The sequence below is a fragment of the Lutra lutra genome, chromosome 3 (assembly GCF_902655055.1).
Source record: "Lutra lutra chromosome 3, mLutLut1.2, whole genome shotgun sequence".
Classification (NCBI taxonomy): domain Eukaryota; kingdom Metazoa; phylum Chordata; class Mammalia; order Carnivora; family Mustelidae; genus Lutra; species Lutra lutra.
Genome location: NC_062280.1, coordinates 97,040,417 through 97,098,775, shown reverse-complemented (window position 1 = coordinate 97,098,775; position 58,359 = coordinate 97,040,417). Strand labels below are relative to the sequence as shown.

The window sequence follows — 58,359 nt, the reverse complement described above, 5'->3', positions numbered from 1 at the left end:
AGAGCCTCACTGATGAAAGAGTTTTTACCTTTATTGCCATAGAAGTTAAGAGCTTTTAGACCTTACAGGTGTCAGGGCATACACCCCAGATTAGTTTTTGGTTCTGGTTTTGTTTTAGTCTTTCAAGTCATAATCCATTAAGAGCAATTACTCTAACGGATGAATTCAGCCATAGTTTTGCAAAGGTGTGAGAAGTGATTGCAGTAGGACAAAGTATTTGATCCTTTCTTCACAATTGTTTGCTAGTGGAAAGAGTTTTCCACTCTTTCTCTTGTTAATTGTATTGATCACCAGTGAAGGTAGGGACTGCCTACATTGGGTACTTCAGTGTTGACGATTTCCTGAAGAGCTCTTTTAAATGCAAGTGTCTACATAGTGGCTTCAAGCTGAATTAACACTGGCAAGTGCAACACGTAGGAGAAATAAAGATGAACTGATAGGGGATGGAGGGTTTTGACTGCTCATTGAGCAGATTTAGAGGTTTTTTATCTTGGAGCTCTTCTTTCCAGTATAGAACGGACTGCTGTAGCAGTCATGCTGGAGGAGGTGGGTGATGGAGTCTTGTACACCCTAATCCCACACTCCAGAGCTTGCTTTTTTCCACTCTGGCAGCTCTCTTCACCCAGCCAGTGGGAAATGTCTGCTATACAAAGTCTAAAGTGGGTTCAAGTTAGGGAAGTGCTGTAGCGTAACTACTGTGGGGAGTTAGATTTCCTTTGGTGGAGCATACAGGCAGATTCAGTACATAATGAATTATGCCTTTGAATATAATTAAAAACAGGCCTTGCGTGTGGTAAAAAGGGAGCTGTTGTTAAGTGAAAAAGGAAAAACTTTTCACACCATTCATTAAAGTAATCAAAGTCACTAACCGGACTGGTGGAATTTAATAAGCGTCCCAGTGGGGTTTTGTTTGGGTAAAACCTAACAATGTAATTTTACTTATAAAGCACACATCTGAGAGGCAAGAGGCTGTAAAGTCACACAAATTACTGAGTGATGGTCCCAACTTCCACCTACCGGTCAGAAGGCCTTGAGAAAGTCACTTAGCTCTCAACCCTATCACTCATTAATAAAATCAGAGTAATACTACCAACCTAAACAAGAGAATTAAATGAGGTGCTTTTTAGATTACGAGCTCAGTAAATGCTAGTACTTCCAGCCACCACTTATCTGCATTCCCCATCCCCTCTCAGACGCTCCTCCTCCCAAAGGAAGATAAAAAGGGAGCAAGCAGCTGGGCAATGATAAGAGCAGAATTCCTGCCTGTTCTGTCTTAAACACAATGAATAACAAAAACAACTGACCTCTGTTGTTTTGTCAAGGGTCACCTACTTAAATTTTTTTTTTTTCTCAAAGATTTTATTTATTTATTTGACAGAGAGAGATCACAAGTAGGCAGAGAGGCAGGCAGAGAGAGAGGAAGGGAAGCAGGCTCCCTGCTGAGCAGAGAGCCCGATGCGGGACTCGATCCCAGGACCCTGAGATCATGACCTGAGCCGAAGGCAGTGGTTTAACCCACTGAGCCACTCAGGCGCCCCACCTACTTAAAATTTTTGAAGGTTCTGTTTAATTTTCCAAAGTTGTGTTCCGTATTCTATAGACAGAAGAGGGTTAGAGTTGTTAACACCAACCTCATGGGTCCATTGCTGCGATACCCATGTGTAGAATATGCTGTTTTCCCTAGCCTCTGCCATAGGTAGTTTCTCTGCTCCTAAATCAGATAAAACTACCCAGATTTTAGGGTCGCCTGGGTGGCTCAGTTGTTAAGCATCTTCTTTCAGCTCAGGTAATGATCCCAGGGTCTTGGGATTGAGCCCCACCTCGGGCTCCCTGCTCCGCGAGAGGCTTGCTTCCTCTCTCACTCCCCCTGAGTGTGTTCCCTCTCTCGCTGTATCCTCTATCAAATAAACAAAATCTTTAAAAAAAAAAAAAAAGAAAGAAAAACTACCCAGATTTTAAAGGATGCTTAAGAGTCCAACTAAAATTTTTTAAAAAGCACTTTAATAAAATGATACTTCATTTTGTCAGGTTATGCTGATACACAAGTAAATGAGGGATGTATCTCTTAAATTACCATCAAATATGAGAAAAAGAACTGTACAAATTGAAGACAAGGAAGGTACATCCACAAAGATGTATCTAAAAATGTTGGCTAAAGTAAAATCTTTTATCTCAGTTTGACTACATTTAAGTTATTTCTCAAAAACTTAACGAAGAACCAGCTTGATTTTGACAAAGTCTGACAACCAGTGTTGGAATACACCTGAAGTTAATTTGTAATTGTGCCACTTTTGAAATGATAGTGGCCAATAAAAAGATTCTATAGAAATAGCTCAAAACAATAGATGTCAGTGAAATTTCGATGAATGGAGTCAGGGCAGTAGAAACCTTATCAACAATGCTGCTTCTACCAACATAAAACAAGGACTTGTAATAATTCTGACAATTTGTCCACTTTTTCTGGTGAGGTTTTTCAATGTTCTAGAAATGGAAATGATTATTGATTTCAGGGGTACCTGGGTGACTCAGTCAATTGGGCGGCTGGCTTGATTTTGGTTCAGGTCATGATCTCAGAATCCTGGTATTGGGCTTCAGTTCCACTCCCCTTGATCAGATCTAGCTTTTGTCATACTAGCAGGCTTAGGTTTACGTAGTTCTAGATGTGCCATGACCTAATTCACCCTACAAATAAGTGAAATCTTCAAGTCATACTATAAATTACAGGGAAAGCAGCCTGAGGCGTATGGAGTCACCTTGAACAATGCAGGTTCTTGTAGGTAGAAACTTTGTAGTTAGGGGACCCTCTGATAATGAAATGCCAAGGCCCTTAGCTCTTCCTGTTAACTTTGAGGCTCCTGTAGTCTGCCAGATTAAAATTGCTGCCAAAGTAAACAACTTAGCATCTCTCTCGTTTTTCATTTCTCACCTTCCTGTAGTTTCCCTTCCAAGAAATAAAAGTTTTTACCCACCAAGTCGAAACAAACAATTTTCTTTTTGTTTTTACAATTTATTTTAAGTTAAGGACATTGAAGTTGACAAGCCAAAAAGAAAAGGTAAAATCCTATATAGCAATAGAGGTGGTTATTCCTGCACAGTCAAGCTGTAAACACTGGAATAGGTTTTTTGTTTTTACCGATGAAGAAAATTTTCCCATATACATGTGTAACCATGCCTGAAGCGTGAAGAGACTAATATGTAAAACTTTTTAGTTAGCAACACTGCAGGATCTGGTTAAATTGGGTTGATGGGACTTAACAGTAAAAAAACAAAGGTCCCTTAACCATCATTCCCACAATGAAGCAATCACAGAGTGCCTAAAAGGAACTGGAGGGAGAAGTTGATGTACATTCAGTGATTTCTCATCAAGAAGGAGTGCTTCAGGAGCTGGGCAGCAGAAGGTCGCTCATGCTGGTCCCTAGGAAGGGAAAAACAATTTAGAAACAGCACCCCATAAGTGCCTCCCAACTGGATGTACTTGACTCAAAATGCCAACTTTAAAAATGGAAGTAGAAGGGCACCTGGGTAGTTCAGTTGGTTAAATAACTAACTTGATTTTGGCTCAGGTCATGATCTCAGAGTCCTGGGACTGAGCCCTGGGTCAGACTCTGCGCTTAGGGGGAGTTTGCTTGAGGATTCTCTCTCTCCCTCTCCCTCTGCCCCTCCCCACTCCCACCACTTGTGTGCACACTCCTTCTCTAAAATAAATGTTTTTAAAACTTTTTAAAAATAAAAATGGATGTACAATCTTGGCCAAACAGATTTGAGTCCACCCTTAAAGATTTTAGCTGTGTGAGCTTAGGTCAGGGACACAAACTCATCAGTAAAACAGGGATAACAGTAACACCTAACTCACTGGGAGAATTAAATAACGTATAAACGGGTTTTAAACAGTGTCTGGCACATAGTGATAGTCCAAAAAGTAGTCACTATTGTGATTAAAAACTGGGCGTTGCTTTCCAGTTGTACTTCTTTGTTCAGTTTGAGGTGTAATTTATACACAGTAAAAGCCACATTTTCAGATGTACAGTTTAAAGCACTTTTAACTAGCATTAAATTTACTTCTAAAATTTAGAGGCATTGGAATCCAGAATTGAAAAGCCTGTAAGAGGGTGCCTGTGCTTGTGCTCGTGCTTGCTCGCTCTCTCTCTCTCTCTTTCTCAAATAAGTAAATAAAAACTTAAAAAAAAAAAAAAAAACAAGTAGACATTCAAATGTGTTTTGGTGATTAATTGAAATAATTCCATTTGGGGCACTCAGGTGAGCATAAAATAACGGGAGACATATATTTAGTACTATTTTGGTTCAGGTTATTTTTCCTCAAATTAAACTTTTGCCAATAAACTAGTCAATGAAGCAATGAACCAGTTGATAGTTACCTGCAATGATCTATTCCAGAGACATTATTTTGGCTAAACATTTGATAATGTGGGTGCCAGGGAGCAAGGCAGGTGTTGGGGGACAGTTGCAGGGGATAACTACCAAGAATAGCCCAGGTGGAAATGATCATAAAAATAAAGGGACCATAAATTATTTTGAAACAAAACCTCCCCTTCTGGAGGCCCTTTCTCCTGTCTTCAAAATACGCAGAAATCTCTCCTCTCCAAAAATCCTTTCCTTAATATAGCCAAACCTAGTGACTTTTTTTTTCAATGTTCATTATCCCAAATCCTTACCTTTTGGCCCATTCTTCTCTATAGAAATTCCCCTCGTATAATTAACCATAATCTTCTCATTGCCAAATGTGATGAGTTCATCTTACTTGTCATCTTGGCAGTAGCATTTGAAGCATTCACTACCCCCTCCTTTCAAAACAATCTCTTCATAGACTTGGAAGAAACTTTTCTTGGTTCTTTTCCCACCTTGGGACAACTCCTCTCCCTCCTTCCGTCCTTTCCTTTGCCATGTGCTAGACTTGATGCTATGTCTGTTGTTACTTCTCCTCTGAGCATTTTCAAAAACATTTTCCTCAACCCTCTTAAGTTGTTAAAACTATAGCCACCGAACTTTGGATTTCTAAAACGTTCCTCCAATCTCATTTGCTTTCCTGAGCTTTCCCATAGCTTTGAAAGTTTCCTTAAATGGTGGGCCCCCTCTGCTTGACTTATTTCACTCAGCATAATCTCCTCCAGTCTCATCCATGTTGATACAAAAAGTTGGGTATTCATCCTTTCTGATGGAGGCATAATACTCCATAGTGTATATGGACCATTTCTTCTTTATCCATTTGTCTGTTGAAGGACATCTTGGTTCTTTCCACAGTTTGGCAGCTGTGGCCATTGCTGCTATGAACATTGGGGTACAGGTGGCCTTTCTTTTCACTACATCTATATCTTTGGGGTAAATACCCAGTAGTGCAATTGCAGGGTCATAGGGTAGTTCTATTTTTAATTTCTTAAGGAACCTCTACACTGCTTTCCAAAGTGCCTCACCAACTTGCATTACCACCAACAGTGTAAGAGGGTTCCCCTTTCTCCACTTCCTCTCCAACACTTGCTGTTTACTGTCTTGTTGATTTTGGCCATTCTAACTGGTGCAAGGTGGTGTCTCAATGTGGTTTTGATTTGAATCTCCCTGATGGCTAATGATGATGAATATTTTTTCATGTGTCTGTTAGCCATTTGTATATCTTCTTTGGAGAAATGTCTGTACATATCTTCTGCCCATTTTTTGACGTGATTATCTGTTTTGTGTGTGTTGAGTTTGAGGAGTTCTTTATAGATCTTGGATATCAGCCCTTTGTCTGTAGTGTCATTTGCGAATATCTTCTCCCATTCCGTGGGTTGCCTCTTTGTTTTGTTGACTGTTTCCTTTGCTGTGCAGAAACTTTTGATCTTGATGAAGTTCCAAAAGTTCATTTTCATTTTGTTTGCTTTGCCTTTGGGGACATGTCTTGAAAGAAGCTGCTGTGGCCAGTGTCGAAGAGGTTACTGCCTATGTTCTCCTCTGTGATTTTGATAGATTCCTGCCTCACGTTGAGGTCTTTAGAGTCAATTATCATATGGTTTCACTTACTTGTGGAGCATAAATGATAACACAGAGGACATTGGGAGATGGAAAGGAGAAGTGAGTTGGGGGAAACGGGACAGGGAGACAAACCATGAGAGACTGTGGACTCTAAGAAACAAACTGAGGGTTTTGGAGGGGAAGGGGGTGGGGGGTTGGGTGAGCCTGGTGGTCAGTATTAAGGAGGGCACGTATTGCATGGAGCACTGGGTGTGGTGCATAAACAATGAATTTTGAAACACACAAAAAAAAAGTTTAAAAAAGTAAATTTTAAAAAGAAGGTAAGGGGAAAAAAATTTTTAAATTTTTTAAAATGGTGGGCCCTCTTCAATTCCCTCCCTTGCTCCTCTTTCAAAACTTTCTATTATTTCTTCCATTATGCATACTCAAAACCATGCAGTCCTATCATGCCCCCATCACCAAGTGCTGATTCACCTTCCCCTGGAATGTTTAGGAACCCTTCTCTTGACAGTCCCACTGCTTCCACCACCATCCAAGTCCAAGCTCTGGATTTCTGCTTGGCCTTCTAGTCCGACCAGCCTCCATTTGAAGCCCTTCGGTGCACTGCCATCTGACTTGCTTTCCCAAAGGCCAGTTTCTTTACGGTATGATCTGCCCCAAATTCTTTGCAGTCCCCTGCTCTTCGCTGCCTATGCATAAAGCTAACTTCCTTTGGCCTGACTTCCCAGAACTGTCTTTTTGTTTTGTTTTGTTTTTTAAGATTTTATTTATTTATTCTCTCACTTATTTATTCATTTTCTCTTCAGAGAGAGAGCACAGGCAGGGGAACCGGGAGAGGGAGCAGCAGGCTCCTCACTGACCAAGGAGCCCAATGCAGGACTCCATTCCAGGACCCTGGGATCATGACCTGAGCTGAAGGCAGATGCTTAACAGACTGAGCCACCCAGGTGCCCCTTCCCAGAATTTTCAAATTGCCCATAGCAGTACCCCCAACTCACACATCCTATTGCTCCCCAAAGTTCATTTCTGTTCTACTCAGTCCTTGTTCCTGGTCAATACCTAGTCATCTGTACTTCTGAATCTTTAGGAGTGCCTCCCACCCAACTTTATTTCTGACTATTCACACCTCCAGGGAATATTGTCATAAGGCAAGACTCTAGAGTCCTTAGGATCTTTGCCTTTGAATTTCAAGAGATAATCTTATGCTTGTATATGACACTAATTAGGTCATATATATTAATATTCTCCCAAACATTTAATAACTACAGAGCCCTAATTACGTGCCCCATACTCTGCAACTCTATTAATTGATCATTAGTGGTATGAGTTCTGTATTGCTTAGTTTATGAAGCCATGTTTCAAAAGGAGAGCCATAAAAAAGATTTCACCCTTTCTCTTTAAAGCTGTGTGTGTGTGTGTGTGTGTGTGTGTGTGTGTGTATGAGTAGTGACAACTTGAAAGAAAATGAAAATAGCATGTAGTTTCTGTGGATCAATAATAGATAATTGTTCCATTCAGAATAAGGCAACTATAAAAGTCTTAAGAGCTAAGTCCAATTCCAAAACTAGTACTGGTTCATATATTTTAACACCTTTATGTCTCTTGTGTGAGGTTTTTGCAGAGAGGGAGCAAGGGGCAGCTCTGTGCCTGGGGCTCTGTCCACAAAATCCATGCTGGAATGCTTATGGCGTCTACATCTAGGGATGACCAAAACTGGAGTGTGGAGTACGTGTTCCTGCCTTATCCTGTGTGATCCCCTGAAATCAACCAGGACACTGATACACATGCTGGCCACGATAGAGTCTGAAAGAGAAAGGCACATTTGTCAGCAGGCAGGGAGAACTGTGGGTTTTGAGAATCATTAAGAAAGAAAAAATGAATCCCTTCTGAGAGTTGGAGGTTGGCATGTACACTTGCTGAAAGCTGGAGCACTAGAATTTTTCATGTAGGAATAGGAACGCACACTCCTTTGAAAGCAAGAAAGCCTTCCTCGTCCTGCATGTGCAACTAAAGGTTGAGCCTCACTAGGTGGATAGAGGCCAGACGGGTGGGCGCCAGCACCCCACCCTACACTTTACCTCTCCCTCACCATACACATACACACATACTTTATTCAGAGCCATCTCTCAGCTCTTATGTTTTATTCTCTGAATTAAAATTTCATATGAGGGGCACCTGGGTGGCTCAGTTAGTGAAGCATCTGACTCCTCATCTCAGGTTTGTGAGTTCAAGCCCCACACTGGGCTCCACTCTGGGTGTGAAGTCTACTTAAAAAAAAAAAAAAAAATTCGTATGAGCAGAAAGTGCTTGGCTAAGAGGTTTGAAAACCACACAAGTGGGTAATCTCTAAGGTCCCTTCTAACATTTTTCCCCCAACATTTTATTCCATAGATAGTAGGGAGCATTGGAACAGGAAAAAATAGGCAATCTTCACTACTTTTCTGCTTCCCCACTTATTCCCCACACTTGATGCATGAAATGCTTCAGTTAGAGATTTGTATCTTTCGATCAAAAGCTCAAATGTTTCCCCTCACTTTGAATACAAGCATTTCTGGGAGGACCAATACGTTAGAGCTGTCGGTCATCAATCAGTCAATTCATAACAATCCCTCAATATGAATGAATTTCTCACATACTTTCCCAAGAGCCAGTTTTAGGAAGAAGGTGAGAACACTGGTTGCTTGAGAGGAAAGGCATCTCAGGAAAGGGGAACCTATGCACAGCTGATGTCATTGCACCATGACAAGTCCATTGGAAGACATCCCACTCATAAATAAGTAGACCTGTGGCAAAGTTTGCACACCCATTGATTTGCCTGTCCCTGATTAGACATTTAATTGAGACACTTGCTACTTGAACCATTACCCCCCTACCCTGACACAACGAGGAGCACAATCACCCAAGGTGGCTAATCATGATTCCTTTCGGTACAAAATCACTCTCTGCTTGATTTTTATTTTTGTGGGCCATAAACTGCAGGGGAAATGCAATCTTGGACTCTCTGGGGATTTTTCCTCCTCCTGTGTTTAGTTTCTTACCTGGTTAGGCACACACGCACAAAGTCCGCTGCATTTTCCGAGAAGTGTTCTGGTAATGGAGGCATCAGCCCTCGGTGCGCTCCAATGTAAAACATGGCTGCCATCCTGTCCATGGAAGCCAATGGGGGCTTCCCTGTGGCCATCTCAAACACGGTACAGCCAATGCTCCAGATGTCCGACTTCCTTCCATAGCCAGACTCATTGATGACTTCTGGGGCCATCCAATATGGAGTCCCATGCATGGACTTCAGCATGTCACTGTGGGTGCCATTTAAGCCAGCCCACGCCAAACGCTTGGCACAGCCAAAGTCAATTAGCTTTATTATTCCAGTTGGCATGAGCATGACATTATTTCCTTTGATATCTCGATGCACCACACAGTTCTCATGAAGATAAGCAACACCTTGCAGAATTTGTCTTGTATATTTACAGAACACCATCTCAGGCAATGGCCCAAAACGGTTTATAATACTAGAAATAGAGCCACCAGGGACAAACTCCATGAAAATGCTTACAATGTTCTCTTCCAAGCATGTCCCCAAATAGGCCACGATGTTGACATGTTTCAGTGCTTTGAGCAAATCTACTTCTTCCTGCAGTTTCCGGTATTCTTTTTCGGTAGCTAATTTATCAGAGGTATCCAAAGCCACCTGTTTTACAGCTATCAGCTGTCCTTGGCTAGTAAGACCACAATATACCTAGAAGCAAACATTATTATTAGATATAAATGATATAACTTGTTCACAAAATGCCTCAGGTGACCATTGCCTTTCCCTTCTCCTCCCAAACCCTTCTCTTTTTCTAAGTTGATACATCCCTACGTAAGAGCAAAGTACTTAAGCAAATTCAATGTTTCAGTGAGGCCAAAATGGGGAGGAGTAGCATGGCGAATGGATATTATACTGGGTTGGTTTGGATAGAATCTTGGCTTCGCCATTCCCCAGCTGTGTAACTTTGGGGAAGTTGCATAATCTTTTTGACTTAAGTTTTTCTCATCTATAACACTGAGATAAGAATTCTTACCTCATAGATATCTACATGACTACATTGGGAAAACTCCTCACCAAATAAGTGAAATGCCTATTTCAGTGCTAAAGCTCTCAGGAGAAAGGGGAACCCAGGTCCTAGGGTAATTTGGCAGTGACCTGTCATGCGTTTTCAATGGTTTCATGTCTTTCCAGCTTCTCACTGATATGTCCCCAGCTAGAAAATAACCTGTCTCATCTGGGGATCAGTCTTCTTTTTACCAATCTGTGTAAACACTATCTAATGTGCTAGGATTTTAGATGGTCTTTCATGCCATTCAAAAAATGTAAGGAACTTTTTTTTTTTTTTTTTTTTGCCACTCAACAATGATTCTCCCAACTTCTTGTAACATCTTTTTTTTTTTTTTTTAAGATTTTCTTTATTTATTTGAGAGAGAGGCAGTGAGAGAGAGCATGAGCGAGAAGGTCAGAGGGAGAAGCAGACTCCCCATGGAGCTGGGAGCCCGATGCGGGACTCGATCCCGGGACTCCGGGATCATGACCTGAGCCGAAGGCAGTCGTCCAACCAACTGAGCCACCCAGGCATCCCTTCTTGTAACATCTTGAGCTGTCGAACAATGAGACATCTCTCCCACTGGACTTGGACCCGGGAGAATGAAAGGCTAGAAATACATTGGCCATCGCCCCTGAGAATGAGACCCATTAGGAGAGATACCAAGAGGCCAGACCTTAGTGACATTGTCTGACCCCTGAAATCAGCTATGCCCAGAGCCACACCTATTCCGCACCCTTCAGTTACATAAGCCTGTGAACATCCTTTCCCCCAGGCCAGTTTGGGTTGGGTTTCCTATTACTTCCAACTGAAAAAGTTCCATGTAAAAGAGTTTACAGAGTGGGGAGGGCAGAAGAGGATTAGGGAGAAAAGGGTGGATCAAGGAGGAGTGGGGAATTGGGGTTTCATCATGTTTCCCACTTAACTTACTGTGCCATAGGCTCCCTTCCCAAGGATCTCTCCCTTTGTCCACAGGATAGATTCTTCACACTTCAAACTATTTTCAGAAAATGTCTTCTTTTCATTTGAGTTGAGAAATTTCTCCTCCTTGTCGTATATCCTGAACCCATTACTATATCTCTGGGACAATGAGACAAAAAGAAAAGTCACCATTAAATTCTGAGTCATTGGGATAGAGGGAGGGCAGGAAAGTAGTCTTCCTTTCTTCTAACTTGGGACCAACTAGAGAAGCCAAATGTGCACACCCTGACTAGTCACATAGGATGCTGCTTGTTAGCCCACCTGCAGTTTCCCCATCCCAAGAGCCTCCAATTAGGGCAGACTGAAGCCTGCCCTTTCTCCCTCTAAGGTTTCCCACTCCTCTGCCTGTCTTTGAGTCTCTGCCAAACACAGTGTTAGTGGCTGACTCCATTGCTATAGCAAGCTATGAATAGCTTTTGTCTGTTCTTCAGTTATTTCCACAATATAAACATACACTCAAACACACGCATATATACATAAACCTATATACATATACACAGAGACACTCTCTCTCCCTTGTGCACAGCCACAATGCATAAATAGAGTGAAGATCCGTGGTCCTCTAGACCCTTGGTACTCAAAGGAGAATCTGTTAGGAGCTTGTTAGACATGCAGAATCTCGGGCCCCAAGCATACTGAATTAGTGCCTACATTTTAACATGATCTCCAAGTGATTTGCATTCACAATAAATTCGGAGAAGTCTTGCCTAGAAGTCAGAGAACAAGAATCTCTGTAGAATGTAGACCATGTTTTCCAACTGGTTGATCAGGGCCAAAAATGCTTTGTTTTGATCTCCTCCACAAGTTCTTAAAAACAAACGATAGTGACACAGACACATGGTGAAGACTATTAGGAGCAAGACTTTCTTGCAAGCTTACCTTCCTCAGGAATGAAAAGACCATTTGGGTTCCTCCTCCCCCATCCTTTCATGTTTCTACCCAAACTAAACTTAACGACTGCTTGGGAAGGAAAAGGCTGCAAATAGTCGGTTTTGACTCCATCACTACAGGATGGGGTTACAGGCTGATGATTTTACTAGCTTTATAGCTTTGCTTGAATTTAAAATGGCAGAGTTGTGCGGCACCTTCATGGCTCAATCAGTGGAGGCATCGACTCTTGGTTTTGGCTCTTGGTTATGATCTCATGGGTCATGATCTCATCTGTCTTGACATCATGCCCCAAGTCAGACTCCGGGATCAGCAGGGAGTCTGCATGAAGATCTCTCCCTTTCCCCCTCCTCCTGCATGCACATGTGTGCACATGCTCTCTCTCTCTGTCAGATAAATAAGTGTTAAAAAAAAAAATTAAATTGGCAGAGTTCTAAACTCATCTCAGACACACAGATGTGCACACTCATATCCCCATTTCCCACCCCAGCCTGGAGGCCTTCCTGAACCACTCTCTACTCCCAACAGAAATTAAATTCACCATGAGGACAGAGCTGGCATTTCGGGACAAGGAGTAATCTCACTGTGTAGTGATTAAAGGTGTGGGCTGGAATCAGAATGCGTGGCTCCGCCACTCACTGACTGTCTTAACTGCCTAAGCCTCACTATTCTCACCTGCCAAATGGGGACTTGTTATGTCATAGACCTGTTATGAAGCATATAAAGAAGACAACATAACATATCTCACTCCTACGTGGTAAGTTCTCAGTAAACCCAGCTATGATAAAACTATTTGCCTTGTGTGTCCTTTGATCAGCTGACTACAATGATTGTTCCTAATCTGGAGATGGTGTGATATAGCCCCAGTCAGTGCTCAATAAATACTTCAGGCAAACCTACCTGCCTTTATAATCTGAGTAGAACAAGAGGCTCATGTAATTCAGTGAGAATTGAAACAGACAAAACAAAACCCAGTGATCTGTTGGTATTCCTCTTCCCTACCCGCACTCCAACACCAAACAAAAAAAATTTTTTTTTTATTTTTCAGGATTGTTACTTATTTTCCTTGAGAACAATGGCTAAGTCTTGTATCACAACATGTCTCTAGTTCTTACTTGAGTGCCAAAAACACAGGAAGCACCAATAATATTTCTGTGTTAAAGTTTTCATATTTCATGTCTTCGTATCTGTTTTAGAATTAGCTGGTGAGCTACTTCAGGGGCTATGTGCATTTCTTTCTATTTCACATACCACCCAGAGCAATGTTTTACCCATAATTATCTCTCTGCTATTGGTTGATTGAAAACATCTTCACGGGGCACCTGGGTGGCTCAGTGGGTTAAGCCGCTGCCTTCGGCTCAGGTCATGATCCCAGAGTCCTGGGATCGAGTCCCGCATCGGGCTCTCTGCTCTGCAGGGAGCCTGCTTCCTCCCCGCTCTCTCTGCCTGCCTCTCTGCCTACTTGTGATCTCTGTCTGTCAAATAAATAAATAAAATCTTAAAAGAAAAAAAAAAAGAAAAGAAAACATCTTCACTGAATAAAATATTGACCTACTTTAAATAAATAGTTTTGTTATATTAATGTGCCCAAAGTGATGCCACAGCAGTGTTGGGCTAGCTGAATTCCAGAAGTAAGGCAGTATAACGAAAACATCTTAGCCTGGCAGTCAGGGGATCTGGATGCCAAACTTGCAACCAAACAGGGAGACCTTGACAAACTGTTTAGTTTTTCCGGGTTTCTGATTCCTCAATTGAAAATAAGGAGTCTGAACCAGACTGTTTCTGAGGTCTCTTCCTGCCTCAATGGATTACTGATTCTAATTATACCAACCTGTATTTTAACGTTTGTTGTCTCTCTGCCCAATTCTGCCGTGGTTTTTCCTCTCCTACTGAACACAGGATTTAGGTTTTCAGGATCTGTTTCATTTGCCATTATCTGGCAAGAGGTGTTCTCTCTCTCATCCAGAGCTAAGAGTTCTGCAGCTAGGCACCCCAACAGTTCATCTGTCAATTCTTCGCTCTTCACAGAATCTAGAATTTCTTGTGAAATTGAATTTGCCTCCTTTAAAGTGTCTTCAAATGTGTGATATGTAACTGACTCATCAGCTAAACTATCCTGATCCAAAGAACGTGCCCAATGCTGATATGCTTGGGAAGATGCCCTCTGTTGTTTCTCTTGGAAAGAGAAACTCTTAAGTGTTTCAGACTTATCTAAAACCCTCTCGAACCCTATATCATTAGTTAAAATTTGGTTGGCATTTATTTTACCAGGAGAGGGTGTATTCTGCTTTTCTTGCTGTACACGCTTGTTGGAACCCTTGTCACTGGGCACTGCCCAGCTATTTTCGGAAAGGACAAGTGGGGTCTGGTGATGTAGCTCTTCCAGTTCATGCAGATCTCTGAGGCTTGTGGCAAGTATTTGATTGTTAGAAGTGTCTCCTTCATCACCAGACTCTTCCATAGAGACTTCTTCAACAGTGGACAAATCTGTAACAGGAAGTTCATTCTGTTCAGGGGACCACTTGTGTGGCAGAGCCAAGTTCAAGGGCTGAACTTCATCCCTGGAAGAGAGAAAGTCACTTCCTGAAGACTTTACCTGCCACTCTGGATCTGAAATATCATCACCATTTCCAATGCCTTGTAAGTTGCTACCTACGGCCCTGTAACCCTTTTCTTTAGAAATTAAACTTTTGTTCTTTTGTTTAATGTCAAGTGAAGCCTTTGCAGGCTTAATATGTGGTCTTTTCTGAGAAAATCTTGTTCTGCCACTGCTGCTCCTCTCACTGTGTGAAGATCGACATTTGCTGGTAATACTTCTCCCAGATGGAGTTGAGGGTATCTCTCGGTAGTATTTGTTCTCATGACGTTCAGCCTCTCTCATGTGACAATAAACAGGAGTCCCAAACATTTCATAGATTCCAGGCCCATTAGCAGTTGAATTGATTTCTTTGAACATGTCACTATACTTAAGATCTAAGTAATTGAGTCTCGGCTCTGTTGGTTGAGCAGAGAGGGGAACAGAAGACTTTTTCATTTCTGGATTCTTACAGAGGCAAGGAAAAGATTGCTTTTTGGGTTTTAGAGCCCGGTGACTTGATTGCTTCTTTTCTACCTGTAGCATTTGCCTTTGAAACTTGGGTGACTGCCGAGGTCTGGGGTCAACAAGCCCCAAGGCAGGGAAAACTTGAGTTTTAATGCTGTTTTTATGCATGGTAGGCTTGATGGAACCTTCCATGGAAATCATGAAATTCTGGGGCGTCTTGTTATTGCTCTTGGTCTTTGATTCCAACTTATTTCTGTGGGTTTTCCTCTTATGCCCATCAGTTTCTGGGTGTGCGAGTATGTTGAAGCTATTGTTTTGAGGAGTGCCTTTTCTTTTTGGGAGGCTCAGTTTGGCTCTTGCCGGTTCCCTGGGAGTTCCATGTCCAGGGAAAGTGATGTGGATAAGAGGCACTATTCCATTCATTTCTGGTTTGGTGGCCTCTGCTACTGATACTTTTATGTTTGTCTCCATGCCTCTATGACCTTGAGGGAGCTTCTCAGTGGGGCCATCAGGGACTGCACTGGACAAACTTTTAAGTACAGCATACTCTTCTAAAATATGATTTGGCTCAAGTGCTTCACCTTTATATACTGAAGCACTTTTGGAATCAGTCTGATCGTTTCTAGTTTCTTTATCCTGGTTTAGAATTATTTCTGAATGCTGGGATTCTTGGAACTTGATTGGCATGGTACATCCAACTTCACAGCCTTGTTTACAGTTTCTGGCTACTGAACCCTCTTTCTTTCCTGACGAAAGATGTCGAGAATTCTCTTCTGCTTTTCTCATTTCATGACCAATGGAGTCAATATCCACCTCCCTATCTGTCGGAAAACTGCTTTGCTTACAATTCTCAAAGGACACCAAAGATTGTCCTTTTCCGAAGTCAAAGGTTGTGATTTTGTCACTTCCTTCATTTTCCTTGGAATTCCTACTCTCCTCCATCTCCATGTATTGTCTGTGATGGCTAGCCTTCCAAAAGGAGCACATGTTTCTGGACCAAATGGAGCTATCAGAGGACCTAAGAGTCTGATCCACAAACACCTTAAACAGAGTTTCCTGCTGCCTGTGCGATGGTCTACACTCCTCAGATCGACTTCCAGGCTCTGAGAGCTTAGGTACGAAGGATATGAAGTTCAGAATATTTCTTTCTCTCTCTTTTTGATCCTTGTGATTTGGGGGGATTGTATGAAGACCAGGTTTCATGGACAAAAGTGACAACTGTGGCAGAGGGAACTAAAAGGAAAGAGAAAAAGGTTAATGAACACAGAAATGTACATGATATCATATTAAGTGGTTTAAAGTAATCCAGAGAGATTCTCTCTTTTTTTTTAATTCAATTAGCCAACACATAGTACATCATTAGTTTCAGATGCAGTGTTCAGCAATTCATCAGTTGTGTAAAACACCCATTTCTCATCACATCACGTGTCCTCCTTAATGTCCATCACCCAGTTACCCCATCTCCCCATCCATTCCAGATAGATTCTAAGATTCTCTTTAGGTAGCCCTTTACAAGGCTATCTTAGAGATTCCAATTTTATTTTTCTATTTTTTAAAGATGTTATTTATTTATTTTTTTGTCAGAAACAGAGCACAAGCACACAGAGCGACAGGCAGAGGGAAAAGCAGGTTCCCTGCTGAGTAAGGAGCTCAACACGGGGCTTGATCCCAGAACCCCGGGATCATGACCTAAGCCAAAGGCAGACGCTTAACCAGCTGAGCCACCCAGGTGTCCACTAGAGATCCCAATTTTAAAGACTAAAAGCTCACTTCTGGTATTTTTGGTAAAACAATACTTCTAAAAACCAAGATTGTTGGGGGTGCCTGGCTGGTTCAGTCAGTGGACTAGGTAACTCCTGATCTCGGGGCAGTGAGTTCAAACCCTATGTTGGGTGTACAGATTACTTAAAAGTAAAATCTTTTAAAATATAAATAAATAAAAAATAAAAACCAAGATTAGTATAGCTATAAAGATTCATGTTTATGTATTTATAATAAAATAAAGGCCCTGTAATGTAAACACTAAAATTTAAAAAAATATTTATTTATTTTAGGATGAGAGAGAGTATGTGTGAGCGTGGAAAGAGACAGAGAGAGAGGGAGAGAAATAGACTTCCACTGATTGTGGAGCCCGAGGTACAGCTTGAGCCCAGGAGCCTAAGATCATGACCTGAGCAGAAATCAAGAGTCCAGCGCTTAACCAACTGAGCCACTCAGGTGCCCATGTTAATATTAAAATTTTAAGATGAGAAATTTTATTTCTCTTCTGTTTCCCTTTTCATTTCCATAGAATCGATCTCTAAGATTTTTTAAAATACCCACTTAGCTTAAAATTTCCATTACAGAGGCACCTGGGTGTGGGCTCTACATTGGGCAAGGAGCCTGCTAGGGATTCTCTGTCTCCCTCTTTCTCTGCTCCTCCCTGCCTCTGCTTATGCTCTTTCTCTTAAAAAAAAAAAAAAAAAAAAAAAAAAAAAAAAAAAATCTGTTACATTTACTTTAACAATGATTATTAGGTTATAGACTAACTCAGAATTTGTATCTGGAGCACAACTACTCCTTAATATTTTGACGAACTGTTTTGTTGAGCAGGGCTTAGAAAGGTGCCACACTTAAAACCTAGCAACCGTGAATGGTTTTTACTTCTTTGCCCTCTCAACTATTTTCAAAAGAAGTTAGTTTTTATTATCGGCAACCTCTAGAGGTCAGTGTAACCCAATATATAAAATTAAGCTTTATGGTCATTAAGCTATAAAATGACTTTCCACCGTGATTCTTCCCAGATTTGGTACCTAATTATATTAGAATACTTATAGGCATGGATCATGCATGACAATCGAGAGCTATATGTTTAATTGTCATTGTATTGCTACCTGTTTGTAAGTAGAAAGGAAAAGGAAGCTGACACTGGAGACCTAGCCATTAGAAGTAGTGAAAAGCAATGAGATTCCCCACTTCTATTGTCCAGATGATTTTCTTCAGTTGCTTAAACATAATGTCAGAAATAAAGACGGGGTGCCTCAGTGGCTCAGTGGGTTAAGCCTCTGCCTTTGGCTTGGGTCATGGTCCCAGGGTCCTGAGATCAAGCCCCAAATCAAGCTCTCTGCTCAGCAGGGGGCCTGATTCTGCCCCCCCCCCCCCCCGCCTGTCTCTCTGCCTACTTGTGATCTCTCTCTGTCAAATAAGTAAAATCTTTAAAAATAAATTAATTAATTAAATAAAGACAGATTCTGCAAGGGCTTAAACATCTCCCTAGTAGTAGCTTTTACTTGTTTTTAAGGCCAAAAAATTTCTTTTTACAATACTGAGCAGGACCTATGCGCTTTCTTTTTTTTTTTAAATAGATTTTTATTTATTTATTTGACAGAGAGGGAGAGATCACAAGTAGGCAGAGAAGCAGGCAGAGAGAGAGCAGGAAGCAGGCTCCCTGCTAAACAGAGAGCCTGATGCGGGGGCTCGATCCCAGGACCCAGAGATCATGACCTGAGCGGAAGGCAGAGGCTTAACCCCCTGAGCCACCCAGGCGCCCCACTATGCGCTTTCTTATAGGCTCGTGGGACAGAAAAGAGGCTGGCAGTTGAGAGATTCACAAGAATCTTTCCAAAAACTATACTTACAAACTGAATTGGGAAAATCTATCACTGGGGGGAAATTTTACCTAATTTCTAGACATGTTAAAAAAAGGAAAAATATGTCTAAAAGAGTTACTTACCACATTATATAGTGAACAGAAGACACGCCGGAAAAGAAATGTACATGGCAAAGTATAACTGTCCTAGTAGCTATTTGCGACTCTCTAAACTGTCTGTGAGCTGTTGTTTTCCAAGCTATAGTTGCTGAGGATTTTGGTCCTGAGTTCTTTGATAGAGTTTGTCTCTAACAAGAGGTTCCTTGGTTTTATATCTTAAGTCAGAAATGCTAGAACTAATCTTACCTTGATTCTTCGATTACTGTACTTCATATCAGAAATAGAAAACTCTATAACAAGAAAAAAATAAAATAATTAGATATTCTTAGTAATAGAGTGAACACAGTAGGTTTTAAGCCAGAGTTGGAGATGGAGTGATCTTAGTGCTAAGGTTTGAGGAAAAGATAAAATTAAGAACTTTTCAAGTTGTGGGGCGCCTGGGTGGCTCAGTTTGTTGAGCAACTGCCTTCGGCTCAGGTCATGATCCTGGAGTCCTGGGATCAAGTCCCACATGGGGCTCTCTACTCAGCGGGGAGCCTGTTTCCCCCTCTCTCTTTGCCTGCCTCTCTGCCTACTTCTGATCTCTGTCAAATAAATAAATAAAATCTTAAAAAAAAAGAAAAACAACTTAAGGCTTAAAGAAAAAAAGGGGGGGGGCCCTACGTGGCTAGCACATAACCCCTAGTCGGTTAAGCAACAGCCATCAGCTCAGTTCATGATCCCAGAGTCCTGGAACTGAGCCCCGCATTGGGCTCCCTGCTCAATGGGAGGTCTGCTTCTCCCTCTACCCTTCCCCCATCAAATAAATAAATAAATATCTTTAAAACAAACAAACAAACTTCAGGCTCCCACCGCTGAAGGGGGATGCTGTTTTATATATAAAGTTTTCTTATCTACAGTTTACCCTTGAACAACATGGATTTGAACTGCATGCATCCACTTACATGTGAACTTTTTCAATAAATGCAATACAGTACTATAAATGCATTTTCTTTATGATTTTTTAAAAATATTTTATTTATTTATTTGAGAGAGAGCAGAGGGAGGAGTACAGGTGAAGGGAGAGGGAAAAAAATCTCAGGCAGACTCTGTGCTGAACGGAGCCCAACATGGGGCTCAGTCCCAAGACCCTGAGATCATGACCTAAGCTGAAACCAAGAGTCAGACCCTCAAGTGACTGAGCACTCAGGTGCCCCTTTATGATTTTTCTCAATGATATTTTCTTTTTTCTAGCTCACTTTATTGTAAGAATACAGTATATAATACACCACAAAATATGTGTTACTTGACTGTTTATATTATTGATTAGGCTTCTAGTTAACAATAGGCTATGAGTAGCGAAGTTTCTGGGGAGTCAAAAGTTATACATCGATTTTCTATGTCAGTTTCCCCAACTCTCACATTATTCAAGGGTCAACTGTAAATTATATCATATATATATAATATGCATATTATATACATACACATACATGTTTGTGTTCATATATCTACATTTACATTCATAATTATATTCATAATCATATTTATGTTTATATTTATATTCTGATAGGAAATACAAGCTTTCTGGGTCAGAGAACGGAGCATTCATTACTCACAAAGCATCATAGCACCAGCTTCCCACACCTCAGTTCCCCACAGGGCAACACAGTGAGCACCAGATGTTTACCTGTGGGGAAGCACCACAAAAACGAAACTTGAAATTATGAGACTCAGAGTGATGGGTACTTCGACCCTTCTTTCTCTCCCAAGAAAGAGTGACCTTTACTATGAAATGTAAGCAAATGTCTCCAGGAGAAAGGGGGCATGTATCTCTGGGTTTGATGATCCTTGAATGTAAGCAAACAGCTCCTGAGGAAATAAATGTCTGAATCTCTCTGGAGCAGTACACTAACTCTAATTTCCAGGACATGTTTATCATGCAATCATCTTTTAACCTCATTTCCTAGTGCTTTTTGTTCATAAAACCTGGGCCATACAGAAATGTGAAAACAAATATTCATGTATAATAGGGGCAATTGTTTGAACTTAAACATGGGAGAGATCATACATGGGATTTACTAGGTAGTGTCGACCTTGTGGTTGTCCTTTTACCAAAAAGTCAGAATGGTGCCTAAAGCCCCACCCACCACCACAGCTTGAAGTTAAAGCCAAAAGGTCCCATGTGTCTAGTGTCAAGGCAGGTCCCATAAATGGATGAAGTGGGACAGATAGGGACAGTAGTGAGCTGAAATTATGTGCTCCAACTAAAAAGACATCTACTGGGTCCTGGGTGGCTCAGTTGGTTAAGCCACTGCCTTCTGCTCAGGTCATGATCCCAGAGTACCAAGATCGAGTCCCGCATCGGGCTCCCAGCTCCATGGGGAGTCTGCTTCTCCCTCTGACTTTCTCCCTTCTCACACACTCTCTCTCTCTCAAATAAATATATAAAATCTTAAGAAAAATAAATAAAAATAAAAAAATAAAAAGACATCTACTACACAATTCCAAGTGATGTTTTCCATTCCAAATGGATAATTCAGTACAGCTAGTTTCTCCAGTCATCAAGAGAAGCCAGAGAGCTGGAGATTTTATGTGAAATTTCCCACCCATCCCCTTTTTTTAGTGTTTTGAAGGTCGAACATAATATAATCCAGGTCCGTTTTAGCCACAGGTTGCCATTTTTTTTTTAAAGATTTTATTTATTTATTTGACAGACAGAGATCACAAGTAGGCAGAGAGGCAGGTAGAGAGGGAGGAATGGAAGCAGGCTCCCTGCTGAGCAAAGAGCCCGATGTGGGGCTCAATCTCAGGACCCTGGGATCATGACCTGAGCCAAAGGCAAAGGCTTTAACCCACTGAGCCACCCAGGTGCCCCCACAGGTTGCCATTTTAAAAATCTGACCTCTCTAAGGTTTAGAGGTTTAAAAGTTTTTAAGGTTTTAAGGTTTAAAAACAGACCTCTCTAAGATATAACACAGGTAAAGAAGACATGAGCGGGTGAAAAATGGTACCTAAGAAGAGGATACCAATAGGAGGGGTTTGAGCATTCCTCTTAGCCATAGCTAGCAAAACCACCTTCCAATTCTTTATGCATTTCTTCAACAAATATTTATCGAGTGCTTGAGGAGTGACTGATAGATGGCAAAAGAGTTGTCAACAACAAAGACAAAATCCTTGCCCTCTGAGAGGTCATATTCTGGAGGCTGAGGTCTCCCTGTTGAGAAGATGCTACAAGTTAATACCAGAAATACAACTGAATATAAAGTATAATTGGGTGCATGTGGATAACCTCCTGATTTAAAAAAGAAAAAACCTTTCTAACCTTATTATAAATATTTGGATAAATGTTATTCAGTGTTGGGAAGGCACGACATGAGGCAGAAAAACACTCAAACATTTCTGGTGAGATGGTAGAGGTGAGATCCTGCTGGTAGGTACTTCAGCATTAAATGTTGAAGGCCTTTCTAGAATGTGTATAGAATTCCAGTTAAAAGATCAAATGTGCCAGGTTTTCTCCATTCCACAAACCTCACTATAATGATAGTAAAGGAAATTAAAAAGGAGTAAACAAGAACAGCAACAATAACAAAAGCCCAGAGGACAAGACAGCAGAAGAGGAAAGTCAACAAAAAAATTTTTTTTAAAGATTTTATTTAGTTATTTGACAGACAGAAATCACAAGTAGGCAGAGAGGCAGGCAGAGAGAGAGAGGAAGGGAAGCAGGCACCCTGCTGAGCAGAGAGCCCCGACTCGGGGCTTGATCCCAGGACCCTGAGACCATGACCTGAGCCGAAGGCAGAGGCTTAACCCACTGAGCCACCCAGGCGCCCCAAGTCAACAAAATTTTACATGGTGAAAACTTAACAGATGAATAAGAATTGATCGGCTGTCAGCCTGCAGGGAAAGAACTCAGTAAAAAATAAGAACTCCAGACAGGAGCCGAAATTGAAGATGCTGTGTACCTCCAAAGGTGAGGATGAAAAAAAGGGGTTGCTTGTAAGTCTGGGGAAGAAGTGGTTTCCAGCTTCCCTGTCCTGCCCCACTCAACTGGAGCTGCTCTTCTCTGTTCCTGGCAATGGCTGGAAGTTTACTTTCTGGAGAGTTTGGGACAAAGATAGTAAGGAGCTAGGGAGGTATAGCTGAGAGCAGAAGCAGGGTGCTGGAGTGAAAATAAAAGGATTAAGGGAAAGCCGGCAAACTGAGAGACTTTCAATCCAGTCAGGGGCTTGGGTTTTCCCTAGGAAAAACTGGCCAAGAGAAAAGCCTATCTGTGCACACTGACACTTGGGGAATCCCTCACTCAACCATCTAGGTCTTTCTCTGCCCATTCAACACGCTCCCTGGAGCACACAGCACTTTTTAGTCCCAAGAAACACAGATAGCCAAGCCAAGGAACAATGGATGTGAGGAAAGCCTCTGATGTGAAAATACAGAGAACAAAACAAATGGAAAGAACAGAGTTCAAAAGAAACAGAGACAATGAAAAACCATCATTAGTATACTTTATGCACCTCTTCTCAGGAAGCTACTAGAAATGCGCCCTACTGAAAATTCTGCCCTGACAGCTTCTCTGCTATGCGATCTCTTTTATTGCAGTAAGCCAGTAAATGCACCGTGTTGGACTACATGTTTGTCCCCGGAGGTTTAAGCCAATTGGTTTAGGACAGTGGTGAGCAAATACCAAAGACAGCGTTGCCCTAAGGGAAAATGCTGGCACCAGGGCTGCTATCTGGTAAATAAGTCTTGGGCTGGAGAGAGTGGCAAACTCAAATCCTGGAGGAAGGCATCTTCCATGTAAGCCCCCAAATTCCCACAGGTAAACATCAACTAAATACGAGTTCACAGTAAAGATTTTTCAAACATTCAAGAAAAAGATGATAGATAGATATATAGATAATTTATTGGCAGAAGAATAAAGGACTTTTTAATTCAATGAATTAAATGTAATTAATGAACTCACCTTCAGATTTTATCTGTAATTAAATGTAATTAATTGAACTCACCTTCAGATTTTCTTTGCTGCCCCTTCAGAAAGTGAGGAACATCTTCTCTGACTACAGACATGGAGACGTTTGGTTCTAAGCAAGGTCTTGGCAACAAAAGGCCCACATTCTCATCACAGAGCTCCTTGGAACTTTCTTCGTTCTTCAAAAGTAAAGGCCCCATGGTCAGCATCTTGGTCTGGAAGTCCACCATCTCATTTGGGAGAGAAACAGCATGTGCTCGTGCCCATTCTCGATGCACTGGGGCTATCTGACTAAAAGGGAGGAGGACAGAGTTTCATTCAAAACTTACTCCCTGTGTTTTCTGGATCTCCACTTCCCAGTCTAGCCTGACATCACCAGAAAGTTGGAGAACTATTTCCAAGTGGTGCTGCTGAGTGGAAGAGCTGTACTCTTGAAAGGACAAGACCTCTCCACCCTCTGACTCACACCCCACATCATCTGTCTCCCTATTTCCCTGGGCAGAGAAATCAGAGGGGGAAAGTGCAGACATAAGGGATGCACTCTTTTCCTTCTCCCAAAGGCATTAGCCAGCTCAGGACTTCTCAAACTATCTTTGGGAAAGGACCAGTTTTTAAATTTTCCAATCCATTGTGGAATGACACTTTTGTAGAATTTTTATAATAAAAGTGAATTACTATAAGAATAAAACAAAAATCAAAACCATGAAAACAAATCCCAGTATTTTCATTATCAGATCAGTGAACCTAAAATTACCTGGTCACATTGGAATACAACTTTTTAAGTGTTTACATTTTCACGTTCTGTCCTGACTTCATCACGGACTGGTAATAGAAGGACCACAGAATCACATATTAAGTGGCATTGCTGTAGGGTCAGCAAACTCTGCCCTAGGAGCCAAAGTCAGCCTTCAGTCTGTTTTTGCAATTTTATTGGATCACAACCATACCCATTTGTTTTCATTCTGTCTATGACTGCCCTGGAGCCACTATTGCAGAGCCGAATCATTGCAACAGAAGCCACATGACTCGTAAAGCCTAAAATGTGTATTATCCAGCTCCTGCCACAATAATATTTCTACAACCCCTGCTTTAGAGTGTTTTTTGGAGGGTGAATTACTAAAAATGTAGGTTACCACACAAGTATCCCTTTGTACTTAAATTTCAGCCTAAACTTTCAAAGAAAATTCCTTACTTGTTTTCTTGCAAATCTTCTTGGCTCACTTCTTGGAGATAACTGACATCTCTTGGAAAAGTAACAATAATCTCAACACCTGTAGAAACACATGATGATGATAAAAAGAAAGTAATGAATTCCAGTGACACCTGGGAACTGAGTATTTTATTTCTGGTTATTTAGCTAATGTTTTCAATAATTAAAGAATGTGGAATAGAATAGAAAGCCCAGAAATCAACCTACAACTCTATGGTCAATTAATCTATGACAAAGGAAGCAAGAATGTGCAATGGGAAAAAGACGGTCTCTTCAACCAATGGTGTTGGGAAAACTCGACAGCTATGTGCAAAAGAATGAAACAGGACAACTTTCTTACACTACACACAACAATAAACTCAAAATGGATGAAAGACCTAAATGTGAAACCTGAAACCATAAAAAATGTAGAAGGGAGCACAGGTGGTGATATCTCTGACATTGGCCATTGCAACATTTTTCTAGATATATCTCTTGAGGCAAAGGAAACAGAAGCAAAAATAAACTATTGGGAGTACACCAAAACAAAAAGCTCTGCACAGCAAAGGAAACAATCAGCAAAACTAAAAGACAACCTAGTGAATGAGAGAAGCCCTTTTCAAATGACATATCTAATAAAGTGTTAGTATCCAATATATAAAGAACTTATATAACTCAACTCCAAAAAGCAAATAATCCAATTCAAAAATGGGCAGAAGACATGAACAGATGTTTCTCCAAAGAAGACATCCAAATGACAGTTACATGAGCAAAAAAAAACGTATATAACAAAACTTTTCAGGTATGAAATAAAGATTTATGATGAGCGATGCTTTCTCCCTGGATGGAGCAAACAAGACCTCCCTCAGTAATGTACAACTAATGACACCTACTTCACACAACCACTGGGAACTTTCAATGAGATCATTTACGTGGCCCCCTAGTAACTTGCTTGTGTATGAATTTTGATCAAGTCCTATCTGATTCCATGGAATGATTTCCAGTATAACCCTTAAGACAGAAAGTTCCAACTTGTAGAATCAATGCTTGCTTACAATATAACATGTTAAATTACATTTAAAAACTAGTGTGAGAGGGGCACCTGGGTGGCTCAGTGTGTTAAAGCCTCTGCCTTCGGCTCAGGTCATGATCCCAGGGTCCTGGGATCGAGCCCCACATCAGGCTCTCTGCTCAGTGGGGAACCTGCTTCCTCCTCTCTCTCTTCCTGCCTCTCTGCCTACTTGTGATCTCTGTCTGTCAAATAAATAAATAAAATCTTTAAAAAAAAAAAAAACTAGTGTGAATCATGCTACTTTAAGGTTTGGTCAGGTATTCATATACTTTTATTAAGTATATGCCAAGCCTAACCCTTTGTGCTGAAGATACAGAAATAAGGTACAAGATATAGAAATAAACAAGGTATCACTGTGACCTTAGTAAAGACAGCAAATAAAAAAGCACAGAGTGTATCAAGTTAAACACTGTGATAGAAGTATACAAACGTTGTTGCAGGAACGTAGAGATGTATCCTTCTAGAACAACCCAGTGCTTGTCCCAGTCTTCAGTCCTATCTCTGCGTTTCTTGGGGCCATTTAGTGAGTCTCCCTAGGCCTAGAAGAGCTATGGTTTTAATCAGCCCCACTGACAGAATGCTAGGAAGGAAGCAGAGCAGAGAAGATCAAAGAGGGGTATGAATCAGACAAATCTGGATCTACAGCCCCCCTCTGCTCTTCATGGGTGACTTCGGGAATGTTCCTGAATAATCTACCTTTGGTTTTCCTGATGTTTTCCCAATATGATGAAATGACTGCAGGTTTTCTAGTAAATAGCAAGGAGCACAAGTCTAAAAATGAGGCTTCCCTGGAATGGTCGATATATTCTTAAAATTTTTTCAAAGAGCCTAACCACCATACTATTTATCAGCACAAAATGAGAGGCTTGGAATTAAAGTGTGAGGAATACCTGTGTGACTGCCTTTGTGGAAATTGTTAAAAACTAATGGCCCTATCCTAATTGTTGGTCCTAAATTGGAGCGGGGGGCATGATAGAACATGCTGACTCTGAAATCAGCTGGGAACATACAGATGTTCCCCATTTTGTCTCTCTAATAGTGTGAATGGTCGTGGGAACCTCTGAACCTACCCAGTGGGCCAGAAAAGATGATGCATTTTCACATGTAGAAGTAGAACCCTTGCTCCTGAGTGTGCCCTTCCACTTAAGAAGAGATAAAGCAAGCCTACCAGAAAAAGATTACAGTAGAGAGAAACTAAGGCAACGTTTAAATATAGCCAGAAACAATTCTGCAGAAGAGGTGAAAATGATATTCAAAGTGGGAAAATGATCCTTAATTTGCTAAAGTTCAGCCATTATTAAAATGAAAACTGAAAAATGGCCCAGTCTAATTCACTCAGTGATGAAACATTATTGTCTCCAGAAGTGTCTTCCTTTCCTGTGTTTTCTGCTGGTTCTGTTTAAATTAATGGGCATCAGAGTTCAAAATATTTTGGCACCCTCTCCACACTTTTATAATTTCCTAAACCGTGAATCTCAACATGGATTTTTTTTTTTAACTATATTTTCCAGTCTCCTTTGCCACTCGAGTTCAGAAAGCCAACTGGAGAGACAGAGTCTTTTCATGAGTTACATGAAAAAGGTAAGATGCAGTCATCATTTTTGCTGGTATTCCTGTCTGCAGGTGGATGAGTTTCCAAGCTTGATATGTGAGCAACTTCCTGGTTGGGGCAGAGCAGCGTGATATGGGGATGAGCAGCCAGCTTTGAGATGTGGTTACCAGAATTCTTCCTGACAATCGAACCTAGAGACTGTTCTTCTCCTTTGGCTTTTCAATGGTCTGTGAGTTTTCTAATATTTTTTTTTAACTTCCTTCATTTCTAACTCAATTAAATTTTGTATTCTGCAACAAGAATCCTGATGGATACAGTGCATTAAAAATTTTCAAGCACAGTACTTTTAGGAAATAGGTTCTTATTCCATTTATGAAGAGAGGAATTTTACATGTTCAAGGTAGTCTTCAAGGTTTGCAAGCTGTGTTTCTAGGAACATAGCTGATTGATGAATGCAAGAAGATTTTTATACTAAGGAAAAAGATGAGGGTTGTTTTTTTTTTAAGATTTTATTTATTTATTTGACACAGAGAGAGAGCGAGCACAAGCAGGAGGTGTGGCAGGCAGAGGGAGAAGGAGAAGCAGGCTCCCCACAGAGCAGGGGGAGCCCAATGTGGGACTCGAACCCAGTACCCCAGGATCATGACCTGAGCCAAAGGCGTTGCTCAACCAACTGAGCCACCCTGGTGCCCAAGATGAGGAATTTTTTAGGGGTGGCATAAATTGTACTTTATAAATTACCTTCTATAAAAGCCTATAATTAAGCCAATGCAGGCTGGAGGAATATTTAGCTGTTAAAATCTATGGGTGTGATCTAAACATTATAGAGTTTATATATATTTTGGTCATACTCCCTTTTGAATAGAATACAGTGAACAAAAAGATAAACTAAATGATTAAATGTGTGTATCTACAACAGGATAGAAACTCACATGGCATATACATAAAGTCTTTATAAAGTGTGCAAGCACTTAAACAACAACTTCAAGTATGTTAAAAATATGTAAATGGGAGTTAAAGAGATTTATTGATACTTAAGATGAATACAACGCACACTAGTGCTCCAAACGTTTTTGTTTCACACTTGTGACTTAAAGAGTAACTACTAAAGACTAATAACTATGAGAAGAAAGTTTACCAGAAACATAATGGCTTCTTTCAAATTTGAGAAATTTCAAGCAAAATTTTAAGCAAGAGTTTAGTGGAGGTGTTACATATGTGCTATGACTCCTCTATGAAAATTTTTTATATTTTAAATTTATAAAAAATTATAAACGTTTTAAAAGATTTTATTTATTTATTTGAGAGAGAGAAAGAGTGAGCAAAAGAGCGAGTACAAGGAGTGGGGTCGAGGTGGGAGGCAGAAGGAGAAACAGGCTTCCCGCTGAGCAGGGAGCCCAATGCAGGGCTCCATCCCAGGACCCTGAGATCATGATCTGAGCTGAAGCCAGAAGCTTAACTAACCGAGCCACCCAGTTCCCCCTGACATTATAAATTATTTTTTTTAAAGATTTTATTTACTTTATTTGACAGACAGAGATCACAAGTAGGCAGAGAGGCAGGCAGAGAGAGAGAGAGAGGAAGGGAAGCAGGCTCCCCGCTGAGCAGAGAGCCGGATGCGGGGCTCGATCCCAGGACCCCAGGATCATGACCTGAACCGAAGGCAGCGGCTCAACCCACTGAGCCACCCAGGCGCCCCCATTATAAATTATTTTAAAAGAATTAATTGCACCTCAAATGGCAAGTCATCTCCAAATAGAGTAGAATAAACAAATTATTTAATCTCTTGGAGGGTACTTGGGACACAACTGTTCTGAGAACTCTGCTTTGAAGTGTTCAAAACTCAAAGTCAGACCACAAGGGGTGTTTGGAAGAGGGCCAGGATTTTTAAAATTTTAATTATTTAGTTATTCTCCACCCTAAGCCTGGACAAAGGAGATTCCAAGTGAGTTTGAGAGAGACAGGAGCTCGACAGGAGAGGGCAGCATTGCATAAGGGGCCAAAGGAGATAGTGGTTGGGCCGGCACTGCGGTGTTTGAGGAGGTTCACGGGGTTGCGGAGAAAAGAATAAAAGAGGACAGCTTCCCTGCAGAGTTAGAAATGGAAGCCAGAAAATTGCTGAAGAGAAACTGGAGCAGTGTGAATAAACATTTAATTTAAGAAATTTATAGGTGAGTAGATCATTGTGATCTTCGTGAAGACCATTTTCTGAAGTGAGAATCTGCAAATACCTTGTGGTCTGTTAAATGCAAAGGCATTCATGGATATGACAGGATAACATATTTGGAATGGGGGTTGTTCTGGAAAATTCCAGACGTATGTCCTCATGGAATAAAAGACTGAGACTTGGGGCTTTAGTGCCTTGTTCAGTTCCCCATCTTTTTCTGAAGAGAGAAGCCCTGGGAAAACAGCTGATGGAGAAATGCTTGTTTCTGGAAGAGAACAGATCCCTGGAGCTGATGGAAGATTCTGAGAGGAAAGAAATGGGGGGAAAGATGTTAATCAGACAAAAAGGAAAGCAGTGGAGGATGGCCAGCTGAGCTGGAGTGAAGTGAATCAAGAGAGAGACATAAGAGAGATGGCCATTTTTGCTCGGAAGTGGCCAAGACTCTGATTGAGATAAAGATCAAAGGATAGGACTGTGAGTGGGTTTTCTTGACCTTTTAACTTTTCTGTGTTTTCAAAGTTCTCTACCAAGAATACTGAAATTGGGGTGGCGGGGTGAGGGGAGAGTGGAGTCCAAATAATCAGTGTATACACTAACACAAATAATAGCCCAGATACCTTCTGTCCCGGGTTGCCAATCTTGTCCATCACCACTTGGATCTCCTCCTTCACTAACCAATATGGAATGACTACAGTCTTCGTCTTGGTCAAACTCCTGCAATATCATGAAATAGCAACTCAATTATTCAATGTACTACTTTGTTGACAGAATGAATAGTGATTTTTTGGGGTGCCTGGGTGGCTCAGTGGGTTAAAGCCTCTGCCTTCGGCTCAGGCCGTGGTCCCAGGGTCCTGGGATCAAGCCCTGCATTGGGCTTTCTGCTCAGCAGGGAGCCTGCTTCCCCCTCTCTGCCTGCCTCTCTACCTACTAGTGATCTCTGTCTGTCAAATAAATAAAATCTTTAAAAAAAAAAAGAATAGTGATTTTTCTAATAGTGATTTTCTAAGACAAAATGAATAGTGATTTTCTAAGTTACACACGGTAGATTCCTTTTAAGTTGGAGAAAGTATTTAAGACTGAAATAATGGGAAAAGTATCTCCTCCTGAGCACCAAACTCATACAGTCCCATGGACATGATTAAGTGCATAACCGAAAATGAAGATCAAAGCTGAAATCACATAGCCACATAGAAATTCAATATCTTATACTTTTTATCATGTTAGCATCCAGACTGCTAAGCTGCCATGAATTCTATCTGGGCGAGTAACTGGAAAGAATCCTTTGGCCACAGCAGTGAACAACCCCAAAGGAACATGATTTTTTTCCATAACGCCTCCTGGGGCATCATTTACAGTTGGCAAGGATGGAAATCCCTGCCCCATATGGAAGCTGCAGATATAACTCTAGACTGAAAGGAGACTGCAAAGCTGATTAAAGTTTTCACTATGACAGCTTTCTGATCTAATCATGGCATGCAACCACTCAAGGAAGGAAAAACTTCCTTTCTACAGTGTAGAAAGTAATCATTATGCTAAGAACCATGGTTGAAAACCAACTTAATTTATGAAAAGTAACCTTAACTCTCCAAATGAGAAGTGTTTTCTTATTAGAATTCATTGTTGTCGATAGGTTCCTTCCTTAGAAGTTGTTGCTGCCAGTGATTTTGCCCTATTTAATGTCTATAACAGTGATGGAGGCAAGCGGTTGTTAAAATACCCCCTCATAACCTGGAAGTTACAATGAACTCTCTGGCTTCTCTTATCTGGGTGAGCCACCTATTTAAGAGAACTGGTGGATATAAAGTCTTTGCCCTAAGCGCAGATGCCTGTCACACAGGTGGGCAAGGCAGTCCATCACAAAGACTCTGATATGTCATTCATTCATAACCAGTCGAGCTTGTTCGTTTTAATTATCACAGAAAATACTAAAAGTAAAATCCTTCATTTACACTGCCATTAAAATGTTTTAGGTATTCAATCATAATAACTTCATAGTCATACTCATTACGCAGCAGGACCTGCTTTTTAAAGCATTTTCTATCGCCTGGCAAAGGTTAGGTACCCTGTCTCAGACCATCCTGGTTGTCACTGGCAAATAGGAGACCTGGGCTGGGTCACCCTGATACTAGGCTGTTGTGAATTTTACAGCTTGCTCTTCTCTGCATTTCAAAAATTCTACCACTATGGGGCACATTTTTTCTCCATCCCATTCATTTAAAAAGTGGGAGTGGGGAACTCTTTTAAGAATATATAGAAATACAAAAAAAAATTTTTTTTAATGCAGTAGAAAAAAAAATCTCCTATTATCCTACAAATGAAAAACTAATTCTGTTAACATAGAAATAATATTTCCTTAGTCTTTTTCCAAAATATTTAAAAATATAGTTGCATCCAAAAAATATATATATAGTTGCATCATACATTGTTTTATCCAGGTTTTTCACTGAAGACAAGTACAAATTACATAGCAATTTTACTAAGTAAACATTATTTTAATGTAATTGTAAATTCTTTCCCTCAACAAATATCTATCATAACAATGTTTAGTTAAATCCGTGAGTCTTACAATAGAAGCCCATAATGCTTATTAGGCAGTTCTTAATTCTTCAATATTACACATTGTGCTGTGAACATCTTGGCAATGAACACCCCAATTTTGTATTATTTCTTTTTTTTTAAGATTTTATTTATTTATTTGACAGACAGAGACCACAAGTAGGCAGAGAGGCAGGCAGAGAAAGAGGGGGAAGCAGGCTCCCTGCTGAGCAGAGACCCGATGCGGGGCTCAATCCCAGGACCCTGAGATCATGACCTGAGCCGAAGGCAGAGGCTTAACCCACTGAGCCACCCAGGCACCTCTGTATTATTTCTTTAGAGTAAATTTCTAGATATGGAATTATTGATCCAAAGAGTTGAGCATTTTTAAGTTGTTTTACACACATTACTTTACTTTTATTTAATTTTTTAAAAAGATTTTATTAATTTATTTGACAGAAAGAGAGAGAAGCAGAAGCAGGTTCCCTGCTGAGCAAGGAACCCGATCCACACCCCAGCTGTGACACCAAAAATGTCTCCAAATGCAGCCAGATGCCCCCTGGAGGGCAAGATCGCCCCCCTGTGGAGAACCAGTGTATCAAGCAACTCTGGCTTGGTTTTTGTTTTTTAACCTGCTTTAAAAAATTATAAATTCACTTGGGGCGCCTGGGTGGCTCAGTGGGTTGAGCCGCTGCTTTCGGCTCAGGTCATGATCTCAGAGTCCTGGGATCAAGTCCCGCATCGGGTTCTCTGCTCGGCAGAGATCCTGCTTCCCTCTCTCTCTCTCTCTGCCTGCCTCTCCATCTACTTGTGATCTCTCTCTGTCAAATAAATAAATAAATAAAATCTTTTAAAAAAATAATAAAAAAAAATTATAAATTCACAAAGGAAAATACTTAAATAGTATTAAATAAGCTGGGTTTTTATTTTGTATTTATTTTTTAAGGATTCTAAGTATATCCACTATGGGACTTGAATTCACAACCCCAAGATCAGGAGTCACATGCTCTACCAACTGGGCCAGCCAGACACCCTTACACTGTTTTTTAATATTAAAAAATAGTAATAATAGTATTAAAATACACATTTCCATTCTACCTCATTCCATCCCATGCCCCAAAGGAGTCCTGATTTAACCATTTCTATACATATAATTTTTTTTAATTATTTTCATAGGTTTTATTTATTTATTTGACAGAGAGAGAGATCATAAGTAGGCAGAGAGTCAGGCAGAGAGTGGGAGGAGAAGCAGGCTCCCTGCTGAGCAGAGAGCCCGATGCGGGGCTTGATCCCAGGACCCGGAGATCATGACCTGAGCCGAAGGCAGCGGCTTAATCCACTGAGCCACCCAGGCGCCCCTATAATTTTAAAGATTTTATTTTTTTAAGACTTTATTTGAGTGAGAGAGAGAGAGCACAAGCCATGGGAGGAGCAGAGGGAGAGGGAGAAGCAGACTCCCTCCTGAGCAGGGAGCCTGATGTGGGGGTTGGTTCCAGGACCATGACCTGAGCCAAAAACAGATACTTAACCGACTGAGCCAGCCATGCACCCCTAAAGATTTTGTTTTTAAGTAATCTCTACAACTGATGTGGGGCTCGAACTCACAACTGGAGATCAAGAGTTGCATCCTTTACCAACTGAGCCAGCCAGATGCCCCCAACCATCTCTATATTTTCATTTTAAATTAATTTCAATGTGTGTCAAACTTACATGTTTTTAAAAAGTCAAATAATGGTAAAAACTTTTAAGTAAAGGTCATAAATTTCCTTCCCCACCCTTCCCCTCTGAGGTAACCACTTCCAACCTTTTAATTGTTTCTTTTGATATTTTCTTCCATATCTCTAGCTGATACAATAGTCCTGCTATCTCCTGAGTCATCAAAATGAATATTACCTACTGACTTTTTATTATGTAGACAGTATCATATTCTTATACCCCCATTTTTATTTCTGTTTTGTTTTACTCATTTTCTTATATTTTTTAATCCCTAAATCTTCCCAACCTCCAGTGATTTCTCCACTTGGTTAAATATATGAGATAATATATTAGTTCCATTGCTTTCCTGGAAATCCCCATTATCCTGCTCTTCTCCCCTCCCCCACCCCAAATTATCTCAGCTTTTTGTTCCCTAGACTTGATACATGGCTGACACCTTGGAACTTGCCTTCTCCATAATACCAATAATTCTCTATCTCTTGTGTTAGAGTCCAGATCCCCTGCATCATGGTCCAATTTTCCTTCTTTATTTTTATCTATTCCCTTAATATTTTTATTTTTTTAATTTTTTATTTTTTTATTATTTTTTAAAGATCTTATTTATTTATTTGACAGAGATAGATCACAAGTAGGCAGAGAGGCAGGCAGAGAGAGAGAGAGGGAAGCAGGCTCCCTGCTGAGCCACCCATGTGCCCCACCCTTAATTTTTTTTAAAGATTTTATTTTTTTAAAATAATCTCTACACCCACCATGGAGCTCGAGCTTACAAACCCAAATTCAAGAGTCACATGCTCTACTGACTGAGCCAGCCAGCTGCCCCTCTATTCCCTTAATTTAATAGGGCACATAGTAGCTTCCTTAAAAGGTATTTGAGAAGTAAAATGCTTGAGTGTTAAGTATGTCTGAAAAATTTCTTTATTCAACTCTAATACTTGATTGATAGTTTGTCTGGATATAGAATCCGAGGCTGGGAACAATTCTTTTCTCAGGTATTTGAAAGCATATGCCTCCCCTTGCCATTACCTTCAATTTAAGTGTAGCAAACATTCAAAAAAGTGCATAGATCCATAAATTTTTATAAACTGAACACATTTGTGTAACCAGGACCCAGATCAAGTAAAAGAATTCTTAGATATAACATGAGAATTAAGACCCATAAAAAATAGATGAATTGATTTTCATCAAAATGAGAAACTTTGGGGGGCGCCTGGGTGGCTCTGTTGTTAAGCGTCTGCCTTCAGCTCAGGTCATGATCCCAGGGTCCTTATTGATTAAGCCCAGTCTCCAGCTCCCTGCTCAGTGGGAAACCTGCTTCCTCCCTGCTTCTGCCTCTCCCACTCCCCCTGCTTGTGTTCCCTCTCTTGCTGTGTCTCTGTCACATAAATAAATAAAATCTTAAATAAATAAATAAATAAATAAATAAATACAAAAAAACTTCTGTTTGATGAAAGCCAAGTTACAGAGATGAAAATAACAAGCCAGTTCTTCTTATTGACTAGTAGAAAATATTTGCAAATCACATATCCAGAATACATAAGGAATTCTCTAAACCCAACGGTAAGAAAACGAACCAATCAGAAAATGAAAAATCAAAAAAAGTTCGAACGATTTATGCTAATGGGGAATAGTAAACCCATGAAAAAATGTTCAACATCAGTCATTAGAGAAGTGCAAATTAAAACCACAATGAGAGACCACCATACATCTATTAAGACGGTTAAAATAAAAAATACTGATAGTGCTAAATGCTGGCCAGGGGACAGAAAAACTGGACGTCTCATTCATTGCTAGTGGGAATATAACATGATAGAGGGGTGCCTGGGTGACTCAGTGGGTTAAACCTCTGCCTTCGACTCAGGTCATGATCTCAGGGTCCTGGGATCCAGTCCCGCATTGGGCTCTCTTCTCAGCGGAGAGCCTGCTTCCCCCTCTCTCTCTGCCTGCCTCTCTGCCTACTTGTGATCTCTCTCTCTGTGTCAAATAAATAAATAAAATCTTAAAAATAAAAAAAAATTACAAAGACATTTACCATACGACCCAGTAAATGGATTCTTGGACATGTATTCTAGAGAAATGAAAATGTATATTTATACAGAAATCTATTCACAATTGCTCATAGTTGCTTTATATATAATAGCTCAAAACTGGAAACAACCTAAATGACTCTCAACAAGTGAATGGTTAAGTAAACTGTGAATATCTATGCCATAGAATACTACTTAGCAATGTAAAGAAACTTGATAGGACTTGGGTCTATCTCAAGAGCATTATGCTGAGTAGAAAAAGCCAATCTGAAAAGTTTTTATGTATGGTAATTCCATTTATATGACGTTCTCAAAATGACAAAATTATGGAGATGGAGAACAGATCAGTGGCTGATCAGTGGCTGCCAGGGGTTAGGGAAGGGAAGAGGGTATGGCTATGAAGTCACCTTTGTGGAGGCAGTTACGAATTTTTGATTCTGGTGATTCAGGGGATGAACCATCACAGAACCAGGGGTGCCTGGGTGGTTTGGTTGGTTAGGTGACCTAGTCTTCGTTTCGTGTCCAGTCATGGTCTCAGGGTCATGGGATTAGCCCCCATGGGACTCCCCGTTCAGCATGGGGACTCACTCTCTAAAATAAATAAATAAATAAATAAATAAATAAATAAATAAAATCTTAGGGGAAAAAATGAAATGTCACAGAATTGTATACTCAGCCACGCAAAAACAGAGAAAGAAAGAAAAAAGAATGTATGTAAATTCTAGTGAAATCCAAGCAGGGTCTGTAGTTTAGCTAATTGTAATGCATCGATGTCAACTTCCCAGTTTTGACAATCTGCTATAGTTATGATAATAGTTCCCATTGGGGGACGCTGGTGAAGTTTACACAGGATGTCTTTGTACTATTTTTATAAGTTCCGATAAATCTATAATTATTTCAAAACAAGAAAGTTTAGTTTGGTTTTTTTTTTTAAGATTTTATTTATTTATTTGAGAGAGAGAGAATAAGTCGAGGGAAGGGGCAGAGGAAGAGGGAGAAGCAGACTCCCGGCTAGGCAGGGAGCCCTACATGGGGCTCAATCCCAGGACCCTGGGATCATGGTCTGAACTGTAGGCAGAAACTTTACTGAGCAAAAACTGAGCACCCAGGCGCCCCAAGAAATTTTTTCAAATTAAATTTTTGGTTTTTGTTTTCTTTGTTGTTTTGGGATGATTTTTCAAAGGAGAAAGGGACTGAAAGGTCTTTACTCCACCATCTCCAAAAGTCCTTATTATTGTTTATAAATATTATACTCCATACCTCATTAACTTTTTTTTTTTAAATAAAGATTTTGCTTATTTATTGGACACAGAGAGAGAGAGAGAGCTCAAGCAGGGGGAGCAGCAGGGGGGGAAGGGAAGCAGGCTCCCTGATGAGCAGGGAACACGGCACTGGGCTCCATCTCAGTACCCTGGGATCATGACCTGAGCTAAAGGCAGAGGCTTAACCAACTGAGCCACCCAGGCACCCCCCCTCATCAACTTTTAAAAATAAACAATCTGTGGCCATATTTTTTCCTACCAACAAAATATAGGGTAGCAATATTTTTAACTGTTCCGGGCTATGTTAATTTTCATAAAAACTGAAAAGGTACAAATGAGTACACAGTGCAAAGTTTGTCTCCAATTCTCTCCCTGTAGGCAACAACTGTTACCAATTTATTGTATATATTGTGTATCAGTCCACAGTTTTCTATGTATTACACTGTTTGTTACTAGTACTGTTATTGAACTGTGAGGGACTTTTTGTGGAGTCATTCATCATGGCAGGGGATTGTTGGGGTGTGGTGGTGACTGTGGCCAAGAGGAAGCACCTTCTTTGTGGTACCCTCTGATGGATTTGACATGATCAGATTAATGGCCTTCTCTTTTTCCACATTTACACACATATACATAAGCTATATTTTATTATTTAATATGGATCCAATATTCTGTGGTATTAGGTATACACACACACACAATGCACAAGACTCCAAGCTGACTAGCTAATTACTGCTCTGAGATTAAACCTGTGGAACACTGTCTTTTATTTATTTATTTATTTATTTATTTATTTATTTATTTGACAGAGAGAGAGAGATCACAAGTAGGCAGAGAGGCAGGCAGAGAGAGAGAGGAGGAAGCAGGCCCTCTGCTGAGCAAAGAGCCCGATGCGGGGCTCGATCCCAGGACCCTGGGATCGTGACACGAGCCGAAGGCAGAGGCTTTAACCCACTAAGCCACCCAGACACCCCGGAACACTGTCTTATTAAATGTGCTTTCAATTACTTTGTGTGTAGGTTATTCATTTTTTGTTGGTTTCTTTGAAGAAAAAATATCTTACCTCGCTGCTGCTGCTGATGCTTTGCAAGATCATATTTTGGTTTGTAGTAACTGTCATCGTATCGGGGGGAGAAGAGTTTGTATCATGACAAATGTCAAGCAATGATTCCGCATGTCTTTCTGCCAAAAGAAATAGGATAATGTGTTTTGATAAGACTCATCTCTCTCAATTTCATAGGAAGATCTAGATCTTGGTTCTAAAACCAGTTCCATTTTGTCAAAGACTTTCCTAAAATCATGATCTGGGATCCTGATGAGGCTTCAGGCAATAATTATCACAGGAAAGGGTATGAGGACAAGAGTCTACAGAATGGATGGGTTTTTGCTTGCTTAAAAAACAAAAGTTAGGCAAAATTGCTAAGTGAAACCCCTAGTAATGGGCTAGAAATTGTATCTGTTCTGTAGTTACCAAGACCAGGCACATTTTCTAACACTTGAAGCCAGATTAAATTGGCAGAGTTCTGAACACCAAACGGTAAACTCCCAGTTAGTTACTGAGGGACTGTGGTCTCATATGCATCCCCTCCTGCTATCATAACTTTTTCAAATAAGGGCAGGCTCTTTGATGAAAACCTCTTCCTCTTCCAAGATCTCTTCCAGTTATTTTGTAACTGATGCAAAATTGCACAAGGTTTTTCTCTGCTCAGACCCTCCGTATTTTCCTTCCTTACTCCGTGCAGTCTTCTGCCTCTATCCTATCATTGAAACTTCACACGTCCTTACCACCTCTGCTTTGCAACCTCTTTTCCAAGTTGGTATTTTCCCACACCTTGCTTCTTGCAACTCTCCCCAGTTCCTTCTTCTCTGTCTCACTGCCCTTGGGTCCCTAAGTGCACACCACTCCCTAACTGTGGGAATACTTGCTCGGCTCAGCCCTTTGCAATCCTCCAGTGATCTTACCTGCTTGCAGATACTCACAATTCCCTTTTTGTAGTGAACTCCCAAACAATACCAACTCATCCCCTCCCACGGCCCTGTCCTACAGAACATTGCTACTTGAAAGGCAAGGTTCCAACAAACGCAGTGCTTTAGAACTCATTACCTTCAATATCCTCACCGAACAAGAGTGGTCTTCTCTTTTGTTGATTGTCTTTCCAGCCCCCACCCCTCTTCCCTGGGCTGAAACTTTGGAATCAAATTGAACTCTCCTGACTTTTGTCTCCATCAGATTTACATCACTAAATGCTGTGAATTTTTCTTCCACAATAGCTCTTAGGGTCACTGCACCCAGCACCTGGCAGGCGCAGTCCCACACCAAACCCAGGACTCTTCTCTGGCCATTGTCACCACACATGCACTTCTGTACTCTCTCTCTTTTTTTTTTTTTTTAAAGATTTTATTTATTTATTTGACAGACAGAGATCACAAGTAGGCAGAGAGGCAGACAGAGAGAGAGGGGGAAGCAGGCTCTCCACCGAGCAGAGAGCCCTATGCGGGGCTCGATCCCAGGACCCTGAGATCATGACCTGAGCTGAAGGCAGAGGCCTAACCCACTGAGCCACCCAGGCGCCCCAACTTCTGTACTCTCTTAATAGAGCTCCCCGCCATGAATCTCTTCCTTCGAGTCCACTCTACACAATAACAACAGCTTAATTTTCCTAAAACATGGCTTTCATCACTCACTGGCTTAAACTTCTTTAGCAACTCTATTTTATTGAAAAAAATCTGCATTCAATCAATCTTCAATGGACCCAGTTTCTTTAGGTATCTAATCTTACTATGTATTCCTGCTCCCCAACACGAACTTCCTAGTGTCTTGTTTGCCCCTGGGATAAGTGAGGCTCACTTACACCATGATGCCTCTGCTCTACAAAATCAGATCCCATTGCTTTTCAAGGACCAGATTGTGTTTCACTTCTATCATGGAATGGCCTTGTTCCCAGCCCAGAAGCTTCAGTCAGACAAGAAAGTCAACCAGCTTTCACAAGGTCACATGTTACTCAATGAAACTTCTTCCATTTTACTTTTTTCTCTGTGACTATTTCTATTTCTTTGTTCAGACTCTCTCTCCCTACCTATATCAAACCTTGTCTCTTTTTCTCTTCCTTCCAAATCTTTTTTTAAGGATTTATTTATTTATTTTGAGAGAGAGATAGAATGCAAACAAGCAGGGGAAAAGGGGAGAAAATCTTTCAAGAAGACTTCCCACCAAGCTAGGATGCCGAGGTGGGGTTCGATCCCACAGCCCATGAAATCAGGACCTGAGTAGAAACCAAGAGTTGGATGCCCAACTGACTGAACCACCCAGGTGTCCCTCTCTTCCCTTCAAATCTTATCTAGCATTTAAGGACCATGGTATGTCCCTTCTCCTCTTTCAAGCTCATGAAAATATCTTTCTCTCCTGACTTACGTGATGTGTCCCTGACCAAACTAAATACTTTCAGGAGTTTGGACCATGTCTTGGATTTCTTTGCATCCCCCAGAATACCTAGTCATGGGCCTTGTATATAGTCACTGCTCAATAAATTGCTGCTGCCTTGATATCTTTATTTTTTTAAAGATTTTATTTATTTAATTGAGAGAGAGAGGGCATGAGAGGGGGGAGGGTCAGAGGGAGAAGCAGACTCCCTGCTGACCAGGGAGCCCAATAGGGGCCTCCATCCCAGGACTTCAGGATCATGACCTGAGCGGAAAGCAGTTGCTTAACCACCTGAGTCACCCAGGTGCTCCTGCCTTGATATCTTTAAATGAATCCATCAAATATACGTTAAAAAAGAAAGATTTTTAATAAGGCTTTTTAATAACGGGAATTTTGAAAGTGGAATAGAAGTACTTACCTGGTTTTGGCATAGAATTCATTAGAATGTCCAGTAACTGTTGTTTCCTAAAACTTTGTATTTGTGACACATAATGTATTGCTGATTTTCCACTAAAATCACAGAGTTTAGGATCTCTAGGAAGAATAAAATCACATCAAAGATAATTCAGTTAAATCTATTGAGGAAAGAACCAATATAAGAGGAAAAACATTGACATCAAATAAATAAGAGCAATCATGTAGTTTGGAGCTGACAACAGTAACTTCAAAATGTAAGAGAGAGTGACATTTTTAAGTAAAAGGATTATGTTGGATATCTTATTTCTACTACCAACCTAAAAAATTCCAATATTTGTAGAAAATGTCCAACTTTGGGCAAAAAACTTCATAATTCTTTAATGATGAGTAAATTAAGTGAAGATTGAAACATCCTGATAAACTATTGTCTTATCCTTCCAAATAGCTGACTTGATTGCTTTTTTCCTTTCCAATGATTTAGCTAACTGCTTACTTTCTTGATAGTTCTTTTTTTTTTCTAATGCTAACAGCTAGCTTTTACCACTCAAAATAGTAGAATGGCATAGAATTAAGCTGATATGTTTATTTTACAGGCTCTGGTTGAGTGGATTGGATCTTGTCATAAAATCCCTCTGCATGATCTTTTCATTTCTCTTTGCCTTGCTCTGTGATTGTTAAGCCCACTGACTGATCTTAGCACTCCTTCAAAAGCACAAACATCCTCTCTATGTCGTACTGAATCCTAGGATTAGACATCAGCTCAGAGAGATGAAGGTAAATGATGAGAGCCCTGTTGACAGATTAGGGAGAGGAAAACAATGATTATACTTGCTTTGCTAGTCACAGTCTGGGAAAAGGAACACATCAGTTGTGGTCTCCAATGTAACAGCTTTGAATATGAACCTCCTTATTGCTACGGGACAGGTTTTTCTGTTTTTGTTTTTGTTTTTTCACGGGACAGGTTAATGTTTTATCATCTGCAACAATAATCTCTTACAGCTTTTTCTATATCGAAGGTCATGATTCAAAAAAATAGCTTAGGACCCAGAATCAGGGGACAGCACTGCTTGATATGTGGCCATAAGTCATTTAACTCATTGGGACTTGAGTTTGCTCGTTTGCCTTGATTAGTGTTTCTCAATGTGGTGTTTTTTGATTTCCTGTATTCTGGACCCCACTCCAGGCCTACTGAACACCATCTTCGGAGTCGTGTCCGGTACTCTCCATGTTAAACAATCTCAGTGGTTTCTTAACACTAAAGTCTACGGTAGCTTAAAACTTCCATCTTCATCCTATTATACTAACTGATCCTTTTACAATAGCTAATGTTCTTAACTCTACTTTTGTTCTTGAAACTCCCTTTCCTCTTTTATTCCTAAAACAAAATTCATACAAAGTACTAAATGAATTTTGTCCATCTGTTCTTATTTGATGACAAGATATCTAGGTAATGGTGCTGGGAAACTACAATTCTAACATGAAAAACTGTTTTTTAATCCTCTGATTAAAAAAAAAAGCTAATTGTTTACTTTCCCTCCTCCTAAAGAGCATTTTGGCATATAGCAATATTTAGATAACTGGAAATCAAAATTGCTTTTGATAACTGACAATGCTTTCTGAAATAATTAGTAACATTTTGGGGGTAGGGAGCTGCCTACTCAAGAAGTATTTGACACTCCTCACAACTACCAAAAGATTATTTAAACAAATGGTCAACATCATAAGAAAAATAGATAGCAACATCTAACATCTATATATCACTTTGCAACTGCTAAGTCCCTTTTATGACCATATATGTGCATTCAATTCAATATAAATTTTTTTAAGATTTTATTTTAAGCCATCTCTACACCCAACATGGGACTTGAACTTACAACTCCGAGATAAAGAGTCACAGTCTACCTACTGAGCCAGCCAGGTTCCCCAATATGTAGAATTTTAAAAAGCAATCTATATGTTCAGATTTACAAGTGACTTCTGAAAATAACAGTGACACAAGACACCCTTCCACTGATGCTGACTGACCACTTATACTCACGCGTGATGCTGGAGGAGCTCAGACAGAACCTCCACAGGTCTGTAGGCTGTTGACATATCAAGACTCTCGAACAGATCCACATCCCTCACAGCCAGCATCAGAGGGGTCAAGCCATGTTGGTTTGGGAAATTTATATCCAGGAGCTCTTCAGATGCCTTTAAAAACAAGAAGCTTTATTTCTGTTTTGTTTTTAGTGTTTGTCTATTTATACCAATATTTGCATTTTCCTTGTTTAGCCAAATTTTCATTTTCACTTCAATACATTCTTTCTCAGCATCTATATTGAGGTGGAGCTGATGAAATTACACGGGCCTGAGAGCCAGACAAAACTGGGTTTGAATTTTACTTCCTTAAACTCATTCTTTAACTTTCCTGATAGGATTATCAAGAACACTTGATAAAATCCCCCTAATAAAATAAGGGACATCCAGTTAAGCAATGAATAATTTTCATGGGGGACATAATCATATTAAAAGATTTATTTGGAAAAAAATTTGTTTGGTATTTATCTGAAATTCAAATTTAATTGAAAGTCTTGTATTTTTTGTTTGCAAAATCTGACAATCCTACTCTCTGACCTTCAGAATCCTCAGCTGTCAGTAGGAAAAACAATGTCTTTTCTGTGGAGTTGTTTTTGTTAGTTTGTTTTTTAAGATTTTGTTTATTTGAGAGAGTGAGCAAGAGAGAGAGAGCATGAGCTGAGTCAGGGGACAGGCAGAGGGAGAAGGAAGGCAGACTCCCTGCCTCTGTGGGGTTGTTTTGATGGTTGGAGACAGAATATGAAAAGCACTGAGTAGAGTTTGACAAGTGCTCAATAAACATTTGTGGAATGAATGAATGATCCACAATAAGAATGTAGCTCACTTAACCGTCTATGTACAGTCAAATGGAGGTGGGTAATAGGTGATATTTGTTGTTTTAATGAAAATGGAACTTAATTTGGATAATTCACAACTGAAAAACCACTGTAAGGCCAAAGTATCCAAATTGCTTATTTTATAGACCAAAGCAACTCACTAATTTCCACTCTATTTCACTTTATGCCATATCAGTATAGTCAACGTTTCTACCTCACTTTCTCTAGGGACAAACTAGAGATAATGATATTACCTCAGAGGGGTGCTGTGGGAATTAATTAGTTAATCTTTTTTTCAGTCTCTGAAAAGAAGCTACCTCTTATGTCAATGTTTATTCTTAGTTAGAACCAACATGAAAGGTTTGAGCTGAGAATAGTCTTACAATAGCACTTTAATTCAGCATCTGCTTATTAAGTTCTGGATTCAGTTATAGGCACCAGTTTCTTAAAAAGTGGCTGCTAATATTTAGGGTGAAAAAATGTGGTTATGAAAACATATTGTATTATAACAACTATTACAAATACCATTGAAATAAAATTATTGTCTTTCAAAAGTGTTCTAAACTTCAGTTATGACATATGGCAATTTTAGACTATGGTTTAATACAACAAAAGAATTTAAAGAGTCCTTTGGATTTTGTTGTAGATTTCCTTGAACTCTAGGCGACAGAATTCTGTTCACTTTCTCTTTATCTGTTTGTATCTCTACCATAAGGGACTGGAAGAAACTGTTTCCTAGCAGCAATTGATTTTCTTTCAGTTGGAAGGTCATGTGATCTGAAAGTGTCTCTGAAGATAAATACCAAGAATAGACAGTTGCGGTCACCAATAGTTAAAGTCCCTGGTTATGCATATGGTTTCGTAAGTTACTTTGGGAAAGCGTGTCTGTGGCTAGAAGATCTAAACAAGAAGATCAATACCCAGAGAAGAAAGCACTTAAAAAACACACCCTCTTAACTGCTCTAGTTACAACTAAATATTATGCAAAGCAGAGGCTCTCTGATTCCCTTTTCAGGATAAAGATAATAAGTGCAGCTGGTCCAAAGGGATCTAAACAGCAATTGCACAAATGGCAATGATGTCAAGGGAGCTCCTCTGAGCAAGTTGACAGCAGTTCTCTAGGGACATCCTGGGAGCATATCATTTCCCTTGGGTGCTGCGTGACTTCTAACATCCAGCTGGAGGAAGGTGGAAACAGGCTGCTGCTGTGTTCTCTTATTACCCTGTTTTCCACCCTAGTATCCTCTTCGATCCTGTTTCTTTCCCCTATATTATTCCTGAAGCTTTCTGGGACTGCATTTGAAAATAACTTATTTTCTTTAAAAGGAGTCCTATATGGTCTAGGCTTTTCTTACCATTTACCCACCCAAATGCAGAAGCAAACATCAATTTAACTGACCAGCAAGTGTTGAAGTTGTTCAAGATCACCTTGCCATGAACTTTGTAGAAGTTGCATTTGGGGAGCCTGGATTCCACTGATGGCCAAGAGTAGTCTTCGCACATGGCAATTAGCCACGTGAACTGCAGTTTGATTGCTATAATTACAAAGGGTGATATCTGCTCCCTTTTCCAGAAGAAATTCAACAACCTGGAACATCACAACATTCAATTCAACAAACTGCAACATCATAACATTCAATTCAACAACCTGCAACATCACAACATTCTTATTTACATTTTTGAATGCAAACAGTATCTTCAGGGCTACTCAGAAAACTTAGACATGGCTTTGACTCATGATGTAGGAAAGGAGAATAAGAGGGGCATAAAAATGAAGAATTGATTTGAACGCCAATGACTGCTAATTTGCCTTTTTTTAAATTAGGAAAACAAAAATCTCCATGACACGGATGGTTTGGGGATACTATTCTTTTCTTTTTTAAGGTTTTATTTTTAAGTAATCTCTATACCCAACACAGGGCTTGAACTTACAACCCTGAGATCAAGAGTCACATGCTTGTGGTGTCTGAGTCCTTTGGTTGGTTAAGCATCTAACTTTGGCTTAGGTCATGATCTCAGGGTCCTGGAACTGAGCACTGCATTGGGGTCCATGCTCAGCCTGGAGTCTGCCTCCCCCACCAAATAAATAAAATCTTAAAAAAAAAAAAAAAAGAAAGTCACATGCTTTACCACCCAGTCACTCCTTGGAGATACTATTCTTTTCTTAAAATTAGAAGTTTGTGAATATATTATGTTAAACCCACATAAAGCATCAAAGTCCTATTAGTATGATCTGTAATTTAATATGCAAAACCCAGGGCTCCTAGGTGGCTCAGTCAATTAAATGTCTGCCTTTGGCTCAGGTCATGATCGCAGCATCCTGGGATAAAGCCCTGTGATGGGCTCCCTGGTCAGCAGGTAATCTGCTTCTCCCTCCCCTTGCTCTTGCACTCTCTCTCAAATAAATAAAATCTTTTAGAAAAAATAAAATATAAACCCCAAATTTAGACAAACATTCTCGAAAGTTGCAAGTATTTCCATAAGTATTTCTAGGAAGCAAATAAATGCTATTCAAAATGTTGATGCATAATTTATTCAACAAATGGGATTGAGTGATTAGCATGAGTCAAGAACTGTACTGGGTACTGAGGCTCCAACTGTGAACAAGACAGGGACCAGCCTTTAAGGCATTTACAAACTAATGAGGAACAGAGACAGATAAAAAAGCAATTGTGACAGTGTGAGAAATAGAGTAATAGGGTAAATATAGAAGAATGAAGGTGTCACTTAGAAGAAACGAATTAAGCTGTCTCATTGGGTCCAGGAAGACTTTGTAGAGAAAATGTCTAAGCTGAGAACTGAGGGATCAGACTCAATTAACTAGGCAAAGACTAGGGGAAAGATTGTTTGAAGCAAAGGATATAGTGTAAACAAAGTACTGTGGATGCTATGGACAGAATTCTTTCTCCTCAAAATTCATACGTTGAAGCCCTAACCTCCAATGTGACTGTATTTAGAGAAGAGACCTCTAGGAAGTAATTAAGGTTAGATTAGGTTCTAGAAATGGGGCCCTGATCTGATAGGACTAGTGTCATTTAAGAAGAGACATAAGAAAACTTGTTCTCTTTCTCTCTGCCAAGTGAGGACACAGAGAGAAGGTGGCCATCCATAAGACAGGAAAAAAACCTCTTGCCAGAAACCAAATTGGCCAGAATCTTGATATTGGACTTCCCAGTTCCCAGAACTATGAAAAAATTAAATTCTATTATTTAAGCTACTCAGCCATGGTATGTTTGCTACAGAAAGCCCAAGATGACTAATACAGAGGACAAAAGAACAAATAACATTCAAAGCTCTGGAAGACTAAATTAGACATGGCTGGAGCTCAAGATGGAGGATGGAGGGTAAAGAAATGTGATGGAGAAGTCAACAGTAGCAAAATCCTGAAAGGCTTTACCAATTCCCTTTAGGAATTAGAGTTGTATCTTCAAGACAATGGGAAGCCAGTGAGAGATTTTAAACAGAGAGATGACATGATCAGGTCAGCACTTCAAAAAAATCACTGTGGGAAGAACGAAAGTCAGGAGACCAATGAGATTACCCAGTGGCCTCATGGAGAGAAAATGGTACCAAATCAGGGAAGTGGTAGTAGAAATGGAGCAACTGAGGGCACAATCCAGGAACATTTAGGAGGTGGAACTCATTAGATGTGGATGTTGATGGTGAGCCAGAAATCAAGATAATTCCCAGGTTTTTCACTTCAGTCCATTTTTGTCTAGCTTCCCTACTACCACTGAGGACAAGGCCACAGTGATCTTTGGCCTGAAACAATGCAACAACCTTCTAATAGATCTCTCCACTTCCAAATACCTTTGTCTGAAACCCATTACAGTGGTTACATTCAAAAAGTCAGAAAGTAGTAAGTGTTGACAAGGTTCTGAAGAAATCAAAACCCTTACACTCTGTTGTAAATGGTATAGCCACTTTAAAAACCATTCTGGCAGTTCCTCAAATGATTAAGCATAGAGTTCCCATATGACCCAGTAATTCCACCCCTAAGAAGAGGAATGAAAGAGAATTTGAAGACATATGACCACATTAACACTTATACAGAAATGTTTTTGGCAGCATTTTTCATAGTAACCAAAACAGGGAAACAACTCAAGTTTCTGTCAATGGACAGATGAACAATGAAAATGTGGTATACCCATATAACCCATATTATTCAACTATGAAAAGGAATGAAGTGCTGATACATGCTGCAACATGAACCTTGAAAACAGTATGCTAAGTAGAAGAAGCCAATCACAAAAGACCACATGCCGTATGATTCCATTTACATGAAAGTCCAGAATAGGAGGATCTATAGAGACAGAAAGTAGATTAGTGATTGCTTAGGGCTAAGGCAGGGAAAAGGAGGAAAGATAGAAACTGATAGCTAAAGGGTTCAGAGTTTCTTTTGCAGGGAAGGAGGTGAGTAGTTCTTTTTAAGATGACGAAAATGTTTTAAAATTGACTGTGGTGATGATTGCACATTCATGTGAATATACTACAACCCACCTTAAATGGGTGAATTGTATGATATGTGAATTATATCTCACTAAAGCAGTTTTAATTTTTCTTATTTTTATTTTTTAAAAGATTTTATTTATTTATTTGACAGACAGAGATCACAAGTAGGCAGAGAGGCAGGCAGAGAGAGAGAGAGAGAGAGGAGGAAGCAGGCTCCCCGCTGAGCAGAGAGCCCGATGTGGGACTCGATCCCAGAACCCTAGGATATCATTACCAGAGCCGAAGGCAGAGGCTTTAACCCACTGAGCCACCCAGGCACCCCACACTAAAGCAGTTTTTTAAAAATACCTTTTCATGCCTTGTGGTCTTGCAGGATTTGGGCCCTGCCATTTTCCAACCTCATCTTGTGCTAATCTTCCCCTTCCTCTGCAAGTTCTAGTCATCTTTTTACCTCAAATATGCAAGTTTTTTCCTAACCAAGAGGCTTTATCTCTGTTATCCTACTTCCCCAATTGTTCTTCAAATGTCATCCTTTATCATTATTTTAGTTTTAACGTAAATGTAACCATATCAGTGAAGATTTTCCTGACCACCTTATCAAACAAGGAATCACTCTATTGGTTACTTCAAAGCACTACCAGTAATTTGTAATGTAATTAAGCATTTTTTGTTTCCTTATTTGTTGTGTTTCACCTTCATTAGAATGTAAGTCCACCTCAAGAGAGCTCTTACCACGTGAATAAATGTTTTAGGAATGAGTGAGTGAATGATTTAAGATAAACAGATGCTGACTCTACTTAACAAAATGGAAAGCACTGATGCTGGTGCTCCTCAGGAGAATTAGATTTGGAGAGAAAAACAATGAAGACAATGTGGATATGCTATGTTTGAGATCTGTGACATGTAAGTAGAGATATATGGTTAGAAGCTCAACATTATACACACACAGAGAGAGAAGAATTCAGGAGAGATATGTGGGCTGAGATTCAGAATTAGGAGCCATCCCAATATTATTAAGGAACACCAATGTTAAGGACATTACAGGTCACATCACCAAGAGCGGTTTCAATGGACTGGTAGAGAACAATGCCAGATGGCAGTAGTTTGAAGAGGTGAGAAAGTGGAGGCAGTGAGGATTGACCAGAGGAACACTCTTTAGAGGGGCTGTTGGAAGACAATTCTCCAGAAACTCCAGGAACTTGTGTTTTTGTAGGTCTTGTGAGCAAAGGTGCTCACAGAGGTGAGCTTTGTTCCAGACCATGTTTTCAAAGATGTTTATACAGTGAATGGCTTTGTAAGATAGAGACAGCGTCTCTTTCTGGAACATTGGGAACGTTGGGAAAACGTGCTTACTGTCTACTGTAAAAGACTCAGGTTTCCTAAGCTTAGGTTTCCCATCTTTTATTCAACCCACTGCATGTACAGTTATTGCTTCCTTATGTTGGCTTGTGGAAACTGAAGGGAATGCTGATACTCTGACCATTACTGTTGTGAATAGCAAACAGTTATTTTTCTCTGACCCAGGAGTCTCATGTCTTCTGCCAGACTCTGAAGCTGTGGTAGGCTAACTTATTGGGTGACAAGTAAGGAAAAATATCAGATGCTTTGCAGTTACTAATTTCTGCAAAAGATGAGATGATCAGAGAGACAGAAATGATAGATGAACAATGACGGCTTCATGGGTTAACTAATGAAATTTATAGGAAGTTCATGGGAAGTGGTAGCAAATATGTTGACCAAATTCTATGGTCAATTGGGCAATAAACGATCCCCCATATTAGTGACTACCAAAGCCTCTTTAAGGAACTGGGAGGCAGTCAAAGTCAGGTGGCTCAGTTGTTAAGCATCTGCCTTCAGATCAGGTTATGATCTTGGGGGCCTGGGATTGAGCCTTGCGTTGGGCTCCCTGCTCAGCGGGAAGCCTGCTTCTCTCTTTTCCACTCCCTCTGCTTGTGTTCCCTTTCTCTGTCTCTCTCTCTCTGTCAAATGAATAAATAAAATATAAAAAAAAAAAGGCTAAGTAACATGAAATAAGTTCAAAAAACAATTGCTTCATGGTTTTTAATAATTTTTCTATCGTTGCTATCTTCCTCACCAAACTGGCAGTCGGCCTCAGGTCCATGCCACTATAACAAATAATACAAGATTTGTCCTGGGCAGGCAGAAGATTCTACTCCCTTTCAGACAACAGTTACAGAGATGCAGATCTCCACTGCAGGAAAGAAGGAAAATTCATGACTGATATGGGCAAAAAACCAGGCAAACTTTGAAATTTGGCTCATTCATTTGGGATCTGGGTAGGGCGATGCATTATATTTGTTTTTTTTTTTTAAAGATTTTATTTATTTATTTGACAGAGAGAAATCACAAGTAGGCAGAGAGGCAGGCAGAGAGAGAGGAGGAAGCAGGCTCCCTGCTGAGCAGAAAGCCCGACTCGGGGCTCGAACCCAGGACCTGGGATCATGACCCGAGCCGAAGGCAGCGGCTCAACCCACTTAGCCACCCAGGTGCCCCCTGCATTATATTTGTTAAGGAAGAGTGATAATAGCTATATTACAAGTCAGCCCTTCCTGCTGACAAACTTATGTCCATTTAATGATAAAAGTCTCAGAATTTTTTGCAGTGGGTTTAAGCTACTATAAGGGAGCTTTGGACCTCCTGGGGAGATTTTCTTGAGACAGACAAATTCCCATGATAAAGCACAGAAGTGGTGTTCAGGTTCTTACTGGCCTGGATTGGGTTATAATACTAATGAAGATGACTCATTGGAGAGAGAGAAAATGACAAAGAAATCCAGCAGATTTTTGTGATTACCCCCACTACTCTGAAAACTCCCTTATCCCTTATGTTAAAACCAGGTGAAATGTAAAGATGTTATCATGACAAAGGGTTAGCAAATGATTCAGATTAAGGTAGAATCCTTTAAAAATTAAAAAAAAAATTTTTTTTAAAGCCCCTGCAATGAAAAGCCAAACCTGAGTCAATCAAAGGGGGCAAAACCTGCAGTTCCAGTCAGAAAGTAATGTAGCTATGGCCACTAAGTCAAGGATCTCTGAGGCTGAAATAGATGGTGTCATTAATAATGACCTTGCCACATGATAAAGAGCTTTGTATGGACCAAAAACATTGGAAGTTCATTTTGTTGAAAAGCAAGAAACCTCAATGCTTCCAGAAACCAAAAGTAAATATCCTCTGCTTATAGGTCTGGAGCTGCTCTCTTTCATGCTTCTAATCCCTCCCTCCCCCTGTACCTTGACCTCAGCTGCTTTAAGGAGAAAGATCATTTTAAGTGGGACCAAGAACACCCAGTCTTCAAAAGGGCCTGAAGGTCATAGCCACTGACATGACTATGTGACAAACACTGGGGAAGGAGAGACTCAAACTTTTATGGCTCTCTTAGATTCAGATTCCCAAGTCACCATCCTGTCTAGTCCCTTGGGAAAAGTGGGTGTCTGAATTCAGCTAATGGTGTTTGAGCAAAGTTTGCAGTAGGGAAAGAAAGCTAACATGATTCTGTACGTGGGGCCCTTTGGGCCAATTCAGTGGATTATTGCTGTGGCTTCTATCTGAATGATTGGGCAAAATTCTGACAAAGGGAAGTAGTCTCTATCTGGAGGCATTTCTTGGGGATTTGGACTTGTTGCCTCCTCAGCATATCTACTAGGGGTATCACTTTTATTTTTTATTATTTTATTTATTTATTTAACGAAGAGAGACAGCAAGAGAGGGAATATAAGCAAGGGAGTGGGAGAGGGAGAAGCAGGCTTCCCACTGAGCAGGGAGCTCATGTGGGCTCAATCCCAGGACCCTGGGATCACGACCTGAACTGAAGGCAGATGCCCAACAATTGAGCCACCCAGGCACCCTGGGATATCACTTAGAAAAAGCAGATATTAGGGGTGCCTGGCTGGCTTAGTTGGTAGAGCTTACAACTCTTTATCTTGGTGTTGGGAATTTAAGTCCCATATTGGGTGTAGAAATAACTTAGTAACTAACTAACTAACTAAATAAATAAATAAATAAATAAAAGCAGATATTAGCTTGCTAGTGGGTTTTTGTCAAACCTGAATGCCTTATCCAAGGAGATCTTGTGGCTCTTGTGTCCAATATTTCCATTTGCGGGAACCAGAACTCAATGCCTAACAAGGAAGGAAAGGCCCAACAAGCATTCTTTGTCCAATGGAAATGGTGTATTTAAGAATGTAACCAGCCTAGGCACATTGGCATCTTTGCTTTACATGAAAAAATGGATCTTTTCTATTGCTGGAAATTCTACCCTCCCATCCCCACCGCTACCACCTAAAGCAAAACTGCTAGCGAAGGGTACTTTGCTTCTCAGGGATTCCCCTAAGTGCCTGGGCCTGTGTCAATTATGGTTCAGTCAAGATGAAAGCTTTGTGTGCACTGGGCTATTGCGGCTGGTTGGCCTCGGTGCTAGCTATGCAGAACTGGTAATGGACATGGTTGTTCCACTCAGTGGGTAAAACTCAAGACTCTTCTTTTAGCCCTGGCCAATACTCCTCGTAATGAGCTTTGTTATATTTTTCCTGATTCTTGGGCTGCTGCCAGTGGTCTGGCTGTTGGGTCTGCCACTTGAAAATTACAGACTGGAAGATTAAAAAAAAAGCACTTCTCTTTAGGGCCATGAACTGTGGAAGCAAACTGTCTAGGTCAACTCATGTAGAAGCCCACGGCAAGAGTCCATTCTCTGATGAGATAGACAAGAATAAAACTACTGATTGAGGGGCGCCTGGGTGGCTCAGTGGGTTAAGCCGCTGCCTTCGGCTCAGGTCATGATCTCAGGGTACTGGGATCGAGTCCCGCATCGGGCTCTCTGCTCAGCGGGGAGCCTGCTTCCCTCTCTCTCTGCCTGCCTCTCCGTCTACTTCTGATCTCTGTCAAATAAATAAATAAAATCTTAAAAAAAAAAAAACTACTGATTGATGCTGTACAACCCCGATTTCCTCCCCTGCTGCTTGAATCCATCATCATATTAGACATGACAATACAGCCACCAACACAGACTGGGTATGAAGTAAAGAACTGTTATAGGGGTGAAGCTCCAGCCACATTTTGAAATAGGATATGTAGACTTTGTGGTGTTTGAGGATACCTAAAGAGAGAGTATCTTCAACCTTATGGAGTACAGGGAAGAGAGAGATTTTGATGACCTTTGTTCTTTAGAACTACCCAGGACATTTTCTTCATGAAAGAAAATCTCTTGGAGAGTCTCTCCCAAACTCTTCAAAGCACCTTACATGTAACGGACTACTGGGTCTTCCACTCCTTGCCACACAGCCCTGATCATGACTTGATTGCCAATTCTCTTCTTTGCCTAGAAGTCTGTTACCAACTACGGTCGACAGCCCCACCTCTTGCACCTTCCACGTGAAACACCTGTCCATACCTCCAGATTTCTTCCCACTCCCATTCTCACAGCCATCACTCCTCATTCTGTGAGGGTGGATGAATGCTACTTGGCTGTTGGCAGGGACAAATAGGACTGATAATCCTCCCAAATCAAGGACCAGACTCAGTTTTTCAGATTGAACTGGGAATCCTAAGACCAACCAGCCAGCTGAGCGATCACATGGAGGCACTGTCAATCTGTGCCCCCTGACTAATGTAGGTCCCACTCAAAGAAGCCCAACGATTGATAACACTACCTTTTTCTGCCCAAGGGGTACTCCCAGGATTATAGCTCTTACAGAGAAACCTGGCATTACTTTGTATGGTGCCTGAAAACATAGTGACTTATGCTTTAGGGGTGGTCATAAGAGACCTTCAAATCTTTAAGTAAATACCATCTGTAGATATGTAGCCTCAGATGACTTCAGAGCTTTCCCAAAATGAAGCTATCATTGGTTACTTGAGGGAGCTTCCCCGAGGGATAGCCCCTTGTGGACAATTTATGTGCCCCTTGTGGACAATTATCCCTAAGACAGATGTCCAATTAGAAAAAGTAGAACAAAATTTGCTTCTGCCTTTAGCTAAAGTTATCAATGATACCACCTCATCCCTGCAAGACATTCAGGTCAGCAGTCAAGTCACTGGCCAGGGTCGTTATGAATGATAGAACTGCCCTAGACTTCCTCCTGTGGGTCAAGGTGAAGTCTGTGCAATGGCTGATATAGACTTCAATACCTGGGTTGATACCTTGGACCAAGTGAGAAGATCAACAGAGAAACTTAAGGAGAAAACCATCTGGTTGATGGCATTTGTTGAGTTGGAGGGGTTCAGGACCATGGATGGCATGATTGACACTAGTTTACAATATGGCCTTGTTCCTCTGCTTGGAGTTCTATTGGTAGCTTTAACTGAATATTGTATGAGACAAATTAATGGATGTGGTTCCCACCTCTGTTGGTCAGATTAATCAGAGTGGTATGTGCATGGGAAAATTCACCAGAAGCCAAGACAGTGTAGAAATGAAAGGTAGATATTTTTAGGAAACAAGTCTTTCTGGGTCTCTCACATTTCTATAAGTTGTATGAGCAGAGGCACTGAATGCCTTTGCCCCAGACACTCTTTTCAAGCTTGCTTGTGTAGTGAACAGCCTTGGAAGCAAGGAGTAGGTTTGCTTACTACCCATTATAAAAGATTTGGGCTCCCTAAATTTAGAGCTCCTGTCCTGCAATCCAACCTACTGTCTGAACAGGGGTCATCTAGTCCTCTTCCTACTATCATGTGGGAATTAGGATTAGTGAGATGATACAAAACTGTTAATACCCTGGTAATCCTATTGTTATGAGTAATAAAGTGCTCTTTGTCTCTGACAAAGGGTTTTGATGTCTTATGCCAAGGATCTAAGAAATTGGGGCAGGCTAACTTGTTAGCTTATAAGCAGAGTAAAATTGTAGATCTTTCATATTTCTTGACATAGATCTGCAGATGAAGAAGTCTGAGAGAGGAGAGGATGTGGTTGGAGGAGGATGTGGGATCAGTGGAGGTGTTTGTTTATTTGTGTGTCATCAGAAAGGAGATATCTAAACATATTAAATTCTAATGGAAGGTAGCATTGTTGTCTGTAATAACATAAATATGGAAAGCACCCATGTGTCCTTCAAAGTAGGACAGACAAATATGTTGTGGCATAAATGTATTACTAGACACCAGTAAAAACAAACAAACAAAAAACCCCCACAGTTATATGTCTCAAAATGGTTGAATATCAAAAACGCAATAATAAGAATGAGGAAGTTAGACAGGAACACATGTAGTATAAGTTTGTTTTTGTAAAATTCAAAAACAGGTAAAAGTAAATAATGCATTATTTAGGAATATGAGCAGAGAGGACAACACAAAGGAAATGATTAACTCAAAATTCAGGATAATGATTATGAAAGATGGGGGGCACAATTCAGGAGGAGAATATAAAAGGCTTTTGAGGCATGGCAACATCTAATTTTTGGTTTGGATGATAGGCACATGGGTGCTAGTGTCATTATTTTTCTTTAAGCTGTGTATACATTTTTATATGCTACATTTTATAATTTGTTTAAAAAGTGTTACTAGGAGTCAAAAGAGAAAAAAAAAGCTAAGAATATCTTCAAGAGAGAGGATATTGAGATGGCTAAGCAAGGTTGAGGGTCCACTTGCATTTAGACTCTCAAGAATTTATAGAGGCATCAGCCTGCTCAGTTGAGTGAAATTGTCTTTTTCATCTTCTTGTCCCCATCCTAAGCCCTTTCACATTCCTTCTGAAGCCTGCCTTCAGGCATTCTTTCATAGAGAGGTAAGTGTTTTGCTATTTGTAAGCACCTCATTCTTGGAATCCTTAGCTTAGAAGATTACCCATGGGCCCCAGGACACTACACGTTACCTCTGTTAAATTTTCTTCTGCTGCAGTAATGAGAGGTGTATTCCCAGTCTCTGGATGCTGAAAGTCAAGGTTTCCAAGGATGGAATGGACTTTAGTAATATAGTCACCGATGAGTTCCACATCACCCCTTGAAACTACTTCCAGGAAATCATGAATCAGTTTATTTTTATTCATCTTGCTAATTCCATATAATCGCCTGCCCCTGCCAAAGAAGAGAAACAACTTAATTAAACAAGAACCAACAAAGCATGGGTGGTTCAAATGTAACATATTCTATCTTTAGTGTCACCTCTTTCCCCTCTTTTATGTATGAAATAACGGTTTTAAAGACAATTTTGAAAAAGAGGAAACAGTAATTCTATCAGTGTTGGTTCGGTGGACATGTTTTAAATTATAAATAACAATTTTCCCTATCACTTTGTGAGAGATGCTGTGGTACAGGAGAAGAAAGGATGGATCAACACTAGAATGGAAAGAACAGAGGCTCTGGAACCTTAAAGAACCTGGGTTTAAATCTCTCCTCCACAGATTCCCAACTGTGTAAACTTGAGCATGTCACTCAGTTTCTCCAAGATTAATTTCCTCATCCCTAAAATGGAAATAACAATCCCCTCTTCAAATGGTGAAGATCTGAAGTACTATATCCAAAGCTTTGTCACTCCTTCAGCAGATGAATGGATAAAGAAGCTGTGGTTCATATATGCAATGGACTATTACTCAGCCATAAGAAAGGATTTACATGGACATGTTTGGAACTGGAGGATATAATGCTAAGTCAATCAAAGAAAGATAATTACCATATGGTTTCACGCATATGTGGAATATAAGAAATAGTGTAGAGGATCATAGGGGAAGGGAGGGACAACTGAATGGGAAGAAGTCAGAGAGTCAAACCATGAGAGAGTTTTGACTCTGGAAAACAAACTGAGGGTTGTGGAAGGGGAGATTGTAGGGAGGATGGGGTAAATGGGTGATGGGCATTAAGGAGGGCACCTGATGTGATGAGCAGCAGGTGTCATATGAAACTGATAAATCACTGAACACTATATCAGGAACTAGTGATGTACAACATGTTGGCTAGTCAAATTTAAGTAAATAATAATAAATTTTAAATATTAATTTTAAATAATTAAATAAATAATAAATTTTAAATAAATAATTTTTAAAAAGCTTTGGCGCATTTTATTGGTTAAAATTCTCACAGGATTTTGTTTTCTTTCTTTCTTTTTTTTAAAAGATTTTATTTATTTATTTTATATATAGAGAGAGAGCACAGGTAGGCAGAGTGGCAGGCAGAGGGAGAGGAAGAAGCAGGCTCTCTGCTGAGCAGGGAGCCCGACACGGGGCTTGATCCCAGGACCTCAGAACCACGACTCGAGCCGAACGCAGCTGCCCAAAGACCTGAGCCACCCAGGCGCCTCAGGATTTTATTTTCTTTAGTGCTGTTTATTAAAATCCCTGTAACTATTTTCTTTATGGGAGTTTTATTTTCCTAACAATACCATAAACTCCTCAGAAGCAGGAACATTCTATGCCTTATATTTTGTATCCTCAATAACTCTAGTACAATGTGAGTCATTGAAGAGCATGGTGGCCATCATTCCAGATTTTCCAGGAAAAACCTTATTTTATTTTATTTTATTTTTTTTAAGATTTTATCCATCCATTTGGCAGACAGAGATCACAAGTAGGCAGAGAGGCAGGCAGAGAGAGGAGGAAGCAGGCTCCCCGCGGAGCAGAGAGCCCGATGTGGGGCTCGATCCCAGGACCCTGGGATCATGACCCGAGCCGAAGGCAGAGGCTTTAACCTACTGAGCCACCCAGGCACCCCGGAAAAACCTTATTTTAAATATGCCATTTCAGCTTTCCAAATCATTGAAATATCTCTTAGAGTGCAATTTTTAAAAATTTATTTACTTATTTATTTATTTATTGACAGAGAGAGAGATAGAGATCACAAGTAGGCAGAGAGGCAGCCAGGGTGGGGGGCAGACTCCCTGCGGAGCAGAGAGCCCTGTGTGGGGCTCGATCCCAGGTCTCTGAGATCATGACCTGAGCTGAAGGCAGAGGCTCAACCCACTGAGCCACCGAGGTGCCCCTTAGAGTGCAATTTTTGAAGTCACCAGACTATCTCCCCCATGGAGCCTCTTGCTGTTGGAAACAGCACAAAATCATTTGTCAGACTCTGTATTCCAACTTCAGCTTCTGATACCATAGTCACTGCATGTAGGCAAATGTTATTTCTTTGAACTGG

The 58,359-nt window shown here is 40.4% G+C and overlaps 1 protein-coding gene across 1 annotated transcript; it reads right to left on the bottom strand.

The window, feature by feature from the left end:
* Positions 1–3,036: 3,036 nt before the first annotated feature.
* Positions 3,037–56,265, bottom strand: MAP3K19 (mitogen-activated protein kinase kinase kinase 19). Its single transcript, XM_047723258.1, has 13 exons — positions 56,106–56,265; positions 45,231–45,419; positions 42,976–43,130; positions 40,939–41,054; positions 38,163–38,281; positions 30,183–30,279; positions 24,778–24,856; positions 23,623–23,876; positions 18,887–18,930; positions 13,741–16,185; positions 10,971–11,120; positions 9,003–9,700; positions 3,037–3,415 (listed from the first exon to the last, which is right to left on the bottom strand). The coding sequence occupies exons 2-13, from the start codon at positions 45,285–45,287 to the stop codon at positions 3,349–3,351; spliced, it is 4,281 nt and encodes a 1,426-aa protein (XP_047579214.1). The 5' UTR covers positions 45,288–45,419; positions 56,106–56,265; the 3' UTR covers positions 3,037–3,348.
* Between the last annotated feature and the right edge of the window lie 2,094 nt (positions 56,266–58,359).

Excerpts from the sequence above, each read along its gene's own strand:
- MAP3K19 (XM_047723258.1), bottom strand. The coding sequence starts at position 45,287 with ATGCAACTTCTACAAAGTTCATGGCAAGGTGATCTTGAACAACTTCAA. Across the intron at positions 24,857-30,182 it reads TTGGCAACCCGGGACAGAAG|GTGTTGAGATTATTGTTACT; the intron begins GTATCTGGGCTA and ends GTGTTTCTACAG. Across the intron at positions 11,121-13,740 it reads CAACAAACGTTAAAATACAG|AGATATAGTAATGGGTTCAG; the intron begins GTTGGTATAATT and ends TCATTGTCCCAG.